Source organism: Gymnogyps californianus, chromosome 12, assembly GCF_018139145.2.
Source record: "Gymnogyps californianus isolate 813 chromosome 12, ASM1813914v2, whole genome shotgun sequence".
Taxonomy (NCBI): Eukaryota; Metazoa; Chordata; class Aves; order Accipitriformes; family Cathartidae; genus Gymnogyps; species Gymnogyps californianus.
The window spans coordinates 19,554,855-19,626,943 of NC_059482.1; the positions used below are offsets into that span (position 1 = coordinate 19,554,855).

A 72,089-nucleotide genomic window follows, 5' to 3' on the forward strand; every position below is an offset into this window, starting at 1 on the left:
ATGAGAGAGGAATGTTTTGTTCATGGTTAGACAAGCACAAACGGAATGGCTAGAGGTTATAAATGTTTGCATTTTTAATAGGGTGCTGAAAGGCATTTTGCAGATAAATGTAGACATAAAGTCCATGCTTTGAGGAGCTCAAAATCCAAACATTAAATTTTGGCCAGCTGTTCAGGGCGATGTTGGACTGTCCTTCAGGTTTCCCTAAAACAAAAAGATCCTTCTTAACAAGTGTTGGCATGTCCAAAAACTAAGAGTTGATCTCTTCTGTTGCTCCTCTGACCTGCACTAGTGAACGCAGGAGAGCTGTACAACAACGCCCTACCACAGTGTGACTGAGGAAGCTCTACAGACTGGAAATGTCAGAGAGCCCTCTGTAAGGCTGACTCTCTAAGCCAGCCTGAAGGGGCCCAGTTAGCGCAGAATGCTTTTCTCAAACCAATATAGTATAGAATACCTATCCTTTCAGGTCTGCTTCCAATTTACTGATTGGTACAACAGAAAATGATCTTGATCTAAAAAGACTAGTGCGGTGGGTTTCTGCTAAGTCTGAGAAACTGAATCTCCCTCCAACGTGGTGTCACTCCTAATGAAATTCTCTGGGACACACACAAAAACGTTCCCAAGTTCATGCCAAGAGGCATTTCCTGTTTCTCAACCCTTGTATTCACATCCCTTCTTGGACCCAAAGTTAAGCTTAGCGGGTGCCTTTAGCTTAAGAACATAAGAAAGGCCATGAGAGTTCGAACAAGAAGTCCCATCTAGCTCTATTGTGGCTCTCCCTGGTGGTCAGGAGTACATGTCTAGAGAAGAACATAAGAGACAATAAGCGCATAGCATGATTTTTCCTTGTATAAACTTTACAAGCTTCTAAGAGTCAGCGGTTCAGGGGTTGCCAGAGCTGGAGGATGCCTTTAGACCACTTTGACAGCAACTGATTGATCTGTGAACTCGGTAAGTTCAGTATGAACTCAGTAAGTTTAGTACTAGAGTTAGGATGAGATCTGGCATTATTCACCATGACTGTATGTACATTAATTGACATTAACATTTCCTACCTCATCTGTGGGCTGTGAACACCAACTGCAGAGGCGTATTTCACTGCTTAACGCAAGTGAACGATATACAGTTAGTCAGCTCACCTTGACACCCTTATTTTGAGGTAGTTCATAATCTTTCTTGCTCGTAAGAGCTCACAGACCTGTAGCATAAGAGTTTTCATCACCACATGTGCTCTTAAAGAGCAACTCAAGCACCTGAGAAAACACAGCCTACTTGGCAGTTAAAACCAGCCATCACTCTTGGATCTTCTTCTCATGGTTCAGCGATGTGGTATTTGGCACACTCACCGTACACAGCCAAAGGAAGCACAGAGTTACCAAGGTAGCGTTTGGGTCACAAGAGAGCTTGCAAAACTGAGGGTTAGCACAAGCAGCCCTCCAAATGTGTTCCCTTCACTGTGTACAGCATATGTATGGGACTCCCATAAGTACTTCTACTGTCAGTTTAAGTGGAGTAAAGGTCTCGTTTGTCTTGGAATAATTTTAAGTTTGGAACAAGGAGAATAAATTGCAGTTTCCTTCTTTCACGCTGTTGCACTGTGTCACAATCCCATGCACACTTACCAAGTCTGATAACACTTAGCATGGTTCCTTTCTCCTGACACTTCAGCAAGGAACCTTTTCAGAAGAAAACCTGACTCAGATACCTCCAGAGTGGAAGCATTAATGCTTTTCAGTTACACACGGTTCCAGGTGATGTGTACTGCACAAGTGTGTGAAAGTCGTCACAGTTGGCTGTAACAAACTTTGATAGATCTTAGTATTACGTCAGACATTTGTGATGCCTTCAATAGCACTTGCTGCCTGCAGAGAGAAAACGATCTTGCATTGGTTGACACAGAGGACACAAAATAGATTATAATGCCAAACCTTTAGAATGTCTCTTTTTCTGCCATTAGTATAGATGATCTTTGAGTAAATACAAATCTGGAAAATATATATTAACTGTAACTTCAGCAAATTCTGTTGTAAGACAACGAAGAAATTAACTTTCACCTTTTTTACTTGCCAACTAACTTCACCCATGTGTTGGAAGTATTTAGACGAATTTAACATTCTTGAATTATTTGGGCTCCATATTCTTATAAATATTTATACTCAGTATGAATCCAAGACAGTGTCTCCATCTAAAAATAGCATTCTGCTTTGTGGCTTTGCAAACACGAAATGAGAAGTTAGAGCATGACAAACTACATACAGCAAGTGTGTGTAATTATGCTTATTAAAATACTCTAAGTGGAAAAATTTTCATTACCCTGGGATACAAGAGAAGCAGGGCAGACACCCTCTGGATCCTGGTTGCAAGCAACTTTTACCAAGACCATGTAATCCCGGATTTCTAGCAATTTGCTTAGACTCTCAGGGACCTGCTGCTAGCCCTGAAGCTAGAACCGGTCTGTGCAGAGCTGGGGCAGATGTATGGCCACTTCCTGAGTAAATCCCTGTAAAATTACTCCGTGGGTTTCTGGAAGGCTAATAGGGGAACTCTGGTCTAGACTTCCAAGTGTCAGAGTTGGGATTTGAAAAGTACCATGGAAAAGCTCTAAGCAGGACATTTAGACTCCTGGTCTTCCAAGATTTTATTGTTTAAAAAGCAATTTGCTTGACTGCAAGCTGAGTATTCAGTGTTGCCACTCAGTGGATTCTGCCTACAAGTGGGATCTTCTGGACGCAGAAGTATAAATGAAAACATCTCCATCCCATAATTGCCATCTGTCTGATATTCTGCAGCTGCCTCCATTAGAACAGACATTTTACTTTCATTCTACTACTGTCTGGTTTAGTTTTAAAAGCATAAATCCTCAGTACACATTTTCTCTCCCACACATTTAGACTTTCTCCTTTTCCCCTCCAAACACCTTCACGTTGTTTCCCGAAGATCCCAGTATGATTCTGCCCTACAGAATGAGGGGGACCACGATCCTTTTCACTTCTCCTCGAAATGAAAGCACAGCAGGAAGAACTCCTGTAGTAATGTTTATTCAGCTGTGAAACAGACTTCTAAAGGAAGTAGCAGAATTGCTAACACCTGAGTCATTTTATCACAGTGACCCAAAGTACTGCAGAATGTATGTCCGCCACTAGCAGAGCAGAGCTGATCCTGTATTGGCAAAAGCCTCTAACCCCATGCTCCCTTGTTTGAAGAATGCAAAATAAAAAACAAATCAATAAAATAAAAGTTGTCCATCGATTCTTCTTACTAGGCAATAAATGCTTTGTTAAGCTTCCGATTCTTGTTCTTTTCCAATCCATGTTGCATGGAAATGCACTCAGTTTGTCTTTCCTCGATAGGTGACTCTGCGCATAGCTAGCAGGAAATGGACACTCTGGAGAACACATACTTACTGAATGTCTTAGAATAATGAAGTGACTGGAATTTAACAGTTTTAACTTAATCCTCCAACACACTTTCCCTCTAAGTACTTAGTTATAAACCTAATCTTCTTGGTAAACTACTCTCTCATCCATTTGTCAGGATGTCAGATACATTTTTAATATATTTACTCATTTCATTGGCACAGACGTGTATACACAGGAAACATGACATTTACAGTGAAAGCAGTCATAGTCCTAGTACACATGTTAACTATCGCGCTTCTCCTGAATCTTAAGTATAATTCTTTGGCCTGGAGCAGAAGCAGAGGTAAAAGAGGGCAGGTAAGGAATCAAATTCAGATGGCTCCATAATGCCCCTTGCCTAACATTTTCTCATGGTCTCACCCATTCTCTGCACATACATGACAGTAATCCAAAGGAGTGTGCACTTAATGACTGGTCAACCTGTAAAAGAAGGTCCTGCTTGTGTTACTGGATTGCTAGCACTGCAATGGAACACATTTTAATGACCTAAATATTAAATCTTTTAAATTCATTTCATGTTGGTGTAAGTGCAGAAACTTTAGCTTGTGTCTAATTTTTTCAATTTGAATCTTCAGAGTAAGAAACATCACCCCATTCTGCACTTGCTGAACCAATTCAGGTTCCAAATGGTTAACCTCTTCAGGAAAAAAAAAAAAAAAAGGCATTTTTCCTTCTGGGCTTTCTCACTACAGCTGAAACTGAAAACAGAAGTGCCAGAATACCACAATAAAGGCTGCTCTTTACTGTATTTTTGAACTGACTAGAAGAGAGAGGAAGATCAAGAAACCCTGTGAGAGATAATAAAAGACAAGCGCTTGAAAACTGAATTGTGATGTGGCCACCAGAAATACCGCTCTCAGAAGCAAAAATACTTGCAAGTGCATCCCTAGAGAATGGACTGCCAAGCCCTGGCTCAGCAGCTCTGCTCTTTTTTTGAGCTAGATTATGCAAGAATCTTCTGTGAGTGCGTGGAAGGAGAAAAGCAGCAATGGCTTTTGTCAAGCATCAAGCTATCGTGAAAATCTAGGAATTACCATATTAGATTAGGCTATGCCCCCTATCAAGTTCCTCTTAGCAGTCATTAGCCCCAGATGCTCCAGAGGAAGCTGAGACAGTTCTAGTGTATCATATTCCCCAGGAGACCTTCCCCCCCTGCTTCCCATAGTCAGCATTTGGATAAAGCACTGAAGCATCAGAGAAGGACTGCCTCCCTTTGTGCTCGAAAGAGCTCAGAGGAAATGCATGTAACTTGGCCCATAACTGGTAGGTCTCTGGATCCTTTCAGAGTAATTCAGGGTTAGCTCTAGTCCAAAGAACATTTCATTCGTAAATGTTTTTAATAAAGCAATGGAAGCCACCCACATTCTGCTGGGACAGTATGGGTTTTTGTTTCTGAGCTCTTGAACCATTTCAGCAAAAAACTGATGCATACCAGGATCCTTTTAAATGTCGTATCAGGCAGTAAGTGATATTTTGCATGGTGAGCTAATTCATTTTTTAATAAAAAGGAGACATCCAATTAAATTCTTGCTACGAACACACACAACAGTAGCCCCAGCTTAAATGTTTATGCAAGATGAGTACACAGCCCAGTTTTTTCCCTATTACCTTTTGAGAGGCAGCAAGGCAGCCTCAGGCAGGCTTCTGTCTCCTTGGGAACATCACTAGGGAGCTGTACCACTTCAGACTTCTTCAAAATAGGAAAGCATTTCAAAACCAACCACACACTTTAATTACTGGCAATTAGAAATTCCTGGGTTTGTGTGTTTACAGCTGAAAAATGTTAATGTGTGCCAGTTGTGTCAGAAAGTTTGATTAAGCTCTTTAAACTGAACTTGGAAAACTTAAAACGCTCCAAACATTCTATGATCCAAGTATCTGGGGGGGCTTTCCAAAGTGACATGTAGAAGTCAGAACTGCTTTAGTAGTCTCCTCACTGTTCCCAGTGGACCACAGCTTGCCTTGCAAAGACACACACCCAACATAGTTGGCAGAAGAGATTTCTATCTGGCAGTTTCACAAAGACTAAGCAGCATCTTAATCACATCTAAGGTCACTATCTGAATGGTAAATTGGAGTTACAACTGAGGTTCAAATGAATATACCTGGTGTGTAGTGGGGTATATAAACAGCTATGAAATGAGATAAAGGTGAGGCTGTATTGGTTAGCTTCTTTTTCAGCACACAGCAGAGCTGTGTTCGTAGTTTTCTTAGAAAATTGAAGACTGAAAGAAACAGCATCAATAAGAAAGTGATGTTAGACTAAGTTCATAAGCAAAATACAAAAAGAACAAAAGGTACTTTTTCTGGCCTAACAGGGATGATATTTCCATAGATATGTAAGGCTGATGATGAATGCTTGCTACAGAGCTCTCCATGTGTCATGAAATATGAGCAATAAAATAAAGTCAAAGAATTGAAAAGACAAATGACAAGCCTCTGTGCATCATTAATGAATGATGAGGGTAGAAAGGCAGAAGATAACCCTCCATGCATATAATAATGATGTCTTTGACTGGTGGTTCTTCTCTATGCCTGTACGTTTAATAAGATGTGTTAGAATTAAAAATTTAAAAATCAAGTCCATGTGCTCCATAAAATATGAGGAAAGAAGCAACTCTAGCCTAAGTTAAGATCTTGGCATTGTACATCCTATTAAAGAATGACAATGTTGATTTATGCAAATACTCATAAATGAAGCATGGCAGTATTCCAATACTGATAACAAAACAAGTCATACAGTCAGTAATCTCATGTCTCATTAAAGGAAGAATTTTGATACTTAGCAAAGAGTTGGTAGTCCACAGGAAACTATCCGCTATTCTATCAGCTGACATTTTGTCAGCTGCTTTATACCTGAAGCTGCTACAGACACCAGGCTAACTAGTAGGGTACTGTATTTTTTCCTGAATATCATGCATTAGAGAGAAGAAACTAAGAGTTCACGTTTTGCTTGTAACACTGTCCATTGCAAAGGAACTGAACACACTATTTAATGAGCAAACCTACATGGTACAGCCCTTTCAGTATGGCAGGTACTTCCTAGTGGAGAAATGAAAGCACTAAGAGTGACAACTCTCTTTTTGCACATCTTTAGGAAGTGCTTTTATGCTGTGCTCTCTGTTCCACTGAAATATAACCTAATGCTATCCAACTCAACATGCCTTTACTGCGAGTCAAAGCTGCATTTCAAACTTTTTCCAGGATTAATGACATAACAGCATTAATAACAGTTGGACTCGATGATCTTAAAGGTCTTTTCCAACCTAAACGATTCTATGATCCACTATGTTCCCACAGGCATCCTCAGACAAACATACACAAAACAGCTTTCCAGTTACAAATATTTTGGGGACTTCTGAAAAGTAAGCCTTAAAAGGGTGATGTCAAAGAACTGGAGGGGTGGCAGTGGGACCCCTCAGCAGTGGTCTCAAAAGGCAAGGAGACATCAGCCGCGGGAGATGTGCTGGGGCTCCTGGTAAGAGTCGGAAGGACATGTAGCTTTGTGCTGTTGATCTCGGGTGACCCAGAAGACAGAGTCAGATTGGCCTGAGATTGCAAGTCACGGCTTCATAAAAGGGATAAAGACCTGCCTATTTGCCTGCTTTTTGCCTATGACAGTGAGGATACAACATATTCAAGTCACATAATCCATAAAATTGTGATCTTCGGGGGACAACTGCACCTCTGCAATGTCCAGTTTGAGAGGGATTACCAACCTCCTGAGAGATTACCAACGTTTACCACTCCACACAGCAATATTGGAGCTGGCAGCTCCCCAGTTTACAAAGGGAAAGAAATTGCCTCTTACAAGTCAAACAAGCCACATGAGTACAGTGGATATTTTATCATCCTATTGACTAAGTATTTAGTTCTCTCCCAAATATTGCCAGCAAGACCAAACCAAAAGGCACCTGGTGTTATCCTAATCACACCCGAACCATGCTGGGTTGTTTTTGAAACATCCATGCACCATTGCTTGTGGGTTTTTTCCTTTGTTATTGTTATGACTAGGTTTAAAAATGCGGGTTTTCACATTCTACTCTCTTTTGTTCATATCTACACATACACAGCAGGGGTCACTTCCCAACCTGCCTTTGTTGCCTCCCACATTACTGTCATCCCCATGTCTCGTTCACTTACCTACTGAAAGTGCAGGAAAGAACAGGCAGCGATCTCCAGTAAAATATGCAACATTTCCTGTACTCCAGATATTGTAGGCACAAATTAGGGTGCCAGTATTACACTCTGGGACAGATTTCACCAGGCGTGGCTTCTCTGCCACCTCAGCTGAACTTGCTGGCTAAATGGCGCTGACAATTGTTTTGCATTACCAGGCAGAAAAAAAACAAAACCCAAACCTTCCAACTCTAGCTCTGTATATTAAAGTTGTGCGGAAGAGAAAAGACACAGCAGGTATTTCCTGGCATGTCCAGAATCTGGGAATGGCTCAGCTCCCCTCAAAATTCATTTGATTCCATGTTTTCAGACTTAGGACAGGTATTTTGCAAAGCATGCAGCAGCATGTGCTTCCCGCGGGCTGGAGCCTCCAAGGAACGTGTATATTTGAGGAAAAAGAGAGGTCATTTTGGAAATGTCACATCTGAATGAAACGGTGGGTGCATGTTACTTAGAAGTCTGGGATGTGGCTAAATCATGGGATGGGAGGCCCCTGACTCATCTTAACAACCATTTAGCAAGTGTCTTTGACTTAAATCACCAACAACTCAGTGGTTAAACCACAACAGCTTGGATTTCATTATTACAGCTGATGCTAAACGTTCTCACCAAAGTTGCAGACACACCTAATTATGCAGAAAAAAACCTAATTAATCTCTGAATTATTTTGTACTATGACCTCAACAACAATAAAAAACTGAATTTAAAAAAGTGCTAGTCATAGAAGTCTCTTGTAGTACAGTAACCAGAAGTAGAAACAGCATGACCATGATGCTACTCAGAAATGCCACTGCAGTGAGTTTTATACTGAATGCCAAGCTCAAGCTGTGCCTCTGGAGAGCGTGCTGGAGGGGCAGAAAGAAAAGCGGGTGTGTGCAACCAGATGATGGGGCGAGGCTGAAGTCCTGGAGGAGAAACACATCATAGAACAGGTAACAGAGTAAGAGCATGTCACACCTTTTAAGAAGACAGACCTACAATCCATCATGATATCTCTCATACCTTGACATATTTTTCCTACAAACACCATTAACAACTCTCTCCCCCCCCCCAAACTTTGTTTGAACTTAAAAATGATGAAAATGTGCTTTAATGAACCATTAGTGTCTCTCAATGTCTTCCAGGCTAAGTCTACTCAATTTACAAAGCAAGTGATTTTCTTTTCTGCCTTTTTTTTTTTTCATTCTGCCAGCTCTGCAAATGCAACCTGGAATCAGAAGTCTGATCCTAAGGGCTCAAGTATCATCACCAAAAATAAAAATTGGGTAACTGAAATTTACCTGAGAGTGATGCTGTTAATGTGCCAGACAGAGCAGAAAACCAGCTCACTTTCCCACAACTATATTGTCTCTTAATTGTTAGCAATAATAAAAGCTTATTTCTGTTAAGTAAGCAGATACGTCAGACATATGGGGAGCAGGTCTAGGGGGCGAGTGCCATTGTTTTATAGTTATTTCCCTCACTGTAATGGCATTTAAGAAGAAGTTACTTGCAGCATGTAAACTAGAAGTAGGATATGCATGTGGGCATAGTGTGAGAGACAGCTAGACTAAGAAAAGCATCTGGCTTCTATACAACAGAAATCTTAAACCTTAAAGCAATTAGAGGTCTGTAAAGTAAGGGACCCTGTCCTGTTCCCCAGTGAAGTGAATGGCCAACCTTTCAAGATCTGCAAGAGGAAGAGTCCACCATCAAAATTTTCAGGAATAAAACACCAGCTATTTGTTTTACTACACTTGAAAAGTTCTTGGTCAAAACACAAAGGTTTTTGTTGTAAAGAACTCATAATGTTAAGGTTCTTAGTTATGCAATTTTCCTTAGAATCTAGAAATTCCAGTTTACTACATAATAAGAACAAAATTGATTTTAGTAGTATATTCTACACAAAAAGGACTGTAAAAAAATCCATTCTCATGACTCACAACAGGGAGAGAGGAGAGGCAGCACCTTTAGCCCGCAGGGGCTGGGAGAGAGAGAAGCATCGCTGGGTTGTATGATAAAAGGTTCTGCCCATGCTTCAGGGGAGTATATTACACATCTTCTAAATATACATTGCTGCATAGCTCTCAGAATGAGAAGCAAGTAACAGACTTCACAGCTAGTATTATATGCCAGTAAGAGGGGAAGGATTTTTCCACATAGCCTTGCCTATTCACACTTTTATTATAGCAGTGTACTAACGCTGGACAAGTTGACTTGGCCAGCCCAAACTTAGTGTTTGGTGCAAGTGAAAAGCAGAACAAATGCAGTAAAATTTAAATCCAAGGCTTGGTGTCACAGGAGAGAAAAAGGCAAACTTCTTATAAAAGGAACTTGGAGAATGGCGAGTAAGAACTGTATGGAAATCATATTTTAGAATTATTTTTATCCAGCTGAATGACAGAGCTTGTCACTTCCATGTAGTATAAATGACTGAATAGTTGGGATGAGCAATAATATCATGGCAGATTGAGTCAAGCCAAGATTTGATTCCTAGCTCTGCTACCAATTCATGCAGATAAATCATTCAAAGTCTTTGTGCTTTGACTTTCCCATCTGAGAAAGGAGACATTCAGCTTAGTTCACAAAGGTGTTGAAATGTTTATCATTTTTATGCACACAGCAATGTGAACTCATTGGGTGAAAGGTGCTTTGGAAGTATTAAATATTCTTCTTGCTATTATGCCTGCTTTCCTCTTCGTACTGTTTATGAGTAGTGCTATTCTTTTGATTGAACTTCAGCCCATTAGAACTTGACAGTATAGAATTTACATTCTTTGCAATGATAAATGCATTTAATTTTCTTCAAGCAAATACATTCCAATCCAGCATTTAAGCATAAGACTAATCTCTTTTGTTTCACATGACTATTGAGTGAAAACAAGTGCTCAAGTGCTTTGTCAAATTGAGGCCATAAGAATTTTTGCAAGAATAAGCAGCAATTGGCATTTGAACCCTGTGATTTGAAAAAAGTTCTCTTCCAAATCTTGAAGAAACGATCAATAATTTGATTGCCATCCCACCAAAATGGATGTGGTGTAGTATCTGTACACACAGGTTAAAAAAAAAAAACCCCAAACAAAAAAAGATACAAATTTCCCATCACAATCTTGACTCTTCCTCTAGAACTGCAATATCCCCTGTTACATCTTACTCTGACTTTGGAGGGGAAAGTAGCACTAATTGCAAGTCTTAGAAGTTTGAGGGAAGAGACAGATTCTTCCCTTCACCATCCGTACAAGGACCGGGGTTTTTTTTGCAGTTTTATCAGGTGTGGTGTATTTCCTAAAACTCTGAGAATCTCATACAACAACAATGTCTCTGGCCGTTTCTGCTGTCCTCCTGTTTTACACATCAGCAGCAGTTATATTTCTTACAGAATCAAAAAATTGATCCAGGGTATAAGAAGGTTTGTGCAACCTGTGAGGTATAAACTCATGAATTCCTCTAAAGTACATGCAGTGAAGTCAGCTATATCCATGCATATTTCATTGATTCAGATCAGTATATTCACATTAATAACAAACGATTGCTATGAATCAGTTCTCATGCTATCTGCAATAAACCAGAAAGTAATATAAACAGTGGTCACTCAGACTGGTTTTCCTGAGATGTTGTATTAGGTCAGAGACTCACTGTGATGAAGGCTGCAGTTTGTAATCTGCAACGTTACAGATTATCAGGATTTCATCTGACTTCAATATAAATAGGTTTCCTGGATCGGAATGAAATCCAGAAGGCAAAGGATGATCTTCCCTCCCCTCCCCTCCCCTCCCACCCCACCATCAAAACTTTGAAATCTTGAGATATGACAAGCCAAGCAATCATAGCCCCAGCTCTGCACATGGTATTGGGAAACCCTAAAGAGCTTCTTGGAATGATCTTGTCAGCTTTATTGAAAAGATAGACCTCACGAACTTAAGTGAAACAAATGAAAACGGAAGTTACTGTGCATACGAGCTAATGTACCTAAGAAATAGCCTAGCAGAGAACAATCTACACGTAAGTCATAGTAAGATTGAATTAATGAGCAACATACATGCACATTTCTTGAAATGGTGAATTCCGGGCAGGAAATCTAGGGCTCTTCTGTCTGGAGCAGAAAACTTGAAGAGCTAATGTGTAAAAATCTCCAGTGGACATGCAATGCAAAACCTAATGAAGCATTTGAGTAGCTGGGACACCTGAAGAGCCCTCCTTCCCTCAAACTCAGGTATTATTAAGGTAAGCAAAAACTAAATTCTCTCATCAGGAAAGGTATTGGATCAGTTTTTGTAGCAATATGGTTAAGGTTAATTTACACACAATTGGCAGCAGCATATGCTGAGTGTCACTATGCTCAGAAAGGGGTGGTGGAGAGGGAGGACTGGGTCTTGGACCAAGAGTGTGAAAAAGCTTCTTGTCTTAATTTATGAAATCTCTGTAGACCAAAATAAATGGTAAATCACTATTTCATTCACCAAAGAAGCCTAAATGTCCTACCTCCCCCTTGGGAACACAGAAAGTTGGGTTTTTTTAAGGTTTCAGATTTCTGATCTGCAAATTACCTGAGAGAGATTTGTAGACTGCAGGTACAAGCACCAGAAGAGCGGACAAAAGCTCAGTAAAGCAGCATCCAGAATGAAACCAGTGTTCTGGGTAAAACATCATGTCTCGTCTCAGGTGACATGTGGACTGCCATTCCCAAAGCTACTCAGGGGATCAAGCAGAAAAAGATAATTAACTATGACTGCTGAGGTTGCAAAGACTCCCAACGTGGAGAGCTGAAAGCAAGAGGACTTGCTGCATTTTAAAGTATATCCCTTCCTGGAATAGGAAGATGAATCCATCACAGATAGTAATGCTAAAAAAATAAAATAAAGGAAACTTAATAATGCCTTTTAATCTATGATTGTACACAGAAGTTCCCCCTGCTTATTTTACTATCATCAGAAAACATGTATTGATTGCTTATGATCATAATTCCTCATTCAAATCTTTGTCTATTACATCACAGCAGAGGGGGGGGGAAGGAAATCCAGAAATAAAAACAAAGTAAATCTCTATTTAGATTTCAGAGTAAAACCTTAAGCACTTTATTCTTTGAAACAGAGAAAAAAAATACATGATCCGGATTTTGTGTGCAGCACTAGTAATATTATTTAATATCATCTTAAAATCAGGAACCAAAACCAGTATAAAACTTGTGCAAATGGCCCTAGAATCAGTCTTCCTGACAGGAAGATGTAGACATGCTGTATGGCCCATCAAGTTGCCTCTGGAAGCAGTTTAGCCATTTATTTGTCTTGTATTAATAATGGTCAAGTATGAAAGAAATTAACGGCTCATAAAAAGTATAGGAAGAGTAATAAAAATGTTGAAAGACAAAAAGTTGGAATTTAATCCCTTTACAGAAACATTCTCACTGACCATTAAAATGCTGCCTTTATTCAGTCATTCCCATTAACAACTAACACAGACCGCTAAAGGACAGGCAGGTGGTGCCGCTGGTTCAGGTTTTCACTCTAATGGAGTTTTTCCTTTGAACTCAATACCTCCCATCTAACCACTGAGGGCTGGTAGACTTTCCTCACTTCTCCCCTTTGGGATTCCCAGAGTGCCCTTAGATTTTTCTCCTTTTTGGCATCTCTGAGGTTCTGATGCTGTTCCTGAGATCTCCATGACGGACCAATGACCTAGTGCATCTTGTTAAAGGGAAAGAAGCTGACCTTGATACCTAATTATACAAGAAAGGAAGTCACTAAATAAAAGCCGCGAGCCTGATTTACTTAACAGCCGGCTCAAACAGCTCCTGCTACATGTGCAGTGCCGGTAACTGAACAATCTTGGTATAGACACTGAACACACTTCTGCACATCTGAGCTTAAAAATAATCCAAAGCTCTTCTAGTATGACGCCACAAAATACGGCTCAACCAGAGGAGAGTCTGCAATTAGATGACATTTACTTTGATTTAACATTCTGAAAACGACCCAAGCCCAGCCCCAGCTGCCCTAACAATGGCTGGACATGCAGTTAACAGCCCAGTGCTATTAAGACTCAATACAAATATATCTGCCAGCCAAACAGCCTTAAATAATCAAATATGAGTAACAGTTTACTGTAGCAGATTGACGATAAAAACAAAGGAAAAAACTCCAGATAAAACTCCCCCATGATTGTGCCCAGGAATTCAACTTTAACAGTTTACAAATTGTAGTTTTAGCAGTTGGTTAAAGTACTATGTGAAAAGTTAGTAATATAAAACCGACAAACTTCTTGCAACATTACCAAGAGCAACCACTGAAGAAATCAAGTAACGTCTCCCTTCCAGGGAAGTTATTTTATATTTATAAGATATATTTATATTTTTATGTTTATAGCTAAGAAATTATTGCCACTGTAAGGGTAAAGACGGTAACTACAGATGGTTGAATGATGCTCAAGATTTATCAAACACATTTTTCAGCAAATGCTGAAAAATTGTGAATTGTATTTTCCTACTGTTAAACCATTTCTATAGCTAGTAAATAAGACATTTCTGAATTTTTGCCAGCTTGCAGTGACTAATTTATTCAAATGCAATTTTTTCCATTATTCATCTCCCTCTCAAGGCAATTTTTTTGAAAGATCTTGATGTGACTTATTGACCAATTTCCCTTAGCTCTATTAAATTGTAAATTTTGTTTAATTTATTAGCTTTTGTGTATGTAGGAGGTAGTTATTCTTGCTGGTTGATTTTGTTTGTTTGTTTGTTTCTGATGTTAAGATCATAGATTGGCCTCCATACACAGGATGGGGAAACTTAGGAATCCTAAACTATCAACTAATCCCACAGAAAGGAAGACCCATCCCTTAGTAGACCAGACCAGATGATAAACCTTAAAATACAATCCACAATTGTAAAATCAAAGCCATAAATGTCCTCTGAATCTTTACCCTGAGAAGGCAGAGTAACCAGCAAGACTATGAAGTCCATTCAAAGAACTTCATGGATGTCACTGCAGTAACGGGATAGCAGTATAAGTCCCCTAGATAAAAAACATATTTGATAAGAAATTCAAGTGAATCAAGGTATACAGTAAGACCAAATAAACTGAAACAAATGCCACTGTTGTAAGCAAACCATGTTCCCTGGCACAACAGATTTAATCTACAGCAATATATTCTGCTACGTATTTGCTTAAGCCCAGTTATCATAACACAGGCCAGAAAGAGATGTAATTGATCAGTGCACCAGGCTGAACTCTTCAAAAATACATTAATTTCCCCTACCTTGTCTGAGTGAAAGCACTGCCTCAGTTTCCCCTCTATGTGAAATAAGAATTCTCCTACTGCCTTGACAAGAGTCCTGGAGTGAGTACCTGATCCATACACAGCATTTTAACACACTACCTCTACAAATAATAAATTAGTATATAAGCATCATACAAGTGTGTGTCCTTTTTTTTTCCCTACCAATACAGACATTTAAAATATATGAGGATTTTAGAAGGAGAAAAGGGGGATAGGAGGGGGAATCAAGTGACTGCAGACCCCTTGGCCTTACCATTTTTCCAGAGTCTGTAACAACAGGGACCTCTCTGTTTCAAAAAAAAGCCCATTCTGTTCTCTGAATCTGCTGTGATGAAATGGAATTTGCATTCAGCATACAGCACTAGCGGTCAGAGGGAATCACTGTCTCCATCAAAGATTGTGCACTTTAAATCCTTTGCTAGTTCAACTGCTATATATTTGATTTTAATTAAAGTTCTGTCATGAATTATAAAAGACCAGATCTTCAAAGTCATTAATTAAGGCCCCTCGGTGTCTGAATACTAACACTATAATGACAAGTGAGATATACAGTGCCTATCAACAAGCGGCTGCACAGCAGCAGCAGCAAAGCAAGCAGAACTATTATTCTGACATGTTCAGGATGGCACTTGCCGATTGTTACAGCAAAGAGATCTCCCATGAACACAAACCGAACAGCGGGGGGGAATAGTCAAGCTTTGGCGTGGCACTGTTTGTAAGTAACGTACCTCTTCCCAGAATTTGAGAAATGGGTCACTCAGCGAGGTACTCCTTAGGGTCTGTCTCTGAAATTTGAAAAGGAGAAATTCCATAGCTCTGTACTATGGGGCTTAGGAGCTGATTACGCAATCACGTCAACTTAGCTCTCGTTCTTACTATGTGTGTAGTAGAAGCTACCTTACTAGTTAAGGGCTAGATCCCATCATCCTTACTCACATCTTTCACTGCAAGGTGCCTCATTAAGATCAACAGGCTCACTGACAAAATACGGCGCCGAGCCAACACCAATATGGATGGCAGGATCTGTCCCCAGTGCTACTAACGATCATGCTGAGTTTACAAAGCTTAAGCAAATACAGCAGCATCGAGACTTCATTCTTCTGCCGAGCCACCAGTGATGTGGAGTTTCTTTTAAAGGCAAATTAGTTCTGCAAATTTTATCCACAAGATCCAGTTCATTTTCAAATAGAGAAGCCATTGGCCACATGTCCCCCCCTTTCCCTAAAAGTAGCCTCACTTATTTTTTTTAGACAGTTGTGAAAGTGAAATACAAACAAACACAAAATAGCTAAGTGTTTTTCTTACGTTGCAACCAACTGGGCAAATTCCAATGGTAAGTGATAACATCATTGGTAAATCGCTGCAGAACTGGATGCTTGAAAATAAGAGGAAGAGCCAATATGTGAAAAGGGAGAAAAAGGAGAAGTATAAAACAAGATACTAATAGTCATGATGTTTTTCTTTGAAATAATACAAACTGATGCACTTCTTTATGTTTTAAGCAGGGTGCTTGGGTTTACACTGGAAACAACTCAGGTTTTCTGTGCCCTTTACAGATGTGCTGTCCTCAGAGAATACTGATAACTCAAAACTAAAAAATCTTTACCCAAAATCAGCTTGACTCATTTTCCAAAATAAAGGTTTCCTCTTACTCCTCTGCAGTTGAAAGCTTGACATTAAAACCTTTTTCTCACCTCACTGCTGAGGAAAAGTTTGAACTTTGTTTTCTCTCTACAAACCACAGGCGGCGTGGGCAGCCAGCCCTGTTGGAGCTAACAAGCAAGGCCCTTGAGGAAGCCAGAGCCATCTCCTTGCTCGAGCTTTTCTTTCCTTGAGCAGCTTCTCTTGACCAACAGACCAACATGATTTCCTTTAAATTCAGCAGCCCTATAAGCTAGAAAGGAGTTCTTCAGACTCATTCTGAAAAACATTACCAATACACACTTTCAGAATATTCCACACTAGTTGTCCAATTTATGATCTCTATTATTAATTAATTGTTCTTGTATAGAAACTATTTCTCTGAGTATTTTCACAGTTTCACCATAAGGAATTGCCTTATATTGTGCTCCACTTATGGCAATTTAGGAATATTTCCCCATTCACATCCCTTGCATTATTAAACTCCGTCATTTTTAGTGAAAGCACTATACTTTCCATTTTACTGGCATAATTTTCACGGAAGACACATTTCAATTAGTGACCTTAACAGTTAACAGGTCAGGCATATGCTGCTTACTATGATCAGTCTCTAAATGGACATACCTAAAATACATTTTTTTTTAAATTATATCTATTCTCTGTCTGAAATTCAGAGGTGACAAGCAGGCAATGACCAACTTCAAACAGAAGTGTTTGAAATTAGTTTCTAACCAAATTCACAAAGGCTTTATGATTTCTGAACTAACTAGCTAGCAGAATGCTCAACAGCAATGAGTAATCAGAACGCCCCAAATTCAAGTTACAAGAACTCACCAGACGTCACTTTATCCTACCAGATACTTGAAATCAAAATAGTTAAAACAGGTAAGAATTACATTGGGAAAATGTGTAGGGACAAGAGATAAATTTATCAAAGGAGTCTGCATTTTAAACCTTCTCTAGACTATCTGGCAGTGTTAAGAAGGCACAAAGAAGTTTGTCCTGATGACACATGTAAACTTGGCCTGGGGTTTTGCCCAAAGTAGTTCAGCGTATTTCCACTGAACTAATTCACCCAACAGAAGCTTTGCAATGCCAGTTAACACCAGCTGAGGACACAAGCAGGAATTTCTGGTTCAGGCAGAAGCATAATGAACAAATGCAACGGAAAATGTAACAGATTTACTTAAAATTCATTTCTAATTTAGTAGCAAGCTAACAAATAAAATCCATGTGTCAACAGAACTTCACATCCTTACAACCTAACTTCCCAAAAGAGAAGGGAGGAGAGAAACAAAGGCAAAAATATAATTGCTACCTTAAATGCTGAAAACCACATCTGGTACCAACTGTTGACCCTTTGTACATTGTCCTGCTCTCACCCCTCTGTGCACGCACACACACACACACACACACTGATTTCCAACAGTTTAAAGACTCCCTCATGTGGTGATCAGACACGGTGAATTAGATCACTGGAGTCTGAGCCAGACGCTGAACAGGCAGAGAGCATATCCAGATAATAAATGATGTGGATGTTTAAGGCTTACGTTCTGTTAGGATCAACCCTTCAACATACATGTCTTAGATGAGCTCACTTGCCTGCAATATAAATGAGTTCTCACTGAAGTTATTAATCCTTTTAAACTCCAGTGGGGACTGCTGTGACTAATCATTGCTTCCTGGAGACAACTTTACTAAAACAGATAAACTGCTAATAATATGCCTTTCTCTGTTCCTACAGGGGCACATGTCTCCATCAGCCAACTGCAGCAGACACCCACTATTTCTGCTATAGGCACTGAATGGCAGGTACTTGGAGCTTAGTGTCTTGCCAGTGCCAAACATAAGAAAGAATGTAGTCCCTTAGTATATTAATACTGTTACTTTTATAGATGGTCCATCTTCAACAGAGGTACCACTAAGAAGGAGCAGTGAGTAGATAAATGATTCATACACACCTCAGGTTCAGTGGGGCTTCAGTCTGGCACCACGCTGGTAGCCTTGCTACGTTCTACTGCAGTACCCTACAAGTCAGACGTGGCAAAATGCATCAAAATCCCTCCTTTAGCTTAGTCCAGTCCCATGCTTTCTTCCATAAGGTCTTTGGTTTCCTGGTACTTATAAACTTCTCTTCCTCAGACAGCAAGAAAGAAGGCACTGGAATGATGATTCAGGAGAAATTACAGAACAGGATCTGTGCAAAGGAGAATGAGTCACAAGGCAACCCTGGCAAACTGAGAAGGAGCCAAAGGCCTGGCTAAACTGGACCTGGGATAGCCGCATGGGCAGCTTTCCTGAAGCCCAGGCAACCTTCCATCACCTGAGCTTCAGGTGTTCCAGTCCCTTGGAAGTTCTGAATGAAACACTCTGAGAACAGCACATTAGCTCTGACAATTTTAATTAGTTATTTCTTTTTCACGCATCCTGCTAAAATCAATGCAAGTCCATCAACATTAATCAAACTTTTGTTTTGCTTCCTAAACTAGAAGCTATAAACTGACAGCACAGAACCTAGAAGTAACAAATACAAGAGGTTATACACACGTACCACAATAGTTTACTTGGAGACACACATCCCACTGCACCCAGCTACAGCCAGCTGACTCTGTAATCAGAGGATCAGCTGCTTTCTTGAGATCTTAATTGTCCTGACGATTATTTATTTCTTCAGCCTAGCAACAGGTTTCAATTTAAAACATGAAACCCCACTAAGGATAAATCCATCATTCTCCCGTGGCCTGTGCTCACTGACGTTCTGCCTAACGTATTCCTCTGGAACCACCAGGAAATCAACAGCTTTTGATAAAATTTTGGAATTAGTGACAGTAGGAATTGCTACAGTGCATTTCTGGAGGGATGACTACTCTGTCAGCAAATTACCCAGGACACCATCTGAAGTCTAATCCTGAAACTGCTGAGTGCTCCTGAATAATTTCAAAAATAATTTTTGGAAACAGAAAATCCTTTGATAAAAACAGCATGTTAATACACGCTCATGTGTCTCTTATCACAGTCAGATCTACTGAGATATGTAGGTTACAGCTCACAAGACATCATGATTCCCTTTTTACTGTTATTACTAAAGTATCTCCTCAAAAGAGGCATTTGCCACCTCAGACTGTGTGGTTTCTGCCATACAGTTCCTATTAATGCATGAAAGTAGGCATTTAAAAAGCAAATCTGTCATCTTACTCATAAAGTAGACGATTTAAAATTTTCAGTATGGAGTGGTTCAAACTGAAACAAACATAGTAACTAGAGAGGAGCTTTTTACGACTCAGGAGAGATAAATTAATGTATATATCAAATAAATATCTTACCTAATATAGAACTTATATGCAACATTGAAACGAATTTTGTCCACAAATACATAAAGGCTGTAGTTGCAGTTATAACTGTGTTCATTTTCTGTAGCTAATCCAGAGGTAGCATCTATGTACATAGACAAAATATCTTGTAGAGTGAGTATTAAGGTAAGAGAAAGGTTACTGTTTCAGCTCTTCCATAAAGTTGGTAGATGGCCTTATGTTCTCTTCTCAGGGGCGCTTTTCCTCTTTCTCTTTGTTTTGTATTGCTTCTTTCCTTAATTTTTAACTTCCAGGAATCTATTCAGAAGTCACTAATTAATGTTAGAGGTAATCTCTTCAGAGTATGGAGTGTCGAGGAATGAGTATGCACTAAACTTTAATAGCAGTTAAACCATCAATCTCTCAATGTCAAAATACATCAGTTCAAATGTTTCAGAGTCTGTCTCCTTGATTTTAAGCTTATCTAGTCTGAAAACAGGAAACACATCATATCATGTCTTTTCAAATTCAGCAAGAGTGGTAAGGATCATGGAGTAATTCGGGCTGTAACAGACCTCAGGAAGTCATCTAGCCCAACCTCCTGCTCAAAGCAGAGGCCCGCCAGCAGCAGAATTTCCCTACTTTCAGGATTTAGCACCACTACCTTACTAGCCTGAAAAAGCAGCACCTCTGTAGCACATCAAGAACAGGATGATCCCACAGAGCTCAAAGAGAAATCTAAGGAGATAAGAAACATTTTACCCCAAATTTAGTTGTAACAAGATAGGACTTCTACTCTCACAAAGTGGTGTCACTAGCGTTTATTTTGCTTTGCTTATCTGAAAGAGGGCACCTCAGCTAGGATCTCATAAACTGCTACTGAGCCCATGTGCTAATGGAAGAGAATGCCTTTCACTGAATGGTCAGAAACTCAATATATTGTTTCACCCAGTACCCATAAATCCAATATTCTATTATGTATTATGCCTTGTAATTGAACATAACTTGCTTAACTGCTCACTAGCTGAAGTAGTACCAGCAAAGCAGTTTACCAGCAAAACTGCAATCAAAGGTGAGAACGCTTCACTGCAGGTCTGTATGGTTTCTGTTGCCTCGCCGATTTTTTTTGAAGAAATGTATTTAGAAAGTGACCTCAACCTACTCTCACTGCCAGCAAAGATAAGAAACAAAATAAAGTGAGATTTTCAAACTGCACGGACCTCACAGTCCATTCAAAAGTTTCCTCATCCATTTCTGATTCAATGTTCATTAGGACACACTGAGAATTGAGCATTCATCAGATTTCAATGAGGCTTATGAGTGCAACAGGAATGTGCCAGGACACATTTGGCTTTAAATGGCTTCACTGCAGTACCCTTCTAAATGAAAGCTACTAAGCCATCATAAATTACATTAAAATTCTTATGAAAATGACGTGGTTCATGTGCCTTAAGATTTACAGCAGCCCTTGACCTAATGCAGAGCACAGAGATAACTGCAGAATCTTGTGACGCAACACATAATATTTTTACTTGCTTAATCAAGGAGAAGCTAAGAGTAACTTGGCACATCTAGTGAAGGCTTTCTTAGCCTTTGTTCTCTTACAGTTTCATGTGGCCGGACACAAATATGAACTGTCATCACAAATAAAGCAGGAGAGTCATTCCCCACAACCAAGCGCAGGGCTGTGGAAAAACTGGATCGTATTTTCAGAACTGCCATTTATTAAGGCAAATCTTAGAAATGACTGTGGTTTTTTGCTGATGGAGAAAAGCTAAAAAAGACCTAATTTCAAAGCCAAACCATTTGGGGAAAGTTGTTCACTGTAACTCAAGTGCCACTGGAATCATACATGAAAGGATGAGAGGGCATAAATACAAAGCTACTCGCTTACAAAGAAAGCTCCATTCATGTACGAAGTTCCCGTAACTCCTCTTTCTCTCTTGAGCGTTAAGTGCTGCTTCCCATGGCTGATTCACCCAGCGGCCGTGCATACAAGGTTGTCAATGGAACAGTATGGGCAGCAAAAGCTCCTGCTAATGCTTTCTCTCTGAACCCCTCAGCCCACCCTTGGAAATCCTTGCCTTCATAGAAGGCTATTCAGTTCATGGATGATGGGCTGCAGTTAACAAAATAGCTTGATATTAGCATAAATCAAAGAACTGTCAATATTAACTATTTATAATCAGATATCAAAATATTATGAGTAAATACCAAACATCAGCAAAGTATTTCCTTTTCATTAACAGCCCTATTTGGTAACAAGAGTCATATCCGGAAAAGTTTCATTTAACATTCAGTGGAAAGCCATGACAACCTTTAAGCTGACATACAGCTCAGAGGAACTGTGATGGCTGGATTCATGTTTAATAGAAACTGTAGACACTTGGCTGGCCAGAACACAGTTTGCATTCATGCAGAACTGCCAGCCTCCCGTCTTAAAAAGTCATGAGCCAAGCCCCTAGATCAGGCATATTCAGCTAAAAAAATATTCTGCTTGTAATAACATCTCAAAGCTGGCAATATTATGAACAACACAATAAAAAGATTGTCCACAACAATGGCCATATTTACACCAAAATTTCAGACTAAGGCGACTGCACCAGCAGACCAAACCCCCAGCATAAGCAAACCCTGAATTCTGTACAATTCCCCTGAGGTCAATTATTGAGGATAATTTCTATTGCTGAATCTGCCTGATAATCTCCTACCCCGTAGATTAAGGTGACACACCGTGCCTGTTGGTGGCAAAGCCTCAAGCTGGTTCTAAACCCAAACAAGCCACAAGAATCTCATTCAGAGCTCTGCACGTTCTGCACAGACCAGGGAGGGAGAGACACTCACGCCAAGTGCGGGTGAGCCCTGTGTACACAGACCTACAGTTTGTGTAGCCTAAGCAGGAGTGGGACAAGAAGCCTCACTCGGCTGTACTGGCCCATGCAGGGTCTGCCTCAAAATCCGTAATCAAAATGTTTACTGTAAGGCACTGTGTAGGACTGTAACCACATATGACTAAAGCAGATTATTATGTCTGTGGCAAAAAAATAGGCTAAAAAATAGTGAAAATACTTAGCCAGGAAAATAACGTTTTGGAATTTATTTATTTTTTTATTTAAAATATATGTGGGACACTTCATCTTCAAGATTAAGTCAGATTTTGCTTTTTCTGCCCTCTGGCACAACTAAACGCTTTCATATATGCAAATGAGGAGAAAATGTGGCCTCTTTCAGCAGTAATAAGTATCTGCCTGTTGCTACCTTAAAATCACAGCAATCACATCTGGTAACTGCCCTTTTCTCATGTTTCCACTAGTTTTCAGACTTCCTCTTGTGGTAGCTTGAGACTGCGCATCTGGATGTTTTAAACATACAAAGGAATTGCTAGAGCAAGCAAAAGAGAAAACGGTGCAGAGAGTTAAGATGTGCAGATAAGCAACTGGTGCACTGTGCAGCTAAAGTAACGGACAGGCAGTCAGGGAAAAGGTTTTTCCAAAGAGGAGAGCACAAGTTTAGGCAGAATGAAGACTCACATTGTCTGTGGCTTCATTTTTAAAGTACTATTAATCCAAGTATATCTTTTTAACAAAACTTTAGCTGCACCGTCACCAATCATTAAGTTTCCTGGAGACAGCACTCCCAAAACAGACAAAGAACTAGCAGTGGTAAGTGTTGGTTTCATCTTTGCTTCAGATTTATATTGTTGTTTCATAAGCAGATGTTTCTTTCTTGTTTCAGCTGAGGCTAAGGAATGACTGTAGCATTCTCTCCCTAGAGTCTCTGGAAGTGCTAGCTAGCTAGCAAAGGTATCAGCTTTCAAAAGTTAAAACTAGAGCCAAGTAATGTTTCATCTCTTAAAATTTTTAAAGCCGGCAAAGAAAGTTGGTTTGTTTTTCCTTAAGTCTGAATATAAAAAATAATTTCATTAATCATCGTGACTATAATGAAAAGATTGCAATAGTAAAAGGGGAGAAGGGCAAATAAGAGACATCTGATTTTTTTTACTTAAATCAAGTAGAAGTGAGGGTTGTCGAGACTCACTTAATGCATGTATCACAGCTTTCAGAAGTTTGTTTTCCAGATTGTTTACTATGCATTGCATAAACACAGCTTTAAGGGACAATTACAATCGAAAGCTGGCTCGAGTTTCAGAAGCCATTGTGACTAGTTTTGACTTTGAAAAAAAAATCTCATCAGAGGTTTAAAGAAATGTTTTTTTCCAAATTCATTCTGGAACAAAAAAAGGAGTTTGGATTTCTGTGACATTAGCAAATTATAGCTATAACTCTAGAGCATTTTATTCTCACCTTATTTTAGCCCTGTGGACCTTCATAAAAATGACATTATGGGGAAGTCCATTTAAGGGGAGATTGAGATGGATTACCCTTATTTTAGCATGTAAATTATAGACATTTCTCTTCTTCAGCAGTAAGTCCATTTTAAGGAAGATTGAGATAAATTATTCTTATTTTAGGACACAGAGGTTTGAAAGTTGGTCACTTTTCTTTAGGAGTTGGTGTGCATCTTGGGAAAGCTTTCCAGGCTAAAGAAGGTCTGGGGGAGGGTAGAGAGAGAATTTCCAGATGGGAGCTGTGGTGGAAAGTTTAGGAAAAACAGACAAACTGACCCAAAAAGGGCACTCCTCAGACTTTAACAAAACAAATTCACCCAAGGTTTTGCTGTAGTAGCACCGCAGCCAAGGGATGGGGGCAGTGCACGTGGGAGAGGAGAGTGGGGTCCCACATGTCTAATAGTAATTTAACCACTCTTAAATAATCTACTTTCTTAGACACAGTCAGGCTTTTATTCAATAACAGCAATCCACACCTCCCCTCATCTCTGTTTCTTTCGAACAACCTATTTATTACATGTACTCAGAGGAAAATTACAAGCTGGTTTAACACTGCAGTTCTTCTTTGTCTTTCTTGTAGTATTCTTGGGTAATGCTAACTGGCTGCCTTTTCCTCACACCCTCCATTGGAACAGCCCCAACACTCAGCATCAGAACACAAATTGCTGTGTTGCAGCTGGACCCTGTTTCATTAATGGGCTGGATCAAAATTCCAGATCACCACAGCTCCCTGCTGACTCTGGGGAAACTGAATTTCGCAGCCTAGGCCAAGATGTGGTTTACATAGACACTACATTTTCTTCAAGATTCTCTTCTCATAGAACAGCTGGTTATGTTCATTTCTCATCTTCAGTAAAATCTCCATTTTAGGAAAAACTGAGAGGGGTTAGCTTTTTATTTAGAATCCTAGCAAGTAAAATTCTTTACCATGCCTCATTTTATATTTTTGGTTGTATATCTTACTCCCAAACCTAAAACGGCAAGAGCAGCATCCTGCTTCTTCAGTAAACTTCAGTTCTGATGTATAGTCTATATTATATCATGGCACCTCATTGGGAGATGCAAACAGAAGCATAAGAAAATCTATCAAACTACATTAAAATGAAAATTGAGATAAGAACAGTTCCTCCAAACTGGCTTGTTTGATTACGTTCTTAATGCGTTTCCCATATTTCCACCAGGCCCCATTAACCATGAGTAGACAGAAGCTTAGTGGTAGCAAAGGTGAAACTATTCTGTGTCCATTATTTGCCAGTGCCACAGTCTCCACTGGAGAAATACCACATCAGAAGTTATACAAATCACAGAAACTAAGCATAGTCTGTGCTTAGTCAGTAGGTAGACAGAGGACCTTCTGAAGGAAATGGTGTAACATCTTGATTAAATCCTTTTTCTGAGTAAGCTCTGAACCATTTCCTATGCAGGGTAGATGAGGTACGCCTGGACGCAATGAGGAGGGCGGTGAAATCCAGGCTTGACCAACTGCAGTCATCAAATAAGCTTTGTTATATTTTGCTGCTGTAGTGGTCTTATCCCCAGTCTCCTGAGTGAACTTCAGTCAATTAATTAGATACATGAAGTAAGGTTTCCCTCAGGAATACTTCCTGGCACAAGAACTTAAATGTGCAGTCATTTTGTCAGGCTTCTTATAATCCTCAGTTAGAAATAATTCTCCCTGATATTTCTGATACATTTTTGGCAAATATACCTTTACCTTATTTAGGGTGTTTTCCTACCTTGGATTTGTAGTTAATATTTTGGATACAATACCTGAAGGATGCTTATTCCTCTGCTACAGACCATTTTACTGGCAAGATCAGTAACTTGCAACCTTCCTGTCTAACAGCATCATTGGCAAGGGCATCTCTCAGCTCTGTGCCATGCTAAGCATCACTTTGGGTGGCCTACCCATCAGTCTGGGAACACTTGCCATTTGACACGGCTGTAGCTTTTCTTCTAGAGCTAGGCAGAAAATATTGCAAACCCAGACTTGAGTGTGGAGTTCCTGAAATCTCTGTGCAAGAGAACCATAAGATTCACTTTACTGGATAAAGCCTACTGTTTAGGACCTGTGAATGAAAATAATTAGATAATGATAGGTTATTATCATTACAGAAGTACCCAAACTAACATCTTCATCATAATCCATTTATCTGTTCCTCAAGGAGGATATAAATTCAACAATCTAAAGCTGTACGTAATTTAAACAGCATGACTGAGCCTATCTGTGCAACAGTCCAAGCTAAGGCAACAGCCTGAGCTACAGGTTTTCTCAAAGTCAGCCTGGATCGAAACACTGAATCCAAACCCTCTAGCTAGCCAGCGATCTGTTGTGTGGCCATGTTTGTTAGTCTCCAGTTAGGAACAGAGTTGATAAAGGATTTTAGACAGTTGCTGAAGATACAACTTCTTGTCGCTCTTTTTCATTTGAAAGACTATGTTTTTATGGCAGGTTTCACCACGTGGTAGAGACTGACAGGTATTCTCTCAGGGTTGGTCCCCACCCCAAGAAGCTCCCAGTTATTCTGCCAATCAACACTGAACTTAAGGGAATAAATACTAAATACTAAATTGTCTGTCTGATCTCACTTGTGTATTGCACAGAAGGTGGGGACTATGTATGGATAATCAGGACCACAGCTGTTTATCTACAGCTTAGTTTAACATAAATACACAACTTATCAACACACATCTGAAAGACACGGCTCCTTAACTGGAACAATTGCCAGGGAACATACTAACCCACTGATCCTCCGGGATTAGAGGCAGCAGCAAGTGACTGACTTTTTTTTTTTTTTTTTTTTTTTAAACTGCACTACACCTGCTAATTAGGTCATACTGATCAAAATGGAAAGTGGAGGAGACTTGGATGGGTAGTATTTTAGATAAGAGACGAAAATAATGGGATTTGTGCTGCTTTTTTGATCCTTTATGACCATTGTTTTCTAAGGAGAGATAATTTTGTGATCTGCCACCATGGTTGTATCAGAAAGATCAGTCTTGCCATAATCTGCTGGAGCGTTCGATGGAGTTTTAAGTATGCAGATATTGATTGGCTGCAGTGTCCAGGCAACTGAGATGTTACCAAAGACCTTCTTCCTCAGGTCTTTGCAATGTTTGATTCAAATGCAAACACACACAACACTCAAATAACACTATGTGGTTTGAATATGCAATATTTTTTTTCTTTCCAATTAATGTTGGTCTCATTTGTGTGGTTGCTTTGATACCTTGACAAGTTTCTCAATAATCCATAGAGTCTTCCAAGAAAAAAAAAATACACAAAATCTAAAACTGTAAGCAGATTTATATATCATAAAGAAACCAAAAAAGATAAACCCATTTTTACTTTGTAGTTCTACATTAAAGCTCTATGCTCTACTTACTAATAAAGCAATTCATTAAGTAAAGGTGATAGCTAATAGTGGAAATGATTGCTTAATTAGCAATGTTGTGTGATCAAGGATGGTTTGTGTCAATTAAGGAGATTCTGCTGCTCTCAGTTACTAATATAGTAATTTTGAAAAGAAAACTTGCAAATTACAGATGGAAAGCTAACATGGAATTACAGTATTTATTTGTCACGATTAACTATTTATTTTATGAATTTTAAAGTCTTTGTTCTGTGCTTTTTTCCAAGCAATACCTGAATAAATACTATGGGTGCCCAAAAGACAATTGCAATTTATTTGTCCTGAAAGATACTTTGAAGAAAATGCAGAAATTTTTTGGGCTGCCTGAAACAGGAGATTTGGATCAAAATACTATTGAGACAATGAAGAAACCCCGCTGTGGTAACCCAGATGTAGCCAATTACAACTTCTTTCCAAGAAAGCCAAAATGGGAAAAGAATCATATAACATACAGGTACTGACGGGTGATGTTGGGTTTTGCTCACATATAACGATAGCGCTTTTAAGAACCAATCAAACAAGACACTTAGAAGTGGAGTAGCTGCTTAGAGGGCTAGACAGGATTTCTTGATAGAATCTCTTGGTGTTTGGATAACTACCAGATGCTTTAGCAAACACCTCTGAAATTTCAAATTGTAAAATTTCAGGAATAATCATCTAAAGATCAACTTTACGGTTCTGGTTGAGACTAAAGAGATTTTGGTTTTATTCTTTGCTCTGCTGCAAGCATCCTAAGGAAACTGGAGCAGGAGTATCTCACCTGCCTGTCTGCTCAGCTGAGACCACAGTACCTGACTGCAGAGGCCATGTAGGAGGACAAACTCCTCTGCATTCAGCAGTCATAAAAATAGAGGTCATTAAATAAATTTTAAAATAAAACAATTGTATTTCAGATATATACAGACATGATTTAAAGCAAACCTATTGCAATAGGTTTGGCATGTTTTAATTTCTTAATCTTACTCTGAAGAGTTAGGGACCAATATAACTCTCATTGAAGTCAGTAATAAAAAAAATCTCATTACCTTAGGTGGTCCAGGAACAAACTTGTAGCACCAATGAGAACAAACAGCAGATTTGTCTTAGCTGCTTGACTCTGTCTGCTGCTTCCTCACAAGTTATGACTCAAAGCATCCCTCGTGCTGTGACTAGCCTAATAAACACTGAAAAAACCTGTGGCAGCTCTCGCAGCTCCCGCTTGCTGACGTACTTCCTCTGATTCCTCCTCATTCTCCTTAGGCACAAAGTAGTTTCCCTCACTATTCACAGCCCCAGCAGCAAAGAATTGGAAACTTGTCTTTACATGGAGGTTAGCTGGCTATAATATAAGGCAGTTAGAAGTCCAATTAAAATATACGAAGAAGAAACCAATGCACTTACGAGTTTGTCCCTTTCCCATGTCAGGCCTATGGCTCTATCTTACATGCTTTTGCCTTCTATTTCCCCATGTATCCTATTGCCAATGTAACCAACACACTGGTAAAGGATTAGCACTCAACTGGGATGAAACAATACACAGCTAACTACAAAGGTGAGGGAGAAAGGCTGTTTTTCCGTTATTATTAAAGAGTAAAACAACTCACACTTGAAACTTTCAGAACGTTATTGAGCTCTTTTTCTGGCAAATAAATCTTATATATCAAGATGTGCTCGTATGTTCATGTCTAAAGTGACAGTATGACTTGCCAGTACCTCAGTGCTGATGCAAAACCCTGAATGTTTTGTGCAAGGCCCACTGCCACGCAGGCTTTACAGCCTCTGGCTATATCATTTTCTTCATGTGCTGCGTCAATTCCAAAGGAAAATAAATAGTAAGCACCACATCTAAACACATCTCTGAATCAAAGGAAAGTGTTTAGATTTCACGTGCAGCAGGGTTACATCTTAACCAGTTTCACTACTGAGTCTACTCAGCATTTTGATCAGTAAACAACAAATACTGGGAGGGGGTTTATGCGTTATTTAACTCTTCCTTTTACCTCTAAGGATTATAGGCTATACCCCGGATTTGGATCCTGAGACAGTAGATGATGCCTTTGCTCGAGCCTTTCAAGTCTGGAGTGATGTCACACCGCTGAGATTTAACCGAATAAACGATGGAGAAGCAGACATTATGATTAATTTTGGCCGATGGGGTATATTTTTCTATTTTTACATACGGTTTTGGGTTTGTTCCTTTCATTAATCCTTAGTATTGGAATGATCTACCCTCAATAAGTAGTACCCGCGAGCCTTTCTGGCAAACCTTGTCCTAGTTTGCACTTGGCTTATACAGGCTAAGATCTAATTTCACTACGATTTTTTTTTCTTTCTTTCTTATACATGAGAGAGAGAGAGAGAGAAGTATTTATACAATATCCTTATACTATATTTATCTTTCCAAAGGAGAATCGCTAGGGGCAACATTATATTTTTAAATTTACAAATCGGAAATAGAACTGGGAAATACTGGTACTTCAGATGATGTGAGCTGGTTTCCCTCCATGGAAGAGAATGGAATGCCATCATTTATTTATAGCTCCGTACTCAGTTTTCCAGTGATAGTGGTGGAGGTCCTAACATACTGGAGCTTAAAAATGGATTTGTGGCTTTCAATTTCGACTCCATAGCTGGTATCTGTTCTTTAGCATAGCAGAATGCAGGCTTTCAATGCATTCTTTGGTCTTGAGGAATTTAAAAATACGGATCGTAAGCTGAATTATGGTTTAAGTCCAGCTGATGATAGGTGACTTGATTCATTTTCGTTGTACATGCCTTCTCAATTAATTTTGGTTTCCCCTGAAAGAATGTTTATAGCTTTTCAGTGTAAACCTGGGGCATTTTAACTTCTTACAGACAGTCGCAGAATTTTTAATACTAATGAAGATACTTGTGCAGCCAATCACTTGGGAGGTAGACTTTGGAAGTGAAGTCAACAGTTCAAAGAATAACTGAGCTCTTTGTAAAAGCCTCCATTTCAAGCTGGTTTTCTTTGCTTTAGCTGCTGATGAGTTGACCTCAAAAGCTTCAGAGATTCTGTACAGAACTCAAAACTTCAGATCCTCATCCAGGCTGGCTTGGTTCGCAAAAAACAAGCCTTACAAAAGCAGAAGTGTTTCTGCTGGTTTTAGTACTTGCTGGTTATAGTCAGCTCAGAAACAGTAGGAGAAGAGCTTCTTCCACATTCATTCCTTCTTATCACTTTACAGCATGTCAGATTCACAGGAGCTGGGACATCCAAGGTTTTTAATTTTTAAGCCTTCTCTTAAGCAAAGGATCTACTTTGAAATAAACGGGAGTAAAGCTTCTAATATATGTCAAAATCTTCTCCTTGACAACTGACACACTAGTCTACTGAAATGAATGAACTGAACTAGTATTAAGCAAGTGACACCAGCACGAAATCAGTGTAAAAGAGTAGAGAATCAGGCCTGTGTCTTTAGGGCTTCTGTTAAACGGCAAGACATCAGACCAAAAGGCCTGAAATGATGCAACTGCAGATGCTGGCAGCCAGCTTTGATGCACAGGTCAGTGTGGTGGGAAAGCTATGAATACCAGGGTTATGCCCTTGCCAGCCTGCCTTACCCACATGCGGTGTACTTCCAAGAAAAGCCTACAGTGTAATAACAGGAGAGCTACTTAACCTGCTGTTGCCCTGTGAGCTGCCCGAGTCTCAGAGAGGTTGATGTGGAGGAGGAATAGGCTCATTCACAGGACTCAGAGCACTGAATAAGAGCTAGCTTTCCAGAGGCTCACTACTGAGACAGCTGGATTTGCTTTCCTGCTTAAAGTAGTTAGTATCCTGCACAAAGAAAAGAGCACAGCAGTCTGAGGTGCAGCAGAAAAGAGTAGCCTGCAAAAAGAAATCTGCCTTTACTTTCCAGTCTCTGTGTTGGAACACAACATCTACAATGTTTATTTTACAGCTCCCTACCAGTGTCCATTGAGAAATAGCAGAGTGTATGTAGTCATACATCTAATGTACAATATTTCACTGTTCTTCACTGTCTTTGATTCCTTTCCACAATACTTATGAGATATAAAAGAACATGCTGTGACAACTGCAGTACTGACACTTAATGTTCTTTGTAAAAACTGGCTGCTTCTCTTTTGGTTCAGTCTTGCCAGCACAACCCATACCAATAAACTCACTCACTAGAGTATACTGCTGCTGTCTTGGATGGGAAAGTACACATGATAATCATCATTCATGTATAGACTCTGACAGAGTTGAGGTCATTAGAAACTGCTCTTTTTTGTCTGCTTCCTCCTGCAGAACATGGTGATGGCTATCCATTTGATGGCAAAGATGGTCTCCTGGCTCATGCCTTTGCACCAGGGCCAGGAATTGGAGGAGACTCCCATTTTGACGATGATGAACTGTGGACTCTTGGAGAGGGGCAAGGTACCAGACTTTTCAATGTTTCAGAACATACGGCCTGCTGGCTGCTATGTTTTAATGCTGTTTCAGGCACTGCACTAAGAGTTTTCATTGACATGTCAATAAAAGTTAGGGGGTGAAAATTAATTTATACAATTTAAACTGTTCTCTACAAAATGTTTATGTAATTCCTAAACAATTGTTACCTAGGATTTCCCTTTCTGTTCCTCTACTGTTGCCCCTTGAAAAACTGCACTAATACTGGGCCTGATGCTGCACAAGCTTCATGAATTGTGGGAAAAGTACAAAGCCACGACTATGACTTTGAATGCTTCAGTTCTCAGGGACTCAAACTACAACATCTTTAAGTTCATTTGTAAGAGGCAGACCGGCCAGTGCTTTTCTGCTGACATACCCTTCTTAAGATGACTTAAGCTGTGGCTCCAGTTATTGAAAATGGAACCATCCACCTGAATAAGTTTTTATATACTCATGGTATCTGTCAAAAACAAATGGAATATAAATCCCTCATGCTGATGACTGAAACAAAATTGACATGAAACAGTGGATTAAGAACATCTCCAAGAATCTTTAACCCGCGATTTGCCATACCCTTTAGAAGAAAACAACTGCAAGTCCAGATAATATCACCTGAACTAGACAAACAAGACCAAGTATTAGTAGTTTGGAACCTCTTTTTTCTGCTTGAACTTTGCCACAATCATATAGTACTAATTATAATTCTTCTACTGTAAAATAATTTGGAAAACTTAGAATAAGAATGCAAACCCATGTTTGCCTTTCATTTCACATTCTAGTTTTCTCAGCTGTCCTCCCATTGAAAAAATAATTGAACTTTAATACCAAAATAGTCAACTTCCTTGTGTTTGGCTTTCTTTTAACTTTAGCAGAAGCATCGGCCGGTAGCTGTACTAACTGGACTGGATCCCTGCCTCAGACTAACAACGAACAGGAGGAAACTGTTTTCCATATTAGTGGAAATACTGCACAAGCATCCAGTTAGTTACTGCCATTAAAAGAAATGCTATGGATAAGTGAATTATCTATACATTAACATATATTACAGCACCAGTACTGTAGTCTTAAGACTACATGTGACAAACTGAAATAAAACCCAGGATCTGGGTATGTCTGCATTACCACCCTATCCCCCAGCGCCGCAGCAGATCTCATTCAAGTCAAATTGGAAATACCAAAGTGGTTTATGAGGCACGAGGCATGTTCAGCTCATGCTCAACTGCTGCCTGGAACCTTTCAAACTATACTGAACACTTTAGACCATATTACCAAAGAAACTAAATTACTAAATGTATTAACAGCATGTTTATAAGTTTGCCTTGCCATAGTAACAACAACATATATATTTTTCTGGGCTGATTTTAAGGGCTGTTCATTCTAACACTTCACCATGAGTAATATCCATGTAATTCTTTCAAAATTACCAGTTATTATTTCAGCTATGATCATCTTGCCAATAGAGAGACCAGCAGCGTATTGAATTTCAAAGTGGAAATTCAGACTGCATTTCTATACCCGTATCCTCCAGGAAAAGAAGATGTCCAGAAACTTTTTTTTTTTTATATCAGTTGGTGGCTAATTTCACCACTGCATTTGTTCTCTTTATAGTGGTTAGAGTGAAGTATGGAAATGCAGATGGTGAATACTGCAAATTTCCGTTCTGGTTCAATGGCAAGGAATACAACAGCTGCACAGACGCAGGGCGCAGCGATGGATTCCTCTGGTGTTCCACAACCAAAGACTTTGATGCAGATGGCAAATATGGCTTTTGTCCCCACGAGTGTAAGTAGATCATTGTTTCTACTGTTTTTTTCCTGGTAGACTGTTCCCTACTTATTTGCCCATCCACTTCTCCTTGTACTTTTTCCACTTCCTTTCTGGCAGATTTAGATTTACTGCTCTTTAATATCTCCTCAGTATCTAAGCAGACAAAACTCCCTAAAGGCTCCCTTGGTGTAGGAGAGAGTGTAACTCGTGATGACCCAGGCTGAGGCCTTTCTCTAAAAAAAAGAACGTACTGAAGACACGTCTGAAGCAATGTCGGCCCATATATACATCAAAGACACTACAGGTTGAGTTTCACAGTCTAGGAAAGACAATCACCTTTTAGAGTAAGGATAGGGCCAAATTTGGAGAAGGAGCACACTAATGACTGAAATCTCTCCCTAAATTGCAAGCCATTCCACAAACAATTGAAAGTGCATCTTCTTCAAGAGCAGTAACTGACAAAAACTAGCAGTTAAGGATGAAACCCATTAAGCCAAGCCTCTATAACTTTGCATACCTATTTTAAGGTGGCCCATATGGTGGCCCACCATAACTGATGGCCCAAGTCCTCTGAGTCTAGGAGGCCTTTTAGAGCAACGTGACACTATTATTTTCACAAACCACCCTTTAAATGACCTCATACTGCCTTTCAAAATAAAAATGATTGAATTTCAAGTGAGTATCTATGCTGGTACAAAGTTATTTATATGTTGGTACACTGCAAATTGCTAGCTAGGAGAGCACTCACATTTTTAGAATTTAGGGTTTTATTTTTAATGCAGGTCTTGGGACTCTAACTCATGAAGCAGTGCCAACAGCTCACTTTAGATACAGGAATGACACTGTATTTCAGAAATCATAACTCTGTATCAGTATCTGTACAAAACTGTTAGAGGGTCTAGGAAAGCTAAGATTGTACTTAATTTCTAACTTTTTGGAATGTGAACAGAATCCTCTGTTTCACAAGCAATTCATTTGATATTTGGAAACACTCATTTACAGATTAGACAATGTATATAATGCTTTCATGTAGCCATAATTTTTAAAAATATACACAACATTATAATTACCTTTCAAATGAAATTATGACAATACGTTTCCTGTTAAACATTGGGAACATATTCATGTGCTTGAAAATCTTGATGAGTCTACTGGATATAAGATTTTGGACAATTTATTATTATATGAGTGTTAATTTGATCTCCTGTATATCACACAGCAGGAAACCTTTAGAGAAGCAATTAAGTATAATTGGCTGTAGCCTACTGTGCTAGTTTACCAGCAGCGAGAAGAGTAGAGAAGGTAAGGGACTTTTAGCCACTTGTTCCATCTCCTGTTTGCCAGCGCCAGTGCTGGCACCTATATTCACAGACATTCCCAGTACTGCAGTTTCCCACATTCACTTTTTTCCCTTTGTACATAACCAATTGCTATAGGCTTTTGGCAGCAGGGACCGTTTCACCACTCTTGTTACCTTACATCCTGAGCAATGGATACACAGGGTCACTAAAGATCCTGCCTGCTACTGCTGTGTCATAACAAATAATAAGAGAGTTATGAAAGAGAACGAAACAGCAAACAATGGAGCTTTTGTTGGATTCATGCTAATCCTGCTTGGAACAATAGTACTAAACTTACTTATAATGTTATGGCTACATGCAGTCAGTACAAGGAAAGAGAATGCAGATTGCTGAAAGAAAATTAGTGATGCTTAAGATGCAAAGCTAACAAAACAAGACATGTTCAGGGTTTTGTGAGACCCAGAATGCACAAGCACAGCCTGACATGTCCCAGGCAAGCTTCAACGAGTACTGTAAAAACACAGGTATGTGTATTAATATGTATGTGTCAGTTAAGTATGCATAATTTTTCAAAAGATCACAGATACGTGTATGTAGAGAAAGCTCAGATACCCGGTCTTCAAAACTTTCCTAGTATCCTATTGTAGCCTAACACTAAGTGGATTCCTGCTTGTCAAATTTTGGGGATTTCTCAAGTTCATTTGCAAGACCATACAGTTTTCGATATAAGATTACAAATTTTCTGCATCAGAATGGTTGTGGTTTGCAAAGATAATCTGTTGCAGAACATATGAGTCTTCTGTTCTAGCCCTAATGTGATAATCGCCCGTTATAGATCACATCTAGAGCTGGGATCTACCATGGTGACAGCTATTTATACAACTACAGGGGATGAACAAGCAGGAGTGTGAACTTTTAACAGACTTTGGTTAATCAAAAAAAAAGTTATTGTTAGTTACATGACTTTCAGGACTAGCTTCTTTAGCCTAACATTTACTTTAGATTTTATGCGTGCACACGCACATACCCGCACAATCATTTTTTCCTAAAACTTTGCCATCTCCTTCATTCCCCACCTTTCCCCAAATCTCCTCTCCCTCAGGTTAATCCTTGCAGCTGGAAAAGAGCAAAATTGGGCTTATTTCTTTGAAGTACTCCAAATGCTCAGATATAGTCGGAACGAAGCCCAGATTATAGGTAGCTGGACAAACCGAGATCCACATACCCTGACTGATACTTTTGTAAAATCCCAAAGTCATACAAGACCGAAAATATAAGCAGTGAAGCACTCTCAGGGAGAGTTGGTTCTGGAAGTTGATGTTCCTGGAAATGCTTGTGTCATGGTTTCTGAAGTGGAACAGAAGGGTTTCAGCCTTTTGTTTCTGATGTAATTGTTTTGCAAGATCCTTGAACAGTTATGTACAGATGTTTCTTATTAAATTCAGAGCAGCATTGTTCACTCATTATTCCAAGACACCATTTGCTAAACCCCGGCTAATAAATTTAGATAGGGGAGGATTTACCTCATAGAGTCTGTGTTGGGGGCAACATTCCTAGTTGTCAATGTTTGTTTCTCTCCCACTTAATTCACTGAAGTTAGTTTCAATTCTTGTTCTAGAGCCACGCTGCATATTTGGAAACATTTTTAAAGCTATGGTACTGCACCAGGCTTTTCTAAAGTTAATCCCAGATCTGTACCCTAATTTTGTAGACTGATTCAACTATCATTTGTCAAAGCAGAATAAGGGAAAGCAGAAAGTTACGTACCTACTACACAAATCTTACGTGAGTGTGCTGAACCTCTCCTTTGCCATATGGGATCAAGGGATCTTGAATCTCTCTCTTTACCAAACTCCACTGACACTACAGGGAGTTTAGGCTCCTCACTTTGGTCCTCCGATACCTAACGTTACTGAGATCTGTACTCTGCCTGTACCTCCCTCACAGTGGTCACAGTTCTTGCAGGCTGCTGCTCGACTGCTCTCCCAGGCAGAACCCTCATGAAGCTGAAGCTACCTCCACCTTGGATCTGTGCCACAGGGATTTTAGCAGCCTTCCAGCCTGAGCTTTCCTTACATCACAACTGGCTGATTTTTCTGGGGAGAGCTAACAGTGCAGTGCAGCTCACAGATCAGTAATGTCCAGTCTGAATCTGCTCTCACATCAGCCTATCTTCAATGACTTTTAAATTGCTGAGCTTACCATGATGCAGAATGAGAGTCAGACCCTTCAAGATCCCCTTACAAGTAAACAAAGCTTTTGTTTTGTTTTGGGGGAAACTGACCTAGTCTCTGTCTTTAACTTTCATTTACATTAAAGCAAAGAATTTTCTAGTTAAGGCGGGGGGGGGGGGGCAGATTTGAAAACTTAAAAAAACGTTGTTGTTACCATCACATGATGTTACCTCAAGCAAAATGAAAAACTGCATTTTGACTGTGACTCAGAAAGACTCCACGCAAAGCAGTAAGAGATTGACTTTCCATAAGGTTTTTGCAACTTAGCCACATTTAAACCAATAAAAAAAAAGGCTATTAAAATACAGAGTTTGCAAGATCTAGAGCTGGAAGCAGCTCATGTGGTAAATGAGTCATCTAAACAACTCAGTTTAATTTTGCCTTCCAATTCTATCATTTCTTTATAAAAAAAATAAAGTCTTTCTCCAATCATGATTGCCACAGTCCTAGTTAATGCACATTTCCTAACTTATTACAGCATCTGAGACAAATACAAACATTTGGAGCTTGCTCTTTTGGGGAGGCACAGTGTGTGTTGCAGTTATCTTTTGCCTAGAGATAGGACCTCTGTGTGGCTGCTTCCATGTCCAGGATGCAGAAGGATACAGAGGAGAGCTTGGCCAGATCACAACGCACATGTGAGCCAGGCCTACAAAGCTCCAAGTCCTCTCCTTAGTGGGACTGGAACTTACTTCAGTAACTTACTGGTTCATGCCCCTGATACTGTGGCCAATTACTGATTTAAGTGGAAAAGGCAAAATGAATCATCTGTGTCACAATACCCCATCGTTAGAACCCTTCCCAGTCACCCTTCAGCCAGAAAAGGTCTTGGTTTTTTATTTATTACTACTCTAAAAAGTGAAGCACGCTCACAAACAATGTCTCTTCCCATCGATGTATCAGACAAAGCAAAGGCAAAACCCCTCAAATCCTACGCAAAGACACTGAGGCTATAATGGCTTTTTAGTCATCAAAAATGACAACAGCAAAGTCAGAAATAACCTGCCAAGCCTTCCCATACACACGTTTGGGTTTCAGCTGTAGCTTTAAACTAGGGGAAGGAGAGGGAGAAAGGTATCCCCTTGGGCCCCTTAAAACCCAAATCATGCATACTTTACACTGGGAATTCAAACCGATGTGTCTCATTCTGAGGTGCTGTTCTTAAATCTCAAGGGGAATTAGCGCATGGCTGCATGAAGGATTTTTTGTCTCTGTTCAGTGCAAGGCCTGGCCCAGTTTGTTGCCCTCACGGTTTCCTCTCACCAGCACATGGCACTCACAGACACTGTCCTGCCATTGAGGATTCCCACAGATAGAGCAGCCAAGAGAAGACACAGACAGGTTCACAAGATGTCAGATGCTCCAAGCCACCTGCATTTTCATGTAATTCAATTTGGACATATAGTTTTTAAATATCAGCATGAGAGATTTTATCTCTCTTCCTCTAGATACTTCAGAAAGTTTACTAAAATCCTAAAACAGATCCCAGAACTCTTGACTCAGTTTAATCTGTACTCTTTCATCCACGAGAGACATTTCTGGTTCTCAGGGTTGAGCCATGGGGCCTTGTTTGTGTATGTGGACAGACAATAAACAACCTCTAGAAGACCAATACACTACCTTCAGGAACATTAACAAAACTAAAGACAGGAGAAGCCTCCAGTGTTCAGCTTTGTTGGAGGAGTCATATTTGTCCTCTCTTGCCTATCTATTGATAAGCCCAGCTGTGAGGATTCTCAGACATGAGAAGCAAAGCCTAGAGGAAAAGTCTACAGGTTATTATCTGACTTTAACTCTACTGTATGTCAGCATCTTAAAGAAACTGAAAATGTACACAGATGGCTGTTAGGAAAAACCGATCTGGCTTGTCTGTGGCTCTGTACAAAGCTTGCCATTCTAGCTAACATTTTTGATGCAAGGTAAATGAATCAGCAGAGCACTAAGGATCATGAGTGACTTTCTCAGAATCCTCTTTCTAAATGTTGTTTCAAGAAGGGGTATTAATTTTGTGTTATGAGGCAGGCTATAAAGGATATACATAATTCAAACCACATTCAAACAGCTTGGTAGAATTTTCTTCATTCCCAGTTCATTTATAAAGATCAATCAGTCACTCTTTTCTATATACTTGTGAGATTGTAACACCTCTTGTCTATCTTGCCAAAGCATTTCATTGTTGATGTAAAATACAGGTTCTAAGTGTGAAGTGCACCACGCACGACAGCTGTCTAATCTCTGTCAGGACCTTCGCACATTACCATTGGCACATTGTGATTCCCTGTTGATACTGAGCATCGCGTATTGACATTTTTCTCTTGCATTCTCCATACAGCACTTTTTACAATGGGCGGCAATGGTGACGGGCAGCCATGCAAATTTCCCTTCAAATTTCAAGGCCAATCCTATGACCAGTGCACAACAGAAGGCAGGACAGATGGATACCGATGGTGTGGAACCACTGAAGACTACGATAGAGATAAGAAATATGGATTCTGCCCAGAGACTGGTACGAGGAATGTTGCTTGCATAACACAGTCTAATTTGTCATTGTTTTAAGTAACAAAAGTCTCCTTTTTTTACACCTTCACCAGAGCACAGAGAGGTTGATGAGTAAGGCACAATTTCAGCACAGGTGGCCAAGGAAGTAACTAGAACAGGAGCGATCTATGTAAACGACATGGTACGCCACAGCACACCAAGTTTATCAGGGATACACAAACGTCATTGAACCATAGGACTAAATGTCTACCACTGCAGGATAATTACGAGTAGATTACAATTTGTTAATGGCCCTGGAAGAGAAGTCTCATGTGATGGAAGAAAGCATGAATAATATTTTAGCTTAATACTTATCATTTACACATGAAAAAAGAAATCCTGTTTAGTATGTTAAGCTTGAGTTAATAGATCTTTTCAGCAATTCAAAAGAACTAAGTGAAATGGTTTAGCCAGGAAAATAGATTTCTGCTTTCTTCACAATTTTTTATACTTTTGAAGTTGAGTTTTATTACATAAAGGAACAAAAATTAATTTATAGCCTTGTATAGCTTGGCAGGTGTTCAATTTTAGGATACAAACTAAAGCCATAAGTATTTAGACTGTGTAAGTTAGCTATGGCAGTTCTGAAATCTCAGGTTTTTAACAGAGCCAAGGGGAAGCTACAATCACCCTGTAGCACCCTGAAGCTACATTCAAACCTACATGCTTCCTGTTTTTTGAGTCTTTTGAAAATGGCCTAACCATTTGCAATAGGGATTTGATGTACTGGTATTTGGCTTCCTGTTACTTTTGATAACGACGTGTAACCCTTCAATTTTACCTTACAGATGTTTAAAAAAAAAAAAAAACAAAACACAAAAAACTTGCTACACAGTTAGGAAGAGAAAAATCTAAAGGATAGTTCAACAAACAAAAGAACCAATATATCTAGAATCAATATATCCAAAGTCCTAGGTAACACAGTCTCTATCACTGGAACCAAGAAATACCCTTAGTTTAAGCTTTTTTTCAGCATAAAAGGATATTGCTTGAGGTAGCTGTGATTTCTTCTTTTTTTTTAATTTCTGGCTTATTAATTAAGAATAACAAATGAGAAATAAATAATAATAAATAATTAGGGACACAACCAGCTTTGCCTCTATGTTGCTCTCCTGTACCTTCCCAGAAGACAGACCATAATTTGAAAGGAACTGTAATTGCCAGGTAGCAGTGTAAATGAATCTAAATGAGTTTTATATTCTTTTCATATTCTGTTTATGATACCTACTTTAAACTGTAATTTTAAATTTAGTTACACCCTCTTCCCTCTAGAAAATACTTGCACATGCATATACAAATGTTATTTCTTATATCTTACCGCCATATACTACATAGATGAGAACACACTTAGGGAAAAAATGTACAAGTTATTGGAAAAATACTGGTTAAAAAAAAAAGTCATCCATGTTTGATAACTTTTTCTTTAGAAAATGTTTAAAAGCATATGCTTTTAAACTGTGCCCTCCTGTCAGCATAAAACAATTCCTCAATTTATTTGATATGACCCCTCTTCTGGACCTTTTGGGTTTTGTCTTCAAAGCTTATACTTCAGTGGGACACCTACTAACCAGGTGGATACTCAATAGCTCTTTAACCTTTCTGACACTAAACCTACCTTATTTGAGACACACTTTAAAACATCACCAGGAAAGACCATCAAAAGATACTTGCTACACAATCGCCTTCCACAAAACACTTTTAACTGCTGCTTTCTCAGAGCTGCGAACATGAGTTCGCGGCTCATTCTTATTCCCACCAAAACTATTGGCAAGTTCATTGCACTGGCAATGCCTAGACTTTTTCCTCTTTTTTCTGTGTCAGACAATTTTCTTTTCAAATATTACTTTTAATCTTACTCCTCATGTTCTTAAGAGGATTGCAGATTTTCTGCTTGCTTTCTGTTTTTAACGTATAGTGTAGCAGAAGATGCATCAGCTTAATCTCACAAAAGGGATTCCCTTCTCACTGTGTTTTTCTGTCATTTTCCACAGCCATGTCAACAGTTGGTGGAAATTCAGAGGGAGCCCCTTGTGTATTCCCCTTCATCTTCCTTGGGAATAAATACGAGTCCTGTACGAGTGCAGGTCGCAATGATGGCAAGATGTGGTGTGCTTGTACCAGTAGCTATGACGACGACCGCAAGTGGGGCTTTTGTCCAGATCAAGGTAACACAGTTTGTCAGAGCAATACAATGGTAACAGCATATTGACCACACCAATTACATCACACTTACAATTATTTCATTCTCATACTTATCACTCCTGCCTTGTTACAGTACTTCTCCCCAGCCCAAAATCTGAGCCAAACCCCTACGTTTAAATGTGAGACTATTGTTAGAGAGTCAGTCCCAGAGCTCATCTGTCTGAAACATTCAGATTTTCTAAAATTATAAAGATGAAGTATCTTTCCAAAATATAAAACCCCAAAACATTTAATAAATAAATAAATGTTTTTCTCATCACCAGTTTTTCCTTCCAAGGCTAAAAGCCACAAGTACTATAGTATTTCACTAGTATGTAATAATTATACTCTGATATTGGCCAAATTAGGAACAAAGGCTAAATGTAAAAAATTAATACATTTGTGACTGATATTGCCAAAGATTAAAAACGTGTTTAAAAAATGAGAGAGACAGTATAAAGTCTGTATGGTGAATACCAGTATTTAAAATTATTTTGGTTAATCTCTGTCCTTGTTTGTAACATGGGTAAAATTAAATACAGCAAAAGGTTTTTTACACATTTACAAACAAATGCTAGATTCAGATTTTTCTTTTAGGAGGAAAATAACTGCCAAATTTCAGAGACTGTTTGGGCGTAATTCATAAAATGTCATCCTATGATAAAAGATTTTTTTTAACTTAACAATATTTGGTACAACAGTACTGATTCAGGCTCTGTTCACAGACACACAGATATACAGACCTGTTTATCACTTGCATGCCATTTCATGATTAAAAGTAAGATTTGAGGTCTAGATTGCAAGTTTAATTCTTCTGTGCTTAAAAAAAATGTCTGATTTTATTTGCTACACTTCCTTTTTTCACAGAAGTATTAAGACTGTGGTCAAATTCACTTCCATGTGAGACAGCAGCAAACATCAGCTACAGAAGAGGTTTTAGAATCTCTCTAGTGAAATATCATTTCTGGCAATATGTATGACATTCACCACTGGAGGCTGTAAATACTAATTATGATATTTATTATGGGGAGATTTTTGATGGGTGGCAAGGAAAATAAAATTATAAGACTATGAATAACCTGCGTGGTACACTTCTATTTAGATGCAAGCAGCTAATACTATCTTGCTGTGTTGTTTAGGATACAGTCTCTTCTTGGTCGCTGCTCATGAATTTGGCCATGCTATGGGATTAGAGCACTCTGAGGATCCAGGAGCTCTTATGGCCCCTATCTACACCTACACCAAGAACTTTCGACTTTCTCAGGATGACATTAAAGGGATCCAGGAGCTATATGGTAAAGTCCTCCCTTGTCAGAACTCATCAGAAAAGCATGCAGCACAGGTTGAAATTTGGGACTCAGAACTTGCAGTAAATTACGTACTGCACAATACCACCAATGCCAGAAACATCCTCTGTTCCTTTCTCCCTGCTTTCTTCATGTTATTACCAGGGCTCCTACTTCAATCAAATATCACAATTTAAGGACGAGGGGTTACTAAATTTACTGAACTAACAGGAGCCCCAAAATTCCCCATAACCAAACCTTCAGATGAAAATTTCTAATGCTTTTACTGGGACAATGAAATGCCATGCTTTTCTCTAGCTTGAAATACCTGATGTGGGTGTGTTTGGGTGTTATTGTCTACTACACTCTGAGCTTCCCAGATTGCAACTCCCTGTAAGAGGGGAAGGACGTTGTTTCCTGTCCCAGCTTAGAAACAGTTCACATTGCCTTCCCGCAACAATTCAAGCTGTACTGCCACAATAACATTTGCAGAGAGTGTGTGGGAGCTGATACTTTGACGTAAATGTATTTTGCAAGCTCCTGGATAAAAAGCGGATTTAAGTATGTTTATGTTGGTACATCTTTAAAATTTATTATTTTGTGCACACATACTCTTAGTAAAATGCATAAGTATTATTTTGATTAAAGTTCCTTCCATGTATATATTTTCTACCTTGTAGAGGCACAAGTATTCTACAGTCAATTAAGCAGTCGAAGAAAATCTATACCATTTCTCTTTCTGTGCTTTTCACTTTTCTACTGAGGTATCTTCCCAATTGTGACTATATTCTACATTATTCAACACCTTAAAAATGATAATAAGACTATACCAAAATAATTACCACATGAGACATCTTTTTATCAAAAATCTGATTTGAATCTTCATTTTTTTCCTTGTTCTTAGCTGCTTTAATTAAGACTGGCAATTGAGACATGGGCAAGGTTAAGTGAATTTTCTAAGCTCACATGGCGTATCTTTGATAGAGTTCAGAATTCAACCCAGATCTCCCAAGGCACACTTCAAAACCTGAGACAAAACTATCTTTCTTGCTTCTTTATAACTGATATAACCTTTTACAAACTGCTTTCTATATAAAACAAGTATTCAAAAAAACCTTTGTTTTCTTCCGATATTATTATCACAAATCAGCTACACTCCACTTTGTTTCATACAGTAAATCAACCTGATATCTAAGAAAAAAGGCAAATGCCTCATAAGGCAATACAGCAGCAGCCAAATAATAAAACAAAATAAAATAAACCAGATGGTAAAGTGCATGTTCTGAAAAGCACATTTTGATTATTGATGAGGGCAGAAAGATCATACAAATGGCTCAAAATGTGTCTTGCAAAATATTGGCACTTCTAGAAGGAAGAGAAATTCATTTTGATGTCTCCCTCAGTGGAGTTGCAGATAATTCTGAATAGAAGGACTTTGAAATGCATTTCTCTTCTTTTTAGAAGCCAGTGAAATAAAAATTGTGATGTTAACATTTGAACCCAGTATAGTCACTTCTGAATATCTTTCAAGTTAAACAGGCAGCTCGACATGGAAAGACACTCACACAGGCACAGTGTCTTGAATGAGACCACACAGCAGATTAAGGCAAGACTGGAAGCTGAGGCCTTCTCAGCTGTACTCGACCACCCTTCTTCTGAAAAGATTTTATTATAAGTTTTCTCTCCTTCAAGCACTGCCTCCAAATTATTCACCTTCTAGAAATCGTGGTAGCTCATGTTCTCTATGTAACCTATGCCGCACTGTATTTCAGTGTAACAGAGTATCTCTGTTCACCATTACAGAAGTATCGACCGATGTCGAACCTGGACCAGGGCCAGGACCGGGGCCAGGCCCACGTCCAACTCTTGGACCTGTCACTCCAGAGCTCTGCAAGCACGACATTGTATTTGATGGAGTCGCACAAATTAGAGGAGAAACGTTTTTCTTCAAAGATAGGTAAGTGAGATAAATTGCTTACCAATGGAGCCTCAAGTGTAGGAATCTGTCAGACCTATTCATCAAAATCTAGAAATTCATTATCAGGCACAATCTCTGCCCTTTCTTTTGTGTGTTCAGAGACAGCAAAGTGTCCTAATCAACCCTAAGGGAAAGAGATGGCAAATTCTGGGTTTATGGTTAAATAATACGGCCTTCTTTGCCACAGGGTACACTGCTGGCTCGTGGTCAAGCTAGTTTCCACCAGGACCCCTAGGTCCTTTTTCACAAAGCTGCTTTCCAGCCTGTTGGCCCCTAGTATGTACTGGTGTTTGGGGTTGTTCCTCCCCAGGTGCAGGCCCTTGAATTGGCCTTTGCTGAACTGCATGAGGTTCCTGTCATCCTATTTCTCTAGGGGTCAAGGTCCCTCTGGATGGCAGCACAACCCTCTGGTGTATCAGCCACTCCTCCCAGTTCTGGGTCATCAGCAAACTTGCTGAGGGTGCACTCTGCCCCATCATCCAGATCATTACTGAAGACGTTAAAAAGTCTTCTACCCAGTACTGACGCCTGGGATACACCACTAGTTACTGGCCTCCAGCTAGACTTCATACCACTGACCACACCCTCTAAGCCCAGCCAGTCAGCCAATTTTCAGTCCACCTCACTGTCCGCTTACCTCACTCATACTTCAACAGCATCTCTATGAGAATCTTATTGGAAATAGGGTCAAAAACCTTTCTGACCTGCTCTCCCCTCATCTACCAAGCCAGTCATTTCATCACAGAGGTTATCAGGTTGGTCAAGCATGACTTCCCATTTGAGAATCCATGCTGACTACTCCCAACCACCTTCATGTCCAAAAGATTGCCTGCAATTAGAGATAGGTGAGATGATTATGCCATAAATTCACTTTTTCTTAGAGCTACTCTCAAACTTCTTTAAGAGTCTGGGATTTTCAACTTCAGTCATTATTTTAGGCAGTTTTGTGGTGGTTTTTAATTTCTGGTTTCTGCCCTACGCTGGGATTGTGCATGCCAAGATGCTATGACAACGACTGGGCTGGTGGTAGTTCTAGCTAAAATCAGGACAACGAAATGCCACAAACCTCACAAAAAAGCCTGTTCTCATATTTTCTGCCCAATTTTACAGATCAGACAGCAAAAATTAACCCTGGTGTCAGCCCTGCTGGCTTCTGTGAAGTCACAGGAGCGTTGCTCAAAAGGGTGAAGTAGCGGGGAGACACATGCAAACGTCTAAATGCTTATACAAACCAGATATGACCCTCAAAATCTGTAGACATTTACCCATCTGTAATGTTAATCACAAAATTAGCAATAGGAAGAGATGCATTAGCCAGTCTATTGCCTGCCAAAGTAGGATTCATTCCCTATAAAATATTTCCGGATGCCTTTTGTAGCAAAAACCTACAAGGGTTGTAATTCAGCAACGGAAATCCCATCACTTTCAGTGGAGCAGAGCTCTGGAGGCACTATCCTTCCTGATTTCATTTCATATAGTCTGCACTCTGGGGGAAAGCTTCAAATCTGACTGCGGGAAAATTTCCAATCTCAACTTCTAAAAACACTCCTCCAAAATAGTAGTTCACCCAAAGCTAGTGGCAATAATCTCAAATGCCTCTTCCACCATGGAGACACTGTTTTAGCAAATCTTCAGTTTTAGCATAACTTTCATTATGATAGTGGTCTAAAAGGTCCAGACTGGTCTGAAGAGGATCTGTTTCTTTCCCATGTTCATAAAGATACAATCATGGAAATCTGTGAGCAAAGTCTTGTCCCCGAGGGGTTTAATCCAGGTTGAATCCAAGATCATTAAATAACAGTATTATGTGACCCATAGCTGCTGTAATAACACATCAAGGACACTGGTGATTGGGATAGGCTCCATGTGTGCAAGGCCTCCAAGGCAGAAGACACAAAAGGCATTTCTGACGCAAGAGCAGGGACATTCCTGATAAAATGAGGTGGCTGCACAGCTGCAGCTCCCACTGCCTTTGCCAGGGCCTGTATTACCCAGCTGCTCAGCAATGAAGAGCATCTCCTAAGGAGTACAGGACTTGGCAGCACCATGGTGAGAGACACTAAAGCTCCTTTTTCCCTGCCATAAATCAATGCTTGATTTGAAATCATTTATCCTCAGTTACCCTGAACATTCTCCCAAAGCCATTGGAGACCTGGGCCCACGCACATTCACTTCGCGTGCCTAAATCAAACACTGTCTCCTATCATATAGAAACCTACACAAGCATCTGAAGCTGACGGAAGTATTACGACTCACCTCTTCATTGCTCCTTGCCAGATGTCAGCTGAAATTTTAAAGGAAGCAGGAACCAACAAACAAGGTCCCCCTCACAAAACAGCAATTTAATAGTTATTTGTATCTCCTGGTGGTGTAAGGTCCAGCCATCTCCTCCAGATTTAAATTTTCAGCTAGAAGATATGAAGGATTTATTGCTATGCTGCACGGTTTAACTCTACTCACCAGCTTTTCATACCAAAAAATCATGGTCAATTGGGTAATTTTACAGGCTATGGTATACAGTAATTCCTTCAGTGCATTTCCTTCTAGTTCCCATCTATGTGATACCCAGAATAATGGTGCTTTCGGTTTGAAGTCTGACTTAATCTTTATCACAGGCTTTGTGTTTTAGCAATGCAGAAATGGGATTTAAAACTTCTAGTTATAAGAACATAATATCCCCCATTTCTATTACAGCTGCTAGGGGCAAGAAGGGTTCATTCAGCATGTCTGTGGGGACACGTGTGATACCTTTTGTACTATTCCTCTTGGCCCTGTCAGTGTCAGGCTAAGATTCCTTGCAATCCAGTGATCCCTAATGGCAAGAAACAGCCCTTTCTTCACCACAAAATGGCCCCACAGTACCAACAGATCAGCCTCACAGAAAGCCAGCACCAGACGTTTCCACCAACCTGCACAGAACTGGCCCCACCACCCTGGCCTAACAAGTTTGCCAAAACCAGTGCCCACGTTTGCTAGCGTAGTCATCGGAGAGCTAAAGTATTCACCTCAGCTCAGTGCCTTCAGAAGGAAAAACATTCTCACAGCAGTAAAAAACCTTTCAAGTTCCACAGTATTCACAGCATACTGATCCTCTTTTGCTCACTTGTGGGCCTTGGTTTTCAGCCAGATCTCCACCTCGCTTCTGCTTTTGTAAACTGGTAGTCACTCAAGCCTTAATTCAACAAGGAACAATTTAAAATCTATTCCTAAATCAGCAAAGCGATTCAGTATTCTATATAATCCCAACAAAATAGAAGTATTTCGCATTCAGATACAGTCGGTCAAAGAACTATGCAAATACCAAAGCAAACTGTTCAAACTGACTCATGCTTTATCTAATTTGCAGCAAAAGCAGACAATTGTTGAATTGTTTTGCTCTGGAATGGCTTTGCCTGTCAGTCTTGCAGCTTTCCAAACATCAGGCAAGCAGCATTATGACTCACTTTTGGAATTCAAAAAACAAATGTCTATCATGTGTCGTGTGACTTTTATGATTCATGAAAATGACCATAGCATCCAACTGTCATATTACACAGGCAAAAGAAGTAAATAGCAAAAAGGAGGTCAGATCAGAGTAATTCTTTCAAAAAAGTATTTTTCTCTCCCCCCTCAAATCAAGGAAATAAAAGGGAATTACTGGAGGTGCTGTTGGCCATAGAGAACAGTTGAGCTTCTCCACTGGGCACAGAATCCTCCAAGCAACCAGAGTGCCCAAGTACAGCACTTACACAGATGTTTTTGTTCTGAAAGTGAACAAAAATTCAAACTTCTGAAGTTTACCAAGACATTAAAACAGACCCACTGATTTGGTCCCTTTACATAATTGCATGTAATAAGAATAATAATAGTAATAATGGCAAATCTTGATTATGTTAAAATATAATGTAAAATACTTACTGTAACAAAGTATTAAATCTCTCTATAAACATAATATTAAAATTTAACCTGAATGAGTTAAAACCTTTTAACATGTTCAAAGTGAAACAAGAAAGCCAAATAATCAATTTCACCATTTCCTCAATAAGATGAGTAGAAATAAAAATACCTCCTACCCGATTCAAAAACAAAAGAAAATTCAGCTTTGACAAAGTTTCCCTTTCCACGAGAAAACCTCACCATTTTAACAAGTCCCTTGAAATGTGTGCTTTAATAGAAACCCGGTGTTCAAGTCTCCGTTGGCTCTGGAAAGTTTGGAATTCATGCAAATAGTAATTATTAGTGCTGACTCAGCCATAAATCAGGTCCAAATTTGATTGAGAATTCTGTAACTTGGGTTTTTAAAGCAGCTACTTTTATGAATGCAGTGTTAGAAAAATTTGTTATATGGATTTCCATGTCATATCATATTGGATCTGCTTTTCTGTCTAAAAAGAGATGCATGGAACAAATGTTATTACCTTTTACAGCATTTCATATGCGTTTAAACAGTGTCAAGAGCAAGAGTAATTAGCTAAATACCTTATTCCTTGCCTCTTTTTTAAAATGAAAATTATGATGAGTTAGGCTCAGAGATATTTTGGTACATGTTAAAAATACATACGTGTATGCAAAATGAGAGTAAGTTAATATATTATCATCTTAATTATTAGTACCATATGTCAGGTTAAATTAATACGTATTTTTAATTAAGAGACAAAAAAACAATGCACTTGCCAGTTGAACTCTTCCTCATATCAAACGCTATAGATTATCATAATTCAGTATGCAGCAATTAATCATACTTGCAAATGCATTTCAAAATGTTTTATTTGTCCTAGCTAGCTCTGTTCGCAGTCAAACTTCTGTTGACAAAAATACAGCAATTTATTAAATGAATTTAGGACTGCTCCTCCAAGTTTTAGGCAAAACCAAAATTCAGTTTCAGATCCTGGGTTTATCAAAGGTATAATTATTCTAGGTAGGAATGGGTACTGACTATTTATACTCTGAAAAAAATAAGATGCCTTGAGCTTCAGCAACATAATAATGGTAAAAGCCGTTTGACCTGAGAATTTAATAGCTATAGCTTGGTGCAAGAGCGATTCCACCAGCCTGCTGATTTTTTGTTTTATGACCATGGCAAAACTTTTGTTCTGTTGGGGAAAAAAGTTGTTCGTTCTATGGGGGAGGAAATAGTAGTGCCATTTTTAATACCAAAAGCCCTCAGCACAAAGCTCTGCCATTTAAAGATAATTACAGCTTTTTAAAGCTTAAATCAAATGATGATCCTACTTATACATAAAATAGCCAATAAATTACCCTTTGCATTTCTCTAATGAACATTTTTAGTGATAGCAGTTTCTTTTACAGCCAAGCTCACTTCCAAGCAGTTTGATATACTATTATTAAATTTGAACTTTCAGTCACTACAATAATAATTGCAAGAGCAATTCACGGAATACAAATCTCTGCTTTTGTCAAAAGCTAATCCATCTGCTCCATACACAACAGCAGGAGAGCTCTAATAGTTTAAATGCTTTGTAAATAAGTTTATTTGTATACTCAAAGCACAGAACACATTTTGCCTTGATGCAAAAAGCAACAAGAACTCCAAAGCAATCAGTGCAATCAGTGCAAGCAATTCCACCTGCAGTCCAGCATGCAGCTCATTGTGCAACTGTTTTAGCAACATGCTTCTAAATGAATGATTTGGTTTTTCAGTTACTGTGGGAAAACAGCTACAAGCGTGTGTTGCTGCTAATGTGTGTGTGCGTGCATGTGTGTATATGCACACTTATGTGGCCTTTGCCAGAAATTATGAGAAACAGATGTGCTGGTGAATTAGTTCATTGTAAATCTCATACAATTTTCTGTTCTGCTCAGATTTATGTGGAGGACTGTAAATCCCCGAGGAAAACCCACAGGTCCTCTTCTTGTTGCTACATTCTGGCCTGATCTGCCAGAGAAAATTGATGCTGTCTACGAGGCCCCTCAGGACGAGAAGGCTGTATTTTTTTCAGGTATTGGTTTTAAGTTTTAAAATGTAAGTAGCCATTTGCATAAATGTTGCATTCGAGCTCCGTTTCCTCTGAGTTGTAACTAGGCCAGCGAATGGCCTGCCTAAGAGTCAGTATAGCCAGCAGGTATGGGTGACAGATCTCAAACATCCCATGCTGAGGATTTTAGGACAAAGGTTGGTTCTGAAAGACTCTGAACAGCATTCAGCCTCCATTACTACAAAGGGGAGCTATAAGCACCTAGAAAGATACATTCAACAATAAGCAAGACTAAACAACAGTCATTATTTAAAACAAAAAGCAACAACAACAGCAGGAGCTCCATTTCATCAGCCACTGCTCTGTTTTTCTTCTGTTTCCTCTCATTTTAAGCTATTGTCTCTGTGCATGATGCTTGAGAAGATCAGATCTTTTTTCCCCCCATGCCTTTTGCTGTCTCCTCCTCTTTTGCCAAAGACTGACTTCCACTCTGGCTTCCAAGTATCTGCCTTGGTGGCTCATCAGGCAGAGGATACAGGCAGCCGTGCTAGCTGCCTCCATGGGAGAGGAGGATAACAGGAAGCACTATTCTGTCCATCGTAAGTCACACATATGGTTCAGCTGTACTGGCCAAATTAGTGGAGCTGGGAGGCTGTTTTCAACATGAAAAACTGAGCCAGCAAAAACTGGGCTCCAGTATCTACTAAAAACATGACTAAACATCTCCAATCATGTAAAAACCATATGGCAGATAGATGCTGCTGTATATTTTCTGTACAGGAGGGAAAAAAGTAATGATGATCTATTCCACATGCCTCAAAGGCCATTTGCTTTAGTTTACGGGGCGGGGGGGGAGCTTAAAAAAAGTTTTATTTCAGGCAAGCCAAAACACTTTAAATATTGCATATACTATATATAACTCTATTACATCTAAACCTCTCTCCCTCTCTTTATAAATTCCAGGAAAATGTAACTAACCCGCTTTTAAAAAAAAAAAAAAAGAACTATCAAACAAACAAAGATTGGTTTGAAAGTTAGGTGTAACCCAACTATCTTAAAATACTTACTACTGAGACCCACCCTTTGCTCCTGAATGGTGACATAGTAACTTCTCAGGAACTCAAATGCTACTTGTTACACTTTTCTCATATTAACACTTTACTTACTTACTTTCCCACTAGCACAGAATCGAAGAAATGTCCTTTCATGAATGAATCTTTCCGTGGCTTTCAGCGAATCCAGTGAGGGTATTTACTAAGTAAATTATAATTCCATGTAAAGAACACAGAATACTAGTACATCTTCCACTAGTACATATTTGAAGAGACATTAGAAAATGTAGTATGACAAAAGACAACAGAAACAGGCACTCTGGGCAAAAACTTCCTGTTAACCACTCAGTAAAATCACTCAACAAAACAAATGGAGGGTGAACATGAGCTTCTGCATTTGACCTTCAGGTGCCCATGCCTGGTTTCAGACCATCTTCATCATACAAAAAATTACCAATATTAACTATTTGTTTTAACATAACCCCAACTGTACTAAGACAGTGCCTGCCTCAAAGATGAGACAGCTAAGAAGGAAGGAAGCAAGAGCACGCTGAGGTGATGTCTTTTGCTGAGAGGCAAGCAACACTTAAGAGGCAAAAGCAGAAATTGCAATCACAGAACACCTGCACTCTAGTGTTTCACAGATGGTAAAATACTAGAAAGACTAGTAGTACAGCTGGCGCAATAAAAAGTTGCATAACAAAGCATAAAAGAAGAAATACTCCTCTGTATCTGATTAGTAAACAGTGTTTGTTTGCTTTGTTTTCTCCCCTACTTAGGAAATGAGTACTGGGTTTATTCAGCCAGTAACTTGGATAGGGGCTATCCAAAGAAACTCACCAACCTGGGACTACCCCCTGACGTGCAACGTGTTGATGCAGCTTTTAACTGGGGCAGAAACAAGAGGACATACATTTTTGCTGGAGACAGATACTGGAAGTAAGATGCATTGAAGTGGTGTTGGTATGCTGTTAGCCAAGCTGCGTCTCTAGGGCTGAACGCACACTGAGGTTCAGGAGGCAGGAACCAAACACAGGGAGTTCATCCTTTGAGAATACAAAATGAGGGCTGCCAGGACAGCGCTGACAGCAGTGACGAGCTAGGATGCTGAACCAGGGAGTACGGCTAGGAAAGCGCTTCAGTACAGCAGTAGGAAACTAGCATGTATTTGAGAAAACAGCTTGCAATGGAAGAGGATATATGGGAGTCTCTGTCAGGCTGCTCACCACTAACAATCCATCCCTCAACCCCTATGTACCAGCAACTGCCCCATGCCAGTCTCAGGCTCTTAAGAGGGGCAAGCTGTCCCTACCGTCAGCTCACGACTGCTGGGAGAAAACTCTGAAAGGAATTCCTTAAAAAATGGGCTGATCTCCAATCACTTGAAGCCAGAGACTGACCAGATTGCCTTTGAAATTCTTTCACTAAGCCATCAGGTTTGGAGGCACTGGATGTAAAAGAAACAGCAGTGTGACTAGCAAAGCACGCTGGGGATGACTGTAAATCCTTTCAGCAGCTGATGTACCAGTCACTAACACATTTGCTCTACTAATAGAGTTGGCACTGAGGAGATCTGAACAAACCACAAGAAGTGTATCTGCTAATACTTTGGGAAAAATCTTAGCTTCAATTCATTTTGACAGTCTCTACAATCCTTTTCATGTTTCCAGTACATGCTCAGAGAAGTTTTTGTTGCAAAGAACACCACAAATGTGGTATTCCACAAATGCGTGTAACTGTATTTGCACTAAGGTTCCTGTTTGAAGGACTGTATGAGAAGCAAAATATGCTGCAACATAAGCAACCAAGCTCAGGTGACCTGTTACCATGCTCTATCCAGGGAAGCTCTTGGACTCTTAGCTTAGGAAGGAATGTCCTTAAAATGCCTCAAGGCTATTACTGTGGTAGAAATAAATATCGTACATTACACCTGATGAAGAGTCTACTAATTGTATTTAACGGAATTTCATTATCATAACTGGCAGGAAGATCTGGCACAAAAGATCATCTTAAAAAGTAGAAGCAGTTCAGTGCTTTGAGGAACTTTGTGAGCTACTCTGTGCTGCCTATCAGAATGGCATGAGAACAAAACAGACACTAACTCCTGCTTTCGTCATCAGAGGTCTCTTCCAGGAACATGACTTTACTTCAGGAATGCAGACATTACACAACAGGCTGAAAGCTGAACCATTCATTAACTGACAATGTACAGGAAAGTTAAGCATGGGAAACACCCACCAGAAATCTAAAAGATTCTCCAAGCTATAAGGGTTCCTTCTGAGAGATGCTCTATATAAAATATCAAAGGAGGTCTCAGGATAATTGAGTCCATTTTATGTGAACATTAATTTCATGTTATGATCAAAATGGATGAGTGTCTTTATTATATCCTAATGGCTGTGGATTCCTGTAAGTAAATAAAATACCCTTTCACAATTGCCACTTGATCATAACTTTCAATTACTTTGAGGACAGTACTCTTCTCCATTATCAAAAAAAAAAAAAAAAAGAGCTTAAAAGCTAAAGAATGTTATTCATTTTTTAATGTCATGTTGTAGAAACCATCTTCAACATTTGCAAGTAGCTCTAATACAGCCATTTGCAACACTTTGGATTCCTACCAAAGCCTACAGACTATGAGTTAGCAAAGCTGCTGGTCTCCTCTGTACCAACTATTGTTTTGATTAACTGTACTCCAGGGCCTCCAAGTAATTCATCACTCTAATCACAGACAGTATTTCTATCAAAGTGCCTTATCAATTGCAGTCACTGCAGAATGCATAATTTATTGTTAAGGAATCAAAATAAGCTTAAGTGATTTCTATCTGTGTAAAGAAGAAAGCAAGCAGTTGACAAATATTTCAGAAAAAAATGCATCTCTCTAACACAGACACTATAACCCTTAAGTATGTGGCTATTTTATACAAGCACGCTGCCACATGGAATCAAAATAGTTACATACCATAGTCCTTCCTGTGCCATTATCACACTTACTTTAAATGGATTTTTTGGAAGCCTTCTCCTCTCCCTCCTTCCAGCCCCAAGCTATTTTAGTGTTACTATAACAAGATTAAGCAAAGTGAAGTTTTTTGAGGGAGAGGAAGAGGAGCTGGCTCAGATTCCACAGCTGAAGTTTTAAAGCTACCCAGCAAGGTACTAGATTTTCTTTAAATATCCAAGGAAAAAATAGTAAGTAATTTAAATTAATCATTTAAATTGATTTTGACCAACCTACTGCTCATTTGTACTGGCGTAACTTTGGATATAATCCAAGTAGTTCCATACAGCAATAAGGGAAAGGTAACCCGAGATACATACAGATATGGATAAATAGAAATCAAGAACATAAATGCTTCCCTCCCTCCAGTACTAATCAAAGACAACCTCTGTGAAGTCTACTGCTCCTGAAGAGGTGGTGCTAGGGTGACTGGAAGCCTAATTCAAACTATATCCCATATCACTGCTCCTCAGGACATCTCTATTCCTCCTGCTCAGCACTGACTCCCATCTATGAATCAGAAAAATGGGGAAACCAGGCCGCAGTCTTGCTCCTTCCATCTTCACTCTCAAGGACCTTGCATCCCTGGGACATTTATTGCCTATATACAGAAAGGGAGATCCTGGATTACTTGTTTGTGGGAGCGTAAAACTGGCTTTGCACAAATCTATCTTTGCATTCTACAGTGGAAAGCATGCAGAGTAAATGAAACAACTCATCATCTGCAGATGTGGATACAGACAGATCCACTCACTTCTGAAGGATACTGCAAACTAGATCCGACTTCCATGGAGTTAGGTGGATTTACATCAGCTGAGTTTTTCCTCTTTAAAGCATAGATTGGGAAAGGCATTGTGGTTTTGCAACACTTTGAAGTGTTGCAAAGAAAAGCACATATTTTTAACTTGGCATTTATCCGTTGATCATCACTGAGAGAGAGTGAAAATAATAGGGGCTTTTAATGAAATGTTAGGGAAAGTAATTAGTAATTTAATAGCAATCCATCAATTACATGGACTACAAGCATATTTCAAATACAATTTTTAAAAGATAGCCATTTCACATTAAAATCTGCTATCTTCAGATGTCGGCTGCTGCCTGAAAAAATTTACCTTTCCTAGGATTATGTTTGCAATTTTAAAGCTACATTTCTGAAAAGGGTTTTGCTTAGAAAGTGTATTTTCAATTCAGCAAGGACTGCATTTCGAAAAGGAACGATGTAAAATTTCACAGGGTTTTAAAGGAGCTGGGAATAATTATAATGAAATAGAAACAATGTTACAATCTCAGTTGTTATATTTCTGTTTGATTGTTTTATATAGTCACATTTGCTGAGGACTCCCTGAAGAATTATGTTAAATTTTAAGATTAAATACAGATTTGTAATGCAGGGATATAATTTTCTTCAGGTACAATGAAGAAAAGAAGAAAATGGAGCTTGCATCCCCTAAATTCATTGCTGACTCTTGGAATGGCGTTCCAGATAACCTCGATGCTGTCCTGGGTCTTGGTGACAGCGGTAAGCTGTAATTCTGATTTAAGTCACTAACAAGCTCTCTTATGTGTCTGCTGTGAAACTTATTGGAGACTTCAATTTCTTGTGGTCCATGAGTAGGAGCCAAATTGAGCCAAATTCCCATTCAGCTTTGCAAACTACTGGTTCAAACAAACTTTTTTTGTCTTTTTGTTTTCCCATTAAATATCAGTTGATAAATACCCTGCTAATCACAGTTTAAACTTTTTAAAATGAAACATTTAGGGAATACTACCTCTCCTGAATATTTTTATCCAAGCAAATAATAATAAGTTATGCTAATTTCCCTTTTCATGAAGGTCAATTAATTCCAATCTGCTATTACTCTTTATCATTTACTTTGATGCTGAACACTTTGCAAAGCTTAAGAACGCAAGAAACAGCTTTTATTAGTATCTTTCCGCTTTTCTTCCTTGCTTTTTTCTTTTTTTTTTAAAAAGGCTATATACTGTTTTGTTTAAGTGTCTTGAAGCATCTTATTGCTTTCCATCGCTATGTTGTACAGGTCTAGAAACCTGCTATACAAATGTCAGACAGGACATGGAGAAAAGTAATCTGTGATGCAGTCACTTTTATGTCAAGATGTCCCTGAGGCTCAGATCTGGGTTCATGTTGGTTTTCCAATTTGGGCACAGGGCAAATTAGCTCTGTGGAGAATTCTCTTTCTAGTGTAGTTGAGACAGAGACTAAAGCGACTCCTGCCACCCAATGCCTGATGCACAGGATGTCCTAACTCCAGAAGGCACAACCGGGCCAGTTCCTATGGCTTGGAAATTTCCCAACTTCTTGACAGCTCCATAGGTTCCTCAGTACCAGCATGCAGCCACAGCACCATTTCAGCATCATCCTGCTCTAGCACAGCCAGAACTCGAGTATGATAATCTCCTTGATCACAGGCACATGAGTGTATTTTGCTTGTTTTTATAACCTCCTATCAACTGCAGCTGAGAGTCTGGCCCATGGTTTGAAGTGGCCTCATATTTTGCAGAGATATGCATAAATATCTGGAAGCAGCGCTGATATCACATGAGTCTCCACTCGATTGCATTTTCAACATGTATTTTGCCAGCTAACATTTCTTCCCAGAAAATTCTGGCTCACTAAATAGTAACCTGACTTCAGGCTCCATTTAACAAGACCTCTGTTCTCCAGGATGGGAATTTTTATGTATTTTTAAAATAAATCTTTTTTATTGTGTATAAATACTTTGGGAAATAAGTCTTCCAGTTCATTAAGCTTCATGAAATCAGACAAAAAAGCTTTGATCAAGAATTATGTGCTCCATAATCTGAGTATGCTTTTTTTATTTACCTTCACAGGATACACTTACTTTTTCAAAGATCAGTACTATCTACAAATGGAAGACAAGAGTTTGAAGATTGTTAAAATTGGCAAGATAAATTCTGACTGGTTGGGTTGCTGAACTGTATGAGATATTAATAACCAAATATTTACTTTTTTGTTATATGCCTTATCTGTAATTAGAAATAGATCTGAATGCTAATTACTGGACCAGTCTGGTACTGGCACCAAAACATTAAGTACCAGTACTGTACACATCAGATAATTTAAGAGTGTTTGCCTCCTCAGTATACAAAAGATGTTTACGTATATATTCTGGTACAATTTTTCAGTTTTCATGCTAGTCATAGTAATGCTAGTAACAGAACATCCATCATTCTTTATTACCTTGGTGCTTAAACAAAGCATTGAAACCATTGGAGACTGGATCACGCCCCAGTGTTATACACATCCCAAATAGGCTCAAATGAGATGTACCAGCAGTGCACTTTGATTTTTATTTTTTTTAAATACAACTCTCTTATGAATAGATGGTTTGTCTTGATGTTTTTCACCCCCTTGCGAGTTTGATCATTACTTCCATTTATTTACATAATAATACAGAAAGACTGTCAAAGGCACAGGTTGCCTCAGGATTTGATTTGTGTTGATGCATGATGGAATCATGGCAAGAAACTGTATTGAAGTATTGTTTTAAAGTACTTTTTATTTTAATACCTTAGTTAAATTTAGCAATTTGCTTCATGCACTTTGTTACTACTATATAACTTGTTTATATGGACGGAATGACTCAGATTTTTGAAGTCAATGCGTTATACATAAAAGTCAAGTATTATTGTTTAACTTGTTTTATTTTTCTGTTCTTTATAATATTGGGGTTTTGTTTGGTTAGGTTTTTTGCTTATGCATTGGGCAACAGAAAAATGTTCTTTCCACAATCTGATGGAATGTTTCTCATTAAAAAAATAAAACAGAGAAGAATGTCCCACACATGGACTGCCAACAATACAAATAAAATCAAATTACACTGTCAACACTTCTCATGGCCAGGCTTCCTTGTATCATTTGAAATTAGAAATTCAGTAGCATGTTACAGTGAAATACCTGTCAAAGGAAAGACAATATTACCTCAGTATATAACTGCATACTGGATTTATTTAGAAACCTAGGTTATTTTCTCTGTTAGTTCTAAGATGTAACCGCAGCAATTTACATTAAAGGGATGATGTGGTCCCATGCCTCCGCGAAGCCCACTGCCTTCTCAGAACAGTTTACATGCCTGTATTATCCACGCTCTTTCTGCTTATCAGCAGGCTACCTCACCACAACCCAGCCAGGAAGAGTCAGCATAGACACAGTGGTATACTTATCCTATAGGGAATGTAAGCTTGAGAAACAAAGTAAAACCTTACTCCTGCCCACGAGATCAGACACCATTTGGTCAAGGATCTTATCCAGCTCCGTGCACATGAAACGCTTTGTGAGACTCTATGGACTGCATCATGCAAGTGGTCAACCCAGATCCTTCTCAACACATCTCTCACACTGAGTCCATGATTCATAGAACTGGCTAGTAACTAACTAATACCTGAGCCAATGATCAATCGGTTTCTTCTCATGCCCTCTACAACTTCATGTTTATGCTCAGTGCTCTCCTGTTCTAAGCAGAGTTTTTTTACTATGGTATCCTGAAAAGATACCGCTTCTAAAGTGGCTGCATTTGCCAAATCATCTTTCCATTGCACACTATCCAGATATAACTCCCACTTTGGGAAGCTGTTGATTACTACAGACAATTCTCACCTGCATGAACCAGTACTATTTTCACCTATGCCAAAAGAAAAGATGGCTTATCTCCTTCTGAGCATCCTCATTCTCTTCAGAAATCATTAATCACCTTCCCAATTAGTCCTGCATCAGAGTCAACAAAACAAGGCACAAAACAAAGTAGTTGTAATTGCAAAATGTTAGTGTTGCAGTTTTTACAGACACCTGGCAACCTTCTCAGGATTGCAGGATCTACTGAGCCATTGCAGGGATGTATGGTCTGTCCTGACCATAAACATCTTCCTATGCTAGTGTTGAAAATACTCTGTAGCTTTAATGACTGCCAGGAGTTCCTTTTGAGTGCCGCAATAATCTCTCCCTAGAGAATTTAAGCTCTAACTGTTTTAAGCATCCTCAATAACCATTCCCTCAAGATTTTTATGTTCTTGTGTCAATACCGCCCCAAACTGCATGCTCTAGCTTCTATATTTAATACGGAAGGGTTTTGAAACATAGACATACTAGAGGAACATTTGCAATGGGCCTTTTCAGCTCTGAACTTGCTAAATCACATTTCTACTGATGACTGAAATAGTTTCCTTTTCATCTACAACTTAGGTACATGTTTTGCAACATTGGCAAATCTACCAGCTTACCTTCTGTAATAATAAGACCATAAGCCTACAAAACTCCACACATCTGGTGGGTTTAAGGAGTTCTGCTCAGCTTCTTGTTTTGTTCTTGCCTGTGTAAATCCATTCTCCAATGACTGCATCACTGGCAGAAAACCGGAAATAAATTTTCTATCCTTAAACCAACTCACACTTCTTCGGGTTTAGTTTCAGACTGGCAACCTTAAGCTTATCACAGGTCATTTGTACACACATCTGTTTCTGTTCATGAACTGTAAGATTTGCCAGGTTATCACCTACATATATCAGACAAGCTGGAGGAGTATACTGACCCTTCTCATTAACCTTTCACATTTGACCTGTGAAATGCCAAAAGTCACAAAATATGTCCTGAAAAGGTCTTTGGGTCTAATTCCACTTGCTCATAGCCACTTTTAAAACCTCATTGTTGGAACCCAGAAGCAACCTGCTCCACCTCCAGGATATCACCTAGTCACGATAATTGAGAAGAAACTCTAAAGTTACTTTAATGCATTTTCTGTAGTTAGGGATGCTTTTCTTTTTCCAATGGGCAAAACTCAAGAAATTGTACATTTCCTCAATGACTTTGTACCTCTTCTTTCCTGTTTGTACTGAGTTAACCACGAGATCGCAAGTCCTTGCCTGAGCAGCATTGCAGCTCTGCCTGTACCTGGCCATGTCCCATGCCGATTCATCCCACTGACTTGCTTCCCTGTTTGACTTTGGACCTGGCCCAACACTATGGGCTTTTCTGGTGACCCCTGGACTCTTGGCTCAACCAGATTACCCTCCCCAGGCCGGCTCCTTTCACCTCTCTTGGGCACTGCAAGACTATGCCCTTGCCTTTCCTGCCCTAAACATGTTTCTCCTAAGACATTTTCAGAACTGAATCAAGATTTTTACTTACGTTCTTTACAGAAGAAGAAACAAAGGCCAAAAGCATAAGTGTTTACCTCAAAGCCATATAAAACCCAGCACAAAACTCTATCAAACCTTTACCTAACTTGTTCTACTTCTACAGTTTATTAAATTGAAGTCAGGTTCACTTAGGACTTTTTGCTGTCAGGGCAGAGTTGCACACATGCTGCACAGGAGGTTGTTGCAACATGGATAGAGCTCAGACACTCTTGCTCCTTGAGCTGAAGGAAATTTTCTATCAGTTATGAGCAGGACAGGCTGTACGCACCCCGGCAGGGCAGTTCCAATCCAATGGAGTAAAGGGCAGTGGTTTAGTAACTGCCCTGTCACAATACATAAAAGGCAGCCAAGGCTGTAATGAAATGCCATAGTTTAAATACTTAATAGCCACAGCAGCCTGAACTGTGAATCATGCTTAACAGTTTGTGTCTCACTAACACTCTGTATTTGTTAAAAATACATTTTCTTCCTGCTATTCTGTCATGATTTTACAAAGCAGCAGTTACCCATAAATTTAAGCAATTGACTCTAACTGTGCTGTTCTTTAAATCAGGAGGAAGTAGGTCCTTTGGGCCCATTTTGGACAAATTATTTCTATTTATGAACTCAGACATGCATGTTTTAGCAGCAAAGACTAGGTGAATGAACATTCTTCTGCCTTTGGAAGAGATGAAGCCAACAAATGAGCAGGCACTGGGCTCTGTGGGATCACTGCACATGCAGAGATTTATACCTGTGCAAGGGGAAACAGACTTGTTTCAGACTGGTCATGTAAAACGCCCGTAAGTACTGAGGTATTTCAATGTAGGGAACTGTAGTAAGGACAAAAACATAAAACCGGAACCATCTCCCCCCCCAACAAGAACAAAACCAACAACTCTGAGACTATGTCAGAGAAATAGCACAGTCAGGCAGAACTAGAGGCGTCTCCAAAGCTGCCAGCAAGGTTTCTGCATACCGAGCCTGTCAGAGTCACATGCTATTACTCGAATTACATCTCCTTCTGGCATTGCCTTTTAAAACAGAAGTGAGAGCAAAATGGCATGTTAGGGTAAATTGTCTAGTTCTGAGATTTACACTTGCACACAAACAGCCATGATTTCACGCACAACTAGCCAGGAAGCTGGGTACCTCGCTTCCCCCACCCCGATTGCAACAGCAAGTCTTTACCTGCAGAAATAAATCGCCTCAAATTTTCCAGGTATATGATATTCAGTATAAACAAGACAATTCAACAACATTCATTCATTCTCATCATGACATTAAAAATGTTTTTTAATAACATCTCCAATTAGTCTTTTCTTAATTGAAACAAATATTAAGAAACCCTGTTATTATCTCAGAACTCTTTAATCTAATGGAGAAAGATATGGCAGGAACCATTGCCTAGAAAATAACAGAATCTGAAAAAATGCACACTTTATTAGTGGTAAAAACAACAAACCTGTGTACCAGGCTACCAAAAGAAGTGAGAGGCATTTTTTTTGTGGTTTTGTTTGGTTGGGTTTTTTGGGGAGGGAGGGTTTGTGTCTTCAGATCAAGACTCCCTGCCTTTTTGGAGAATATCCTTCACTCAGACGTATTCTTTCTGGTGTTAATACAGCATATTTGGGAAAAAAATCCTGGCCTGGACCAAGTGGGGATTGGATTAAGTGAACCAATGCCTCTTCTAGGCTTGAACTGCCTTAGGCTATGCAACTAATTTATTTAATTTTAAGAAGTATAAATGATAGCTTTTTTAAATTACGTATTAAATATATGCCTGCATGTGTACACGCATATACACACACAAAGAAATAGTTCATGGCTATATTACAATATCTTATTAAATATTAAGGATTTCATATGCACGTTAGAATAGAATAGTTCAGTTCAAAAGGATCTGCAACGATCATCTAGACCAACTGCCTGAATGCTAATCGACCTTAACCTGCTTAGCACATCGCACCAGTTTTTCCCTTCTCCATAAAATACGCCACATTCTGAGCAAAGGACAATACGGTGAGATAAAAGTATAAGTATTCAGTCTGCACAAGGTGTTCTTCCTTGGTAGCACTAGTGGAGATAACAGTCAAGAATTTCAAAATAATCAGTAGTTTATTGGTTTTATTGCTCAAACGGTAAGTAATTTCTCCATAGCTGCAATAGCTGAATGAGTGACCATTCAACAGGTCATAGCAGCTTCTACCAACACTACAAGGTTGGTCAGCCTAACCAACGCTGGGAGGGCTGTATCCACACTGCCTGCCGATACAATCTCTGGATCATTCTTTCACCTCTTTTTGCAAATCCCCAAACTCCTAGTATACTTCTAAAGTTCAGCTTCAGCCAGCTTCACCACACACATGCTCAGACTCTACTAGACAACCAACAAGCCACTCTGAAAAAGGGAGATAAGAATAAAAGGCCTCATGTCACTACAAGTCTGCATTTCCCTTGCTAACCCTGCTGCAGACTCTCTGCACAATGAACCAGAGGGTGACAAAACAGAAAACAGGCTTTCAGCTGTCTGTTACTGCCCTGTGCTTTCCTTTGGGACTTCTCAGAACTTTTCCCGAGTGACTAACTCGCTTTGCTGTTAAGAATTTGCTAGCATTGCCAAAATAAACTCTAAAATTGTAAGAGCATAATTGTTTTAATTTACATTAGCCTGGAGCTTGGCAGTCTATCCCAGGAGTTATCTGGAGGTGGTCTCCCTGTCCTAAAAGACAGGAATTCACAATATTAAGCTATCCAAGTGGGCTTGTTTTTCATGTCTAACCACTGCTCTAACCTTGGACTGCTTCATAGCTTTACACTGTCTTCCCTACGCCTATTACAGCAGCCATAATACTGCTGCCAAAAGGGCTGAAGCTAGAAAGCAGCTTCACATTCTACAGTTGGGTGCCAGGCAATGATGAAGACCCAGCGCCTCCACTGCACAATGTTTCTAATCACCACTAGCCAAGGAATTAGGAAATTCAACCACAGGTCTCCCATCCAGTGTCACATCATACAGTTAGTTAAGCCATGGAGACATTATTTCTTCTGTGGCTGCACTTAAAACAGACAATTCTGGCCACTGCCTCTCTCCATTGCTCTCCTTTTCAAGTCCCTTAATTTGACTTACGCGGAATCCCACTGCAGTAGAGTTCACTGCTACAGGACGGCAGCTGACTATCGTATTAGGCAAACCAAGTTGAAGCAATTTACTGAGAGGCAAGTCTTGCATGCAAAAGGAAGATAATCGGTCTGCTTTCTCTCTGTGGTCAATGCACTAACTGTTGAACCTAGTCCTCTAAAGAGAGTGATTTCTCACTATTTGAAGACTTGGCAAGGCTCATTAAATTCTTGCATTTTCATGCTTTTCTTTCCCATTAAGAAACATGTACTCTTCAAGGCCACTGACAATTCTCTTGTTCAACAGCTCAGAAGTATGAAGTAGGAGGACCTACCCTGGAAATCCTTTTTCTGTTGTTTCCCATGTGGTCAGAGAGGCTTCTATTTATGCCCTTTTAAAATCCTCACCTGTAGGACTCTCTTCTTCATGAATAATGTCTTTCATCCATTCTTACATTTAGATGCCTTCCTATGTAGTACTGTATAGCACTCAGTCCTCAATCTCTTGTCTTATGTCACTGATTCTGTGTGTACAATTATGGCTTGATTCTATGCTCAAATAGGTAAATTACAGTTCCTCTCACTTTCATGCAGTATTTTTGAATCTAGGAACATCTTGAAGCTAAAAAGGAATAAGTTTCCAACCCAAAAGGTAGGACACCTGCCTAACTGATCTTCAGCTTTCAGGTTTTGCTCTGGCTTTTGCTTCAAGCAAGTCCTTTGAGGAAATGCATAAGGTATCAAAGCACTCCTGGCCTTTACAGATTTTGTTTTGGTTTCACTGCACTTTTATCACCTCTTTACTCTTTTGTTCTTTCAGCTTTGTTTCTTACATAAACAACTAGACACTGGGACCAAAAAAAGAAATTGGCAGGGAGGAGTTAGCCATTACCTGTAAATGATCAGTTCAAACCTACCCTAGGAAACAAGACCATGTCACCTTCAAATATTTTTGTCTACATACTCTATTTTTGCATGCAAATTCTGTACTCTGGACAGAAAAAATTGGGAAATATCAGACAGTAGAAGTTGCAAGCAGATTCTGTGCTTGATTTTTCTAGTGAAACCATGAGCTTAAATAGAGCTTTTCCATTTAAATCTCAGCACCCCCTTGGCTGTTAATACGACTGCTACACAGACTTCATTTCTACTTTTGATTTCGAGTTCAGAATAAGGGTATCTCATCTATATATATTCAAGCCAGAGAGGCCACATAAGAATTTTAATGCCAACTGTTTTATTACACATTTATCCTAATAAATATGTGTAGATATTTATGTATATTTATATTTGCATAAAATACTGTATACCTGCATTAAGCAGAAGTTCACAGTTGAGAGTGGACATTTGGTATGCAAACTGACAGCAAGACATGTCCCTATGTCAGAGGTCCTAATGTTTAAAATAAACAAGACAAAAAGCATGGCAGAAACTGGAGAAATGAAGTAGAATAGGGTGAGATATTTACTCTATCTAGATCTCACAGAAAATCTATTACAGGCATGGGAAATCAATAGCACATCAGGATTTAGGTCACGTTTTCTAAAATACTTAGGAGCCAAAAAGTTGCAGATGTGCCTAAACTAGACCGAGGTAATCACCTCCTGCTTAACCTCATAAACCATTTTTAAGAACGCCCAGCAGGTGCCTATCCACATCATTTGGCCATGTTGGTTTTGGCAAGGTTTATACATAATCACACACATTGAGGTTGCATTAATCTGAAGACTTCAAATAAGGTTACTTTACATCCTTTTAAAAACTATTTACTCTTCAGGGTAAACTGATGCTTATCACAATAGGGTCATGCTCTCAGCAAGTACTCTTCACTTTGTCTACTATAAACACAGCCCATCTTGCCATGTGGCAAACATGCTTTTCTGAAAGATAACCAAGCATTTAATTTTTAAAAATTAGCAAGTTTAAACCCTAAAAATTTACAAAGTCCTCACATGAAAACTGCAAACAAATGAAGTTGTTAAAGAAGTGACAACTCCAGAGCTTCACATTTCCCGTTCAGGATCTGAATCTGTATTTCTTCTTCACACAGGAATCCCCACTGACCTTTATGGGTAAGAATGTAGTAAAGAGCTGATTCACCATTCCCGATGTTTTGGATCGAGGTATGTACACTTCCAAACAAAGATGACAACATTAGGCACAAGCAGATTTTAGCAGGGAAATGAAGAATAAAATCTCAAATCTAAAGCAACATTAACATTTCATCATAGGCCCCTTACCTGGTATCTCTCCAATCATAGACAAAACTGTGCACTCATACACCAACCCCATTTGAAAGACACTCACAGATGGCATTCTTATCAGGTTATCTTCAGTACAATAAACACAATTTACTTTTCCACAGTGTTAGCAATTCCTCACATTAAATTATTGAAAACCACACTCACCAATACATCCAGAAAGCTACTAAATACAGATTGCTTATAATGCTATGAGATCTTTAGTCTCCCATGAAATAGACACTGCAGTGGATTTTAACCTGTTGAAGACTTTCAGCATGCTAGAGCTAATAATCAAACCATGCAAAAGCACTTTGTCAGTTTTCACAAGATGTTCTGATATGAAACACAACTAGACAGGCAGGGTCTAGTTGTGTGCGCAGTCAAACTCTTGTCCAGACAAAGTGGGAAGCTTGCCTGGCCAATCTGACATCCCTTTGTGGTCTTGTCTATACCATTATTTTTCCAACTGCTAGCTCCTTACCTGACACCCTTCAGTAAAGACAGCAATAAGAGAAGTTCTGGGCACATTTTTTTCAGTTGTGCAGTACTAACCTCCCACAACATAAAAGAAATTTTTTTCTCCTCACTAAGACCAGGCTTTCCACCAAGACAGGCCCCTGCATTTGGGACTGTATGTCAGAAGTTCAGTTTTCTGGACAAAAAAAACCCAAGACCAGAAAAAAAGGAAAAAACCCCAAACACTGGCTGCAAAGGTGGCCCAGAAAACTGGCCAAGGAAGCCTCCATAAGCTGATGATGCCAACAGCCCGAGCACTGTGGGTTCCCCAGGCTGCATGTGGGCAAGGACCCCGTCTTGGTAGCTCTACTGCTTTCATAGAGAAGAAGGAAACCCACCATTTTTGAGAAAAGGATTCCATACACTTGTTTCCAACCCTCCCTAAGAGAATGATGGCTCTGTGCCACCATCCTTCCAAGCCACACAGATGTCTGCAAGCAGGCTCAGAGTTACGGTACACCTAGTACCCGAGGCTGCCTTGGTCCAGCCATGGCCTCCACCAGTGCTACCTTGACTAGAGGGAACCACACAGGGGGCAACCCCAAGAAAGAAAATCTGTGTAACTAATTCTGCTGCTCGACCAGCACCAGAAAAGCACCTTGAACACCAGCAGAGCATGACTGCTGACTGATACTGCGCAATTAACTTTCCCAATAGGTAGCTTTTCTCCTATGACCTTCTTGGAAAGCTTAAAAATATGAACGTCCCAGCATCCTTTGCATGAGTGTGCCAAAATACACTGGAGACACAGTGCTACAGACAGCACTAAATAAAAAGTATTTGCACGCACTAAATGAGTTCGGAGAACTTACTTGCACTAATTGACAGAATGCGTGACTCTAGCATTTAAGCCTGGATTCAATTAGGGGGAAAATCCCATAACTAGATTCAGGAATGTGAAAAGCTCCTGAAAACCCAGGAAAGAATACTCCTAAAATTGAAAGCTGTGTGGATTCTGAAACCTCACAGGGCCTCTGTGCGTAAAAAATGAAAATATTTCTTTTTAAATAATTCTAGTCCTTGAAAAGTTCTGCTCCATAAATTCTAGCCATGCAAAACTGGAGGTGGTCTCTGAAAATTACAACTAACTTCATAATAAATATTGCTAAAATATATTATGTTTCTAGGGCACACTGGCAGCTTTTAGCGTTCCTGAGAAAACTGTGTCTATTCAAAGGTTGTTATACACAGGCAGTGAAGTCCTGAATTCATGGGGAATTTTTCTTTTATGAAGCTGGAGTGGTCTAGAGTCAAGGGAACACATTCTTTCTCACCTTTTTAAACTTTACAGGTAAACACCAAGCCTAATTCACCTTCCTCATCTCTCTTCGGAATATTTCATTCCTCCTCATTAGTATTTTAATCACTGCTGGCAAAGGCTATGCTCTACGGAACCTGAAGGGCTTAAGAACACACATGTTACAACATCCATTTAGGTGCTCATTTTTTAAATTAACTTCAGCTTTTTTCATGTGTTGAACTGGCCCTAGTTTCTCTACTCAAAAAATTAAAGATAATGATTCACACTTTGTCTGTAAGTGTACCATGAGTCCTAACTAAATACTTTGCTACATAAGTGCAAAGATCTCTCGAAGCCATAAAAGAATCCAGACTCCCAGCTCCATATCCCTTCCTCAGCACAATACAGCCCCACAGGAGAACCACCTTCCCACATTTCCTAATCAAAATTTTATGAGAAAAGAGGCCCTCTTGGGTTTCACACTCTTTGTGGGAGTACATTCTAGTTTTTCAAAAGTGAAAAATCACCCAAAATGGACCAATGGGAAATGCACTGTTGTTTTCAGGTATATCTGGAATGCCATGATTAGCAAACTATTCAGAATTTCTATTCCATTTTCTCATTGAGGAGATACATGAGTAAAATTAACTGCAGCAGGTAAAGAAGTAGCTCCTAGAAACAAAGACGCTGTTTTAATACCTGTATCTTCACAGAAGATGTAGCTCCCTTGCTTGCCAATACTAAAATTCTTAAGAATTATATTTAAATAACAGAGTATGACCTGAATAACTGTGACATCAGCTGAGCTGCTGTAGACACCACATGGCACACTGTGAAAATGCCAAAGGAGCCTGTGCAGAAATTACAGTGGAAATAATATAACCAAAGTTCATGAGACTTACACAGTCCTACTTTCTCCTAAGTTTGGAAATAGGCTGCATCCTCACTAGACCCCTACATACAATCCCAAGGTAGGCAGCTTATTCAGAAGGGCATTTATGAAATGTGGATGTAAACTAGAAGTGTTCCTGAAGTTCAAGGAGAGAAAAGCCTCTGCTGTGCCAAGAAGTGGCTTTACAATAATTGATGGGTTTAGAGCACATCAAGGGAGAGTTATTGCAGTTGACACAGCATTGCTTCTAGTTTGATTTTATTTCCAGAGTCAGCAAACAGGCTGTCATAGACAAACATTTGAAAAGAAAGAGCTATTCTGAAATACTTCACTTCAGGTAAGGTTTTCAGATAAACTAGGCTATCGAGTCCAGTAACCGGACAAACAATGCCACTTGCAGGCTAAAATGAATCACTGCACCAGCCACCCTATGGAGCTCATTCAGTGAGAACTAATGAAAAGCGCTTTCAAGCCCAAACCCACTCCTCCCCCACAGCAAAATCACGGCCCCAGAACAAGCCTGTGTACCAAAGGCAGCACAGAAAATAGCTGTATCCCTCTGAGTCCTCGATGCAGAGCAAGAGACTGCCAAGCAGAAGGCTTGCAGGGTTTTGTTCTCTTTGTGTCAGTTATTTTGGGGTAATACCAAGCTATTAAAAAAGATAAAGGGTATTTAAACATCAAAAGGAATGCATATTTTGTTGGGAATAAGTGTGAAAATGCATTTACAAAGGCATTTCTTTAAAGAGAGGAAGAACTGTTGTACCATCTTCCATGACTCTCATATACACTCTGCTATATATACACTCTGTACTCATTTAGGGGAAGCTTTTTCCTTGAGTTTGTCTGTCCCTCCCTCCTCCCCATGTCCCTCAGGCTCTGCATTTTAGTGACCATTCCTTCAAGCCAAAGGAGGAAAGTCATCCAAAGCCGCACAGCCTTCAGCCAGGAGAGGGTGGGGAGTGATTGAGACGGGTTCAAGGCATTTCCTCATTGTAGGAGGTAAATCCCCCACAGCAATTCCTGCCAGTCTGAAGAGCAAAGATCGTCTTTATAGCAGCACAGTGTGCTGCCAGTAAACCTCTGCTCTGGCCCACGTCTAGCAGTATCTCAGCCATGCACTATGTATATTCCAACCCATTATCTCTATTTTTTTCCAGACATGCACATTGTTGAATTCTTTGTTCTTTAAACTGATACCACCTGAATGTAATTTTAATGGGTCACCTTACTGCAATTCTCTAGTATAATTCAACACATGAAACTGTTTATTTAACTCTAGAATTCCCTTTGCAAAGTCATTTTTTAGAGATTTTAGCATGTGACTAGCATGCCAACTTCTCAGCCTGAAGAACGGGAAATTAGGCAGGCCTTGCCTCTACGAATAAAAGGTATGGCACAACTATGGCATCACAGTGAAAATATAGTCTGAAATATCTTTGTGTGCTTGAGAAGAGAGTAGATACAGTGAGAAATCCTGCTAATTAGGAGCGATCATTGCTGCACACTCACACCCCTAACACAGGTCTTTGGAGAACAACAGAGGAGGAAGGGCAGTGCAATCCAGTCTCAGATTAACAATGAAACTACAGAGCTACCAGCCAATAACTTCACAGGATTAACCAAAACATATAGAGGCCATAAGTGAGAATGACCATAGAAAAAGAGCAAGGGAAGTGGTAGAGTAAATAGATATCTGAGATAAGCAGCGATGTGGTTCACCTCCACAGAGATGATGGCTCTGTTTCACCCTTGGGAAGCCAGCACTGGTCTCATCTCCCCCATGTCATGGAAATAGTAATGAAGTATTGACAGTATAAAATAAATATTCAAGCAGCTCAAAACTCTGAGATGAACTACCTTGTCATTAGAGGGGCAAAGCAGAGGTCTTCCTTCTGTTACCATTTGCAAGGGGCAGGGGGGCGGATCACCGGAAGAGGAATAATCATAGACAAGGTAACAGATAAATTATTACTATAGACAGAACTACCAAATTCCATTCCAGCACTTGGGCATGTTTCACACAACTATGGAGAGTTATCAGGATATAAAATCAATTCAAAACATAGACCATGCTCCTGGCAGGCTCTTTACTGCAGCAGATGTTTGTCAATAAACAGAAATTTAACTGTGCCTCGATGGCATTTCATTATCTGGAGCTGAAGAATACCACTAAATACTTCACATTTATATAGATTAATCTATTCTCCCTTACTAGGATCTCCCTTAGATCCATCACGATCTAATCTATATTGGCAAGACCTCTTCATTTCCCTGATGGGATGGGTGCATACTATTAACATGAACACATTTTATCTGTATCACAGTACTGGTGGCTATTCACAAACCCACTTTTAGTTTATCAAAATGCAAGAGTCTCTTGTTTATTAGGGGAATAAAAACATTGACCTAGAATTAAACACAACAGCATTGCATTATGGACAGAGGAGGGATGTTCTTTTCTTCCTTCCTATTTGCATGGCACTTTAAAATAACTCAGTCTTCATGCTGACTTTGGGGAAGGGAGGGTTAAAGTGAAGGCCCCCTCCTCCCCCCCAACAGTGCTTTAGAACAGTAGATATCCATTTCAACATAAATGTGGTACATAAAATTCTGATTGTGCATATGCTCAGTATCGCTTTTGTAGCTTTCACTCTTGAAGGAACATTGTGATAATTTAGCCTGATCTCCTTAAATGTCCCCTCAAATTTCAGACACTGATTACTACA

At 39.4% G+C, this 72,089-nt stretch overlaps 1 protein-coding gene across 2 annotated transcripts; it reads left to right on the top strand.

Annotated features, from left to right (window-relative positions):
• The first annotated feature begins 23,171 nt into the window (after window positions 1–23,171).
• MMP2 (matrix metallopeptidase 2) lies at window positions 23,172–59,066 on the top strand. 2 transcript variants are annotated; one of them, XM_050904331.1, is made up of 13 exons: window positions 23,172–23,448; window positions 27,775–28,001; window positions 29,534–29,682; window positions 31,803–31,931; window positions 33,555–33,728; window positions 39,581–39,754; window positions 41,778–41,951; window positions 43,107–43,262; window positions 45,057–45,210; window positions 51,034–51,170; window positions 52,978–53,137; window positions 56,606–56,715; window positions 58,050–59,066. In XM_050904331.1, exons 1-13 carry the CDS (start codon window positions 23,305–23,307, stop codon window positions 58,151–58,153), a joined length of 1,992 nt encoding a protein of 663 aa, XP_050760288.1. In that variant the 5' UTR covers window positions 23,172–23,304; the 3' UTR covers window positions 58,154–59,066. The 2 variants fall into 2 exon arrangements, with proteins under 2 accessions (XP_050760288.1, XP_050760289.1); XM_050904332.1 differs by having other exon boundaries at window positions 45,087–45,210.
• Window positions 59,067–72,089: the final 13,023 nt, after the last annotated feature.

What these genes read in the sequence shown, in the direction of transcription:
- MMP2 (XM_050904331.1), top strand. Translation starts at nt 23,305, where the DNA reads ATGAAGACTCACATTGTCTGTGGCTTCATTTTTAAAGTACTATTAATC. An exon ending in TGGATTCTGCCCAGAGACTG is followed by an intron (nt 39,755 to 41,777) that starts GTACGAGGAATG and finishes CATTTTCCACAG; the next exon opens with CCATGTCAACAGTTGGTGGA. An exon ending in AGGGATCCAGGAGCTATATG is followed by an intron (nt 43,263 to 45,056) that starts GTAAAGTCCTCC and finishes TCACCATTACAG; the next exon opens with AAGTATCGACCGATGTCGAA.